This window comes from Neofelis nebulosa, chromosome 12, assembly GCF_028018385.1.
Source record: "Neofelis nebulosa isolate mNeoNeb1 chromosome 12, mNeoNeb1.pri, whole genome shotgun sequence".
Lineage (NCBI taxonomy): Eukaryota > Metazoa > Chordata > Mammalia > Carnivora > Felidae > Neofelis > Neofelis nebulosa.
Window position 1 is genome coordinate 53,671,297 of NC_080793.1, and position 72,089 is coordinate 53,743,385.

At 44.4% G+C, this 72,089-nt stretch overlaps 1 long non-coding RNA gene across 1 annotated transcript; it reads right to left on the reverse strand.

Annotated features, from left to right (window-relative positions):
• Positions 1 to 40,114: 40,114 nt before the first annotated feature.
• On the reverse strand, positions 40,115 to 49,146 carry LOC131490880 (uncharacterized). The gene is made up of 2 exons (XR_009251246.1): positions 49,043 to 49,146; positions 40,115 to 40,426 (listed from the first exon to the last, which is right to left on the reverse strand). It is a non-coding gene; the product is annotated as an uncharacterized LOC131490880 (long non-coding RNA).
• Between the last annotated feature and the right edge of the window lie 22,943 nt (positions 49,147 to 72,089).

Here is a 72,089-nt window from a genome sequence, read left to right on the forward strand (position 1 = left end):
TAAGGACATTCGGACACTGTGCATCCTTTTTTTTTTTTTTTTTTTTAAATTAAGTAAGCTCTATGCCCAATGAAGGGCTTGAGCTCAGGACCCCAAGATCAAGAGTTGCATGCTCTACTGACTGAGCCAGCCGGGCGTCCCCGTGCGTCCTTCTACAGGGTCAAGAGTGAAATCCTGGCCCCAGGAGGGCAAGGGCCTCTCTTCTTGAGAACTGCTTCCTGCACATCAGGGAAGCATGTGGGGCGGACATGTGGGGTGGGTATAGAAGGCGGGGAACATGGGTTAAGAACTGGAGGCAACCAACAGTTACTACACACCTACTCCACAAAAGGCCTTTTCATGAGTGCTATCTTATTTAATTTAACCTTCACTGCAGCCTAATGAGGTATCCATCACCATTTCATAAGCAAGAAACAGAAACCAAAAAGGAGAATAGGCAAAGTAGCTTGACTAGGATCACATAGTTTGCCAGTTGGGAGTTAGAATTCCAACTGGGATCTAAAAAGTACATGCCAAGTGGAGTAACCTCAGTTCCTTTTCTGTGGTGCACATTTAACATGACCCTACAAAGGTCTAAAATTCAGGCTGCAGGGCTGGTTACACTTGAACATGAGGTGGATGTGAGCCCATCTGCTGACCAGAGTGTTAAGGTGCTCTGTGTCTCCTAGACTAGACTGCAAGCTTGTTGAGGTTGGAAATACATCAGTCAACAACTAAAATAACAACGGCATTAACCTTTGGTGAATGACTATAAGCCAGGGTCTGTGCCAAAGATTTTACATGCATTATTATTTACTCCATCCAGTCACATTGAAAGGTTAGGATTATAATTCCCATTTTATAGAAGAGGAAACTGGCACAGAGAGGTGAAATGACTTTCCCAAGCTCACACAGCTAATAAGTGGAAGAGAAGATCCAAATCTAGGTCTACCTGACTTTAGTTCTTAATCCCTTTAAACTCTTGCCTAGAGTAAATTCTGAGGACTAAAGGAAATTAGGTCTTAATGGAGTTTACTTTTCAGGAGATTCAAAAGTGTAGGCATAGTCACATTTAAGTAAATATTATAGGGGTGCTTGGGTGGCTTGGTTGGTTAAGTGTCTGACTCTTGATCTCAGCTTAGGTCTTGATCTCAGGGTCATGAATTTGAGCCATGTGTTGGGCTCCATGCTAGATGTGGAGCCTACTTATAAAGAAAAAGAAAGAAAGAAAGAAAGAAAGAAAGAAAGAAAGAAAGAAAGAAAGAAAGAAAGAATAACTCTACATTCAACTCATCCAATTGTTCTCTGAACACTTACTGATGGTCTACTCTGGGCCAGGTATTGTGCCAGGCACCGGGACACAGGGGGACAAGGCAGGCTTGACTGTCTTAGAGCTGACCACCAGCTGGGCAGACGATCTCCGAACCTTCACAGGTGGTAGTCAGGAGCACCCCAAAGGAAAAGATGAAGACTGGGGCACCTGATCAAGTTTGGAGTGGGGACAGAGAAGGCTCTCTGAGGAGGGCTTACAAGCGTGTCTATTCTTTGTGCCCATGGTCCTCCTGCACCACCACTTTGACCAGCTGTGTGTATGGAGTCCCTTCTCTGTACAAACCACAGACAGACAGAGATAGAGATTCCATTCCCATCTGAGATAACCAGGGACACAGGATGGAATAGAACAAAGACAATGATGACATCTCAACTGTACTTCCAAGGCTTCATCTTGCCAGTCTTCCATCCTAGGAGGTAAGCTCTGCCACCTCCCCCCAGGGCCGGCTGAGGTGCGAAGGTGATCAAGGAATCTAGCCAAAACCTAGGGCTGTGTGGGCTGTAGTCAGGCTGAGTGAGATGGCTAGGGGTGGGGGATGGGGAGAGGAGGAGAGGGTGGTAAACATAAGCCCCAGATATAATGGTAGTATAGGGTCGAGGAGCAGTGGCTTCAGACTGATGCTGTGGACAGCGTGGGAAAGAGCTCGGGCGGGCTCCCTCGAAGACCAAGAGAGAGCATTTCTGCAAAGACAACTTCTCCCCACAATATTCTCCTTTTCACCACCTCCTACCAGAAAAATAGATTCAGCTTTTGAGGGAACAATATTTCTTTGTTACAGATGAGAAAGCTGAGACTTAGAACAGCCAGGTGCCCAGGGTCACGTAGATAGTGGACTCCAAGCTGGGGCCTGAACCAAGGTCTTTAGATTTCAATATCTTCTCCACGTAATGAGGTCGGACAGTTAAGGGCTGGGGAGGGGGGAGGGGCGCTGTAAAATGAGAGAGCCTAAATTGAAAAAGTAAAGAAAAAGAAAAAAAAAACAGCTCTCTTGGTTGCAAAAGGAATTTCAAGTTGGACCAGATAGTGGGGTATGATTTGGTGAGTGTGAGCTGGAGAAGGCAGCATTCTGTGAGGGGGGTGGGCCTGCACACCTCAGGAGCTGAGTGGAACCATGTTAACAGCAAGTGGCTGTATTAATGGTGGGGGATGTGGAAAAAGGTAGGATGAGGCAACGCTTTTTGAGGTGAATGAATAACTGTGTTTGGACCACCAAGGCCAGGATGAGGAATTTCAACTTGATTCCCTATGGCAGTCTTTTCTACATTAGCCTCCTGTGGAGCTCACACTATGTAAGGTGCTTTATAAAACAGAGGGCTCTGTGACCAAGAGAATCTAGAAGACACTGCATACCACCGAGTCACCTCCTTGGAAAGTCATGCTGCTCTTTAGCACGTTGTCAGGCTTTGAGAAGACATGGAATAAAGAAGCATATTTCGTTTCCTTCAACCCAATGTATACCCTATGGATCTTCCTACAAGAAACTTCCCTGACCCACTGGCTAGATGACATTAGATCAGGGCCCCCCATAACCATTCTCTACTTTTTCTCGCACTATTCATCACCTCTGTAACTTTTCTTCCATGCTTCCTTTTTTATTAGGTTGAAAGCTCCATTAGTCTGGCTTGTCCCCTTCCTGGCACAGAGAAAACTCTTGCCCCTTCAATGAGGGGGATGCATGGGGAATATTCCAGAACACACTTTGGGTAAGGTTGCTTTCATGAATAACCACTGGAGGTTGGTTTGGGTTCAATTTAATAGACATTTATCTTAAAAGATAATGGTTCTGATGGGAAGTGTCTGAATCCACGGAAATCATAGTGCCAGTGAAATCAGTTCAGGAGAAAGATGGTGAGGGGCTAGGTGGCCTGGGAACACACCAGGACTGATGACTTCAAGAGATATTTATCAGGAAGAATTGGTCAGACGCTACCTGATTGCCATATAGTGTAGAGATGGGAAATAAAGGTTCTGGGAGAAGGACAGACCAAGGTCTGAGTTGAACTTGCTAGTTGCCGTTCCGCACTCAGCGATGTGACCTTGGGCCAACCACTTCCCAACTCTGAGTTTGTTCCTCATATACGAAATTTGAATAATAATAATAATAATAATAACAACAACAACAATAATAGTAACAACTGCTTCATAGAATTGTGATAAAGTCTCAATGAGACTATGAAGCCAAATGGGCAAAGCACATGGCACATAGGAAGAATCCAATTAGACTTAGCTGTTCTCATTAATAAATGGCAACCAGTGTTAACATTAAGATGTGAGAATCAGAAGGGTGCTAGTATCTCAGATGTGAGCAATCGGGAAAGTGAGGATGTTGACTCAAATAAGGAGCTCTGGGAGGGAAAGGGTTTGTTTGTAGGCATGCTGAGTTTGAGGTGAGACCACCATGTTCAAATGTCCCATAGGCAGCTGGGCACACAGTACCAAAGCCCTGAACAGAGGTCAGCATGAGGCTTAGAGATTAGCATGGAAATCATGACCAAAAGTGAGAGAACATGACCAAAAGGGAGAGCAATTCTTAGGAGAATAGAAAGGAAGGGTACAGAGCAGGGGCTGCCTCGGGCAGTTGCCTTATTTGGGGAACAGGAGGACAAAAAGAAAAAGTTGACCTGATTGCCATTACGACTTGGTGCTGTGGTTCTCAGTTGCTTTGGTGGGTTGAGTAGTATCTCAGCAGCCTGGGCCAGGGGAAGGCTGCCATGTGGACTGAAGCTTAAGTGGTACTCACAGGAGCCGTGGAAAGTTCCCGTGGCAACTTCTTGCTGAAAATCCTCACCCCAGTTATTTTCCATTCCTGTCGAGACATCCCTGTGTCCCTCAGGTTATGATATAAATATTTTACGAAGTACAGAGGGTTGAGATATCTTAACATTTTGACTGAAAACTCATTTTTCTGAATGCTAAAGGATGTATTTTCCACTTACAAAAATACGAAGCACTAGATTGGACAAAAGAATGGAAGTGACATATTGCAATATTTTATGCAGTGCTTCTTAGGGTTTCAAAGTACTTAAAATATTAATACCTTCCTTTCTTCATGAGATTTAGAAGACTTCTCATCCAACTTTAAAATTAAGCAAGGAGTGAGCATGCGCCCCAAATGTAGTAGATGTTCAATAAATGTGTGTCCCCTTCCCTTCTCTGATGAAGGTTGAAATATGGTCTGTAGACTCAGGGAGGGTGAGTCATTCGAGATATTTCCGGGTATTTCTAGATTAAACTTCCATTAGCAGAGGCTGGAGGAGGGGAGAGAGGACAAACTTGATTAGAGGCAGTGGAATAGAAAAATATTCTGGGATAACTAGAGGATTCTGCAATGGGCTAAAATTGCAGGAGCCCAGGGTAGACAAGATGACCCTTCATCAATGGAGTGTAGACGTTGATATTACAAAGGAACTCTTTTGTCAACTGTGCAACAAGAGTTAAACATCCTTTGCCAAGCCGAGGTTCTGGCAAAAACATCTGAGGGACCACAGAGTTCCAACCCTCCCAGTGTATCACAGTCACACTAGGAAGAACAAGGACATGGGAAGCGATCAACTAGCGACCGTCACCAGGCAACGTTCATCTTGCTTCCACTCACTATCTGCGTGGAGTGCTGAGGTTCAAGCATCCTGTTCCCACTTCTTCTTCTTCTTCATTAGACTGTGACTTCAGAAATTAGGCACCTTTGGGGAAACGTGGTTTCTGACACCAAAAGAGCATCGATCGCACTAACTCAAGCTCTGCGTCCTGGCCTTGGCCTGCCTTCATTTTTATCAGAAAAGGGTGGGTAACATGTAAGGAAAAAAGAAATTGGCCCTGTAAAGGGATCCCGAAAGAATGACATATTTGTCTGTTAAGTATAAATACGAACAGCTATGGAGATATGGTCCTGTGGTGCTAGGTTTTCACTCTAGCAACATTCATCTATTGCCAGGAAACACTAGATTTAGTACCTGAGGGACCGGAGTTTCAAATACCTTATACTTTTTTTTTTTAATACTCTGCCAAGAATTTAAATTGGTAAAAGCTGGGGACTGACAAAACTTGATCCCCAAGAGCTTTTCTGGCACTGGTTTATCAGAGAATATGGTGCCATTATTTTTATTATAATTATTATTTTTTTCTTTGGTGGGGTGAGAGCTCATTTATAACCCAGTGACTTCTACTCCCAGATGTATTTTTCTTTAAAAAAAAAAATCCCAATGCTTAAATAAACAGAGGGTTTGCCTTTTGTGGTGGTGTTAGAAGCTGTCACTGGACTTACATGCAAGGGAGTTGCAAGCCTTTTCATGTTTTTAGGTCGGATCAGAGAGAGTTGAAAAGAGAAAAGCTAATTTTAGAATCCTCATTGCCACTGGCTTCCCAGCACACAAACCCGCCTCCCCAGACTCAGCTCCCCACCACACCTTGCACCCCAAACACTTGGCCCGGCGTGGTGAAGAGGGTGTGATACCCCACAACAGGGACAGCCCGGGGAAGAGCAGCAAAGGACAGAAGCGAGTTAGAAAGCCCAGGTTGGAGGCCCCGGCGCCATCATTTCTTAGCAATGAAACTTGGGACAACTTTGCCTTTCTTGGACTTTTCATCTGTAAAATGATAATTGGATTTTCCATGGAGGGTTGTCGGGAGGATTAAATTAAACAAGATAAATTATGTGACCAGGCTTGGCACCGTGGATTTTTTACACAACAATCTGCAGAGGATGCGAGCCAGGCAGGGGGAGAAGGGAGAGAACATCATGGGGCGGCACCATGGATTTCTTTCCAAGGTTAGGCTCTTGACATAGACATTCTGGCCGAAAGAACAACTGTCACCACGGAGACACGTAAAACAAGAAGATACTGTTTATGGCCCAACATCTTTATGGCCCCTCACTGCTCCCTGCAGCCATCTTCCCCACCCCCTTCAGTCCCGCTTCTGATTTTCCCCACAAGCAATTTCCAGGGTCAGCTCACCGCTCTCTTGCCCAGAGCAGCAGCGGCAGCTAGAGCTTCTCCAACAGACCCGACAGGTCCGATCCTGCTTGGAATGATTCGAGTTTTATTATACAATTAGATCAAGTCTCTTAGGTGTAGTAGCCCTCCTCGTACTTAGAAGAATAGATTAGCCATTAGGACTTTGTATATTTTTCCCAGTAATTGACACATTACCCAGTAATTGACCACATCCCATTTTCCTCACCGAGGGAAGAAAGAACCGCATAAAACAATCATGATTTTGGGGGCAGGAGGCGGGGGGCCGGGGGCACTCGTAATGCAACAATGTCTAGGTCTTCGCCTCTATCCCCTTTCCTCCCCCAGGTTTGAAGAGCTCCAGAATATGGGCAGAGTAAGCCTCGTTCTCTTCTCTTTGGTGGTTGTTCTTCCATTCCAGAGCCTCTTGGGCTCACGCCCCCCAAGCACTTAACCAAGAATCTACCAGGCATCATTCTGCCCCTGAGACACGGCAGCCACCACTGGCCCGGAGCCTGGGCATTCTTAAAAAGCCCCAGGAAACATGCCCAGGAAATAACCGCTTCTTCTCTTTCTTCTCTTTTTTCTTTTTCTTTTCTTCGCTTTTTCTTTTTTGGGGGGCTCCACCCAAGAGAGCTCTGTTAGGCACCCTTTCCTTCAGCCTCACCTTTCTTGTCCTGCTTGTGGGGTGGTCCAAGCAGCGGTGATTTGAGGCTCCTGAAGTATCCCAACTGGGGAGGGGAGAAGGGTTCGGAGCCCAGAGAACAACCGGTACCCAGGACACCGCAGGTCCATTTTTGTCCCTTGTCTTCAAACACTGAAAGTTTAGGCTTGGAATAAAATAGGAAGAAGCTCATCTTAGTGAGGGATTTAGATAGGGAAAAACACAATCACCTGAGTTGGCTTTGCCCATGTTTGCCATTACCTGTATTTGCAATGGGCCTCCATTTTGCATCTCGGCCAAAAGCAGACCCCTCAGGCCAGGCAGGCCCTGCGAGCGCACAAGCAGAACCAGACGAATGTCATCAGATGCCTGGTCAAACATTTGTTTCCTTTGGTCACGTCCTAGCAGCCGAAGCTCAGAGCCCAAGTGTAAGCCCTGGTGGCACCAGCGGGTGCTTCATATGTTCCATCCTCGCTGCAAAGCATCTGCAGCGACAGGCCCTTCCCAACTGCAGCAATCTTGGTGCCAAGGCTCAACGGGCCCCCGGCGGCTTCCGTGTCTTCCCACGGGCCTGCGTGTGATGTGCTTGGGTGCAGACCCCCCACCAGGGCGGTCTTCAGGTCATCCTGTGCCTCCTCTCTCCCTTTCTTCCTGAGCGGACCTTCAGACAAAACAGCCGGAACTACTGATTCTACAGCCAGAACCAGTGGACGTGAAATGTCATAAGTACGTTTTTCAGCCTGCATCCACGAGTCCAAAGGGGCTCTTTGCTGACGCGTCCAGGCTGATTCCTTGGAGAGAAGTTGAAGTGCCCATTTTTCGATAAGATCAATAAGCCCACTCATCCCTGAATACAGAAAGGAATCTCAGGTACCCTCTGAGCAAGTCACGCTGTGCCGGGCTCTCGCGATGGTAAGGTGACTCAGCTTGTCACCCAAGAGTTTGTTTTCCTGAGGAAAAGAAGTCCTAAAGCTTTCAATTGGGTCCCCAAGGGCTGTGGAAAATCACAAGATGGAAAGTGACTTTTCTTTGGCCACCCTGGTGGTGACTTGTGAACATGTCTCTTTTGCCCAACTTGGCTTTAGCTAAAACCTACTGTTTTTTTTAAAATGTTTATTTACTTATTTTTAAGACAGAGAGAGAGAGAGAGAAAAGGAGACACGGAATCTAAAGCAGGCTCCAGGCTCCAAGCTATAAGCACAGAGCTCTACTTGGGGCTCAAACTCACAGAGAATGAGGTCATGACCTAAGCCAAAGTCCGACGCTTAACCAACTGAGCCACCAGGTGCCCCGTCCGCTGTTCTGAATAAAACTTGGGACCCTCTCCATCCCCTTAATACCCTATCTCAAATCCTAAGAGGCTTTGCTTTTGAGGACTAGGAATCCAAATGAAACTGTAGTCATAGCCTCTCTTGCTGGCTCTGAACACACGCAGATTTTTTTTTCTTTTTTTCTCTTTTACCTTCTCAACATACACATGTACCTTCATTATTTTTAAAAAATGTTCTCCTTGCTCCCCCACCCTGCCTTAGCCGTTATTAGCCGGGGCCCAGTTGAGCTGAGTGTTCCCGGGCTGCACCCAGCATGCACCTGAGGGTAATACGCTCGGTGCTGCCTTCCCTGCCTGTCCTTTGCCCGGTTGCCAGAAGAAACCCAGCTGGGTCCCTCAGCCGACACAGGCCCCTAATTTAAGTTTAATAGTACAGCATTTTTACTGCTTTTGGCCAGGGTGTTTTGAGAAAGGTTAAAGTATGTGAAAAATACACGCTACAAAAAAAAAAAAAAATCTGTTTAGAAAACAATTCCAGTCTAAGTGCTCCATGCTCTCAGCTTCTGGCCCCCTTTCCAGGAAAGCAGCTACGGCAACCACACAATTTAGCTCCATTTGGGGGGCGGGGGGTTTCCATTTCCTTCCTATGGGATTTTTTTATTAGTTTTTTTTTTTTTTTTAACTGTTTTTCTTTCCCTATGCTGGTTTACTGCCTTGTATCTCTCTACCCCTAAGGAGTTTAAAAACCTCAAGTAAGTATTATTGGATTTTTCTTCATGTATTTTCTGATTTTTCTGGTGTGAGAGCATGTGGTCAGGATCAGTGTGTTTGTGTGTTGGTGAGGTTGGTGAGCTGTGTGCCAGAGACGATGGCCGTAAAAGGCCTCGGGAAGTGTGACCTGAGAAATGAATTGACTGTTGTTTTCACTGTGGTGCAAACCCTACCGATTAAAGGTCCATGCAAGTAGTAGGCATGAAATAAGCGTCCACGGTATGGATAGGGAATAACAGAGTAATAGTCTTGTTAATTGAGCATTTACTCTGCATATCTGTCACTGTTGGTGTTTATTTCATCCAACCTTCCAACAGCACTGTAAGGATGATCTCTTGTGTGGAGGAGGAAACTTCAAAGGTCACTTCCTCCCGTCAATCACACGTGGAATAGGGCAGGATTCTAATCCAGTTCTGCCTGTCTGCTAGAAATAACTTAAGCTGGGTGAAGCTATGCATGTATCATGACCACCCCTCCCCGAAGGACAAAATGTATTGATGGGGAACCATGAGCAAATGTTTGAATCTGTTGGAAAAAGGCTATCCATGATAGAATTATTGACTCAAAACATTTGAACAGTTCAGTTAATTTTTCTGGGCTTCTTCCTCCTTGGGGAAAGGAGCGTATTGGGCTTGATCAAAGAGGCCTCACAAGTCACTATTGGTTCCCCCCAAGCTTGCATGGTGCCCCAAGGCAGACATCACTAATAGGTAACACATGGGGCCTCAGAATCCTTCTCAACACAAAATTCAAGGCAGCTACTAACGATATTCCTGTTTTCCTGGTGTCGGAGGCAGGGTGGTCAACTGGTCAACTGTGGCGTTCCCCAAACTCCAGTCATTCATTTGCCTCTCTCGTGAGCTTTACCATACTGCACTTTCCACATCTCAATGTATTTTACTGAATTGACATCACTTCTCTTTCTTTTTAACCAAAAAAAAAAAAAAAAATAGCCTTTTTCTACGAACATCCATAAAACAGGGGGCTTAATGTGGTAGTGATATGATTTTTAATATTTATTAAAAAGAAATGTGTAATTATATAAGTTTTTATGAGTTTGCCCACGAGCCATTTAAGGCCACCTTGGCATGTCTTCCACACTTTCAGTGACATTGGCGTGGTGAAAGCCCCAGAGACTCAACCATATACCAGCTCTATGAATTTGGACACGTTATTTAAACTCGTTGAGTCTCAGTGTCCCTTTCCATAAAAGGGGAATAATATGACTCTCTTTGCTATAGTGTCCAGAGGATTAGAATTCATGTAACACAATAATGCACACAAAGTTCCTAGCACGATCTTTGGTACAAAGCAGATGTTCAATAAGTAGCAGCCATTGTGACTCTCCATATGCTAACATGCAGTGTTGCTAGAGACACAACACCCGATACTATTTGACTATCCCCTCCCTTCCCTGAAATACAAGCCAGATCATGTCTGCCCAGATGGCTGGAGGTCCTGGAATACAGAAGCACTGAGAGTCCTGCAGGCTGATGTTTTTCAATGGCCAATATTTACCCAAAGAAGAGAGAACTTTAAAGAATTCTGTTCTCAAAGTTTTCTCTCTCAGAGTAGTGTGGCATCCCTGTCATGGAAAGGTGGCTTCAGTAATAAGACTCCCCCATAATCAGGGAACCATTTTATTTTTGTGATAACTGTCCTCCCCAGTTGTGATAATCAGCACACCTGATTACATACGTGGTTTTTCTTTCCTAGCTTGTCTCGGTTATTACCTCTAATGTTATCACTTCTTTTTTTTTTTTTTTTAAGGGTTACTTATTTTGAGAAAGAGAGAGCCCACGAGCACACAAGTAAGGGAGGGGCAGAGAGGGAGAGGGAGAAACCCCAAGCAGGCTCTGCACTGTCAGCATGGAGCCCGATGCGGGACTCGATCCCAAGAACCGTGACATCATGACCTGAGCTGAAATCAAGAGTCAGACGCTTGACTGACTGAGCCTCTAACGTTATCACTTCTAACCTTTTCTCTTTCTGACGGAGGAACAGGAAAAAGGAAGCATATCATGAACAAGGCTTCTAATGTACGGGACCAGGTAGAAATGACTACACAATCTTCGCCCATCCCTGTGATCAGCCAGGTGCCTGTGAGGTTTCACCTTTATTCCCCGAACCCAGCTAACCACACCTATTTGCTCAGTTGACTTTGTGTCAATTCAAAGCAGCACGTGGCATTGAAGAAGCCATATTCGGAGACCCCTGTCATCCCCACTCGTCTATGAAAAGTAGATGACAGTGTGCTATGACACTGAATCCTCCCCCCATGTTTTAGTCTGAAAGAAAGATGTCTTTGTTTATTTACTCAGAGAAAGAAGGGAGGGGAAGCAAAAGGAGTGGCCAACTGCCTGTGTTGTGAAAGATTTCAAGGGCTGTTGCCAATGCTATCCTCCTGTGAGCTGTAAAGGTTGGGCTGATGCTCAGGAGACATGAGGAGGGAAGAAGGTGCACTTCCCGAGGAAATGGTGAGATCTGTTCTCAGGTGGTCGCCTGCCCTCCCTCCTCTTTCCCCCTCCCACATTTTGTTCTCTTTGGGGCCCAGGCCAGCTGTCCCCAGGACAGGGGAGAGAAAAGCCTGAACTCTCATGGATGGCGCTGGGCTGAGATATAGGTCCCAGGGAGAGCATATCTGCCAGGCAGAGGGGAGGGAAATTCCTGATAAGAACAATACGACTCGAAGAGAAAGGCAAGAACCGAAATCGTGTCCAGAATGGAGGGAATTCACAGGAATGGGAAGGAAGATGAAGACAACGTCTGAAAAGGAGACTGGAGGACAGACACCAGCGACAAATCTGACTCTGAAGAGCAGGACGAGCCGTCTCCATACAGACAATGGAAACTACTTGGACGATACTCTGCCACTTTGTGTTCTGACCATGAACTTATACGCTCGCTTCACGTGCATGTGTGTGCGCGTGTATGCAGAGCAATTAAAAAGGAAGACTGAAGACCAAACAAATCAATGTTTACAGATTCATAATAAGTTCCTTTCTATATATTTATTTATTTTCTCTTTAGCCACTAAAGAAGCAACAGCAAACTTGCAGGGAGCAGTTGTTGCCAGAGGGTGAATCATGGCTATATTGATTTGATTATGTAAAAGCTCAGAGGAACCTAAAGCCAGATACAGAAATATCTCATAGCCCTGAACCCTATGGGACACACACTAGTAAAAAAGCAATCTTTATATTGTTCCTGATAAAAGCATCATTAGTTTCCTCATAGTGAAACCATTTCTCTGCTGATACAGTATATGGTTTTCTTTTTCTCTAGAATCCACTCAGACATAATTAACACTCAGTTACTAGACTTGAGGTTCCCTGGGGTGAGCCGCTCAAGTAGGAGAGGGGGTGGGGGCCAGAGATGGGAAGAAAGAAAGACTGAGAGAAGAGAGGGAAGGGAGGGACAGAGGAGCGGGCAGGAAGGAGAGAAGAGATAGGAGCTGGAGGGAGACAGAGGAGGGGGCACAGTATTGAATCGATCCATCTTTGGCCTTTCTGAGCATCCCCCACTCGCCTGCGCCGCCTAGCCAGACAAGAGTCAGCGCTGTGGCGCCCTCTGCTGGTCCTGCGTGTCATCCCGGCGGCCAAGCGACTCTGGCCGCCTTCTCCCTGTTCTTGGCTTCTTCAGGAATATCAGCCCAGCCATCACCTTGCGGTGCACTTCTTTCTGTGTCGCTTCTGCGGGCAGACGAATGCCCACCATCGTGCTCACAGTTTGTGTTAAAACTGCAGCATAACAACGCTCTTTTTCCTTTCCCCTGTCTGCTCGTAGGCGGCAGCTTCTTGAAAAACCCTTGTATAGACAGCGTTTCTGGGGACAGCAGGGCTGGCCTTGAATGGGGTCTTAAAGCTTTAAGGGTTTGGGGAAGTGGAACATTGGAAGGCCCTCCCAAGTTCCTAGTTCATGGCCAGACAGTTAATGGCTGTGATCACCAGGAGTAGGTCCTGACTGCCCATGGGGATGGGCTGTGGGTTGGGGAGCCAACATACCAGGGGAGTGTATTGCTCATCTTCTGGACTTCTGAGCAAATAATAGCCTTTATGGGGAAAAAAAGAAGTGTTTCTTTTAGAATTCTTGTTTTTGCAGCTTCATTTTCCTTTGGCTCAAGGAGAAGAGTGATCGAAATCATTCGGTGGACAGGAACGACTGGCCGTTCCTGAAGCAGAATAACCTGGATGTGGATATAACCTCACGACACAGGCAGAAACCAAGTCACTATAGAAGGAATTTATTCTAGTGCCGTCTATGTATATTAGCAAGCCCACGGGTGCACGGCCCCCCCTCCCCCCCCCACACACGCACACACACGCACACACACACAGTGAGTATAAAAACATGAATGCATAAACACTTTCACACACAACCAGAACCACATGTGTGCAGACTTCCAAACACGTATACACATATGTCTTCATGTAATCCCATATGGACTACATCTTACACCCTCAGCCTCGCCCTCACCCACCTTCCTCCCTCTGTTCCCAACAGGGCTGATGTTTTTGTAGAAAATCTCCTCTGGGTGTCTTCGTGTTGCTCTATTGTTTCTTCCTAAGGACTCTTCCAGGGACCCCTCGCAGCCAGTAAAGTCTACGTTCTCACTAGCACCAGGTTTCTGCATGTTCATTAGTTTCGGCAGATCACCAGGGATTACAACAAAAACTTCTGGAAAAAGTTAAAGGGCAGAGCTCTGAGTTCAGGCGGGATTAGTGGTTAACAGCATAGATTCTGAGCCAGACTGTGTTGGTGCCCCCCCCCCAACCTCTGTCATGTGCTGGCTGTATGTCTCGGTTTCCCCAACTGTAAAATGGAGATAAAAATAGTACCTGGCTCGTGGGGTTGTTATGATCGTGAAATGGGTTCATATTCAGAATCTGCCTGGAGCAATGCCGGGCACATTATAGCTACTGTATAAATGTTTGTCAAACAACGGTATGCAATCCGGGCTGGTTGTGTTATATTCACAAGCAATCCTGGGTAATCACAAGTCATCGAGAGTAATTCCCCTTCCCCTATCTTTCCTTAGGTAAAAGCAAGGAAAGAACACAAAGAAATGATGACCAGGTGGACACATCCTTCTGCTGCCACACTGGGGATCCTTTTCCTACATCTCACGGATTACCTCCTAATTCTATGCTGCAATTGCATTCTCTCCTGCAGCAAGTTGCCTTGGATGGCAGTCTCCTCATCTGCAAAGCCTCTTAGGTCATTGCTAAAATGCTTTTTAGTATAGTTAACTTTAGAACCAGATATAGGTCATTTTTGAACCCCATTTTAAACACCAGTTTCAACCCCCTGCATTGATTCTCCCCCTTTTAAAAATTAGAGTGGTCAAAAAGTAGAACACGTGATGGTTCTAGATCCTCCTTCTTCTTTTTTATCGTTCCTTCTTTCTGATGGAAGTGTAATCAACTTTCTGACATTGTGGAGAGTGGAAGAGAATGGGGTCATGAGAGAAGTTGACCAGCGAGCTTTAAACAATGAGTGCATTAGGAACAAAGCCAGACAGAGACACAATGACCTGAGTGGGAAGCCTAATAATTTAGCATCCTTCCGAAATGATTTTCTAAAGTAAACTCTTCACCATTAACGTGGAGGAGTAGAAGCGAGAAGGGGAGGACAGTGCCAGTTTTCTCCTCTCCTCTGTCAACAATTCTGCTCTGTCCCAGATTGGCATACTCTACTCAAGCAAAAGCCCAGCAACCAACCAGACCTGCCTTCTTTTGAAGATAAAATGACACACAGCTAGTGTGAAACCCCACCCCATTGCAAACAATGTTTCTTATCAAAATTCACATACTTCTGATAAATACAATTTTCTTCCACATTGTTATATTTCCAGTAGGGTCTAGAACCCCAGTGATGCATTACTGCCCTTATGAAGCACTGCCCCTAGAAACTACACTCTGACCTTCCTCTGAAGCCGATTTTGATTAGCAGGGAAGTTTCAATAAATGCCTTTCTAGCCAGGGGCTGGGGGAGTCCCAAGACAGTATTCACAGTGGCACCTCACCTCTGGCATGGCTCTGAGTTCCTCTTTGAAAGTCTGCTCATTCCAGGAGCAACCTAATGCATGACTTCCTAAGCTGACCTCCATACTCAATCCCCAAAGCAAGCTTAGTGTTTCCACAGGAAAACATTCTTTGACCACTTTCTTTCTTCCTTCTCAACCTCATATTTCTAACCTGACCGTCATAATGTGAATTTTAAGAATCCATAACATCCACAGTGCTGTTGAATCTTCATAGAAATACTAAATCATGCACAACATTATTTTAGAACAAAGTGGTGCCTTACTGGATTCTAACTCTTTGAAAATTAGCAATGTATGGATGACCTCTGGAGTAACCCTTAGCTAATCAAAATATTTAGCTAACCACCACAACCTTATTTACCTATTCAGGTAAATTTGCTCTGATATCCTTCTATAGAAGGATGGTTCCTGTCATTAAAACATGTGCTTTTGGGTCCCCCATCCATCCCCATTGATGCAGGTAGGGTTTATCAGGCTAGACTGTGATTATCCAGAGACACCAGTGGGACAGCTGGCCAGGTCAGAGCTATCATAGTCACTGTCTATGGCAGGGATCAAAGGAAAGCAAACCAGACCACATGGGAAATGAACTTAAGGGGGCAACTTCATTCCCAGTCTGCTCTGAACCACATGGTTAACTAGACAGAGGCAAGCTGTGGATGCTTTCCTCTGTCTCCACACCCATCACTATTTCCTTAAAGGTCTTTTTGGTGCAAGAATTTCCATTCAGGGTTGGATCAAAATCAGACTGTGGGTATGAACTATGTAAAATGCAGATGTGAACACTGCAAAAAGCTTGCTCACCGAACAATTCACCAGAACATATGAGAGGGATGTGGGAAAATTCCAGCAACTCTCCACACCCTAGCCTCGGTATTCACAATTCCTTGCCCAGACTGTGTTTTTACATCTCTTTTACCTTGTCGGCTTAACAAACTTCTACTCATGCTTCATAGCCCAACCCAAATATGTCCCTGTTCAGGATGACCTTTACAACTCTGACCACCACCCAGACAGGAGGAGGCACGTCCTCTCTGGGCTCCCTTAGCACTCTCTTCATGCCCTTTTGATCCCAGGTCCACCAATTACTAACTATCCTCACAAGTAAGTGGGGATATTATCAGTACCTACCTCTTGGGGTTGTTGTGAAGGCTATGTGACTTAAAACAAGAAGAGCCCCTCTGGCTACTATGGGCATACAGTAAGTGCTCAATAAATCTTTGTCATGGTTGTTACTGGATGCAACATATTGTAATTATCCATTCGCTGTGTTCATGACTCTGTTTCTTAGAAGAATGACCACACCTTTTTCGGAACTCCATCGGAACAATCCGGTAACCCACCTGTGACTAGGTGCGCGAGTCAAATGCGTCTTCATCCTTCTGGTTCCATTACCTGGAAGTTGTTGGAGTCATACATTTCTTGGATGTTATTGAGATTCCTCAGTGCTCTACTGAGCCTGTGTGGTAACTGTGAAATATGGCTGTGAATACGTTGATAATCCTTCTTCAAGAACTAGGCTCTAATTCCCTGTCTTGAATGTGAGTGGTACTTAGTGACTTGCTTCTAATGAATGGAGTGTGGCAGAAATGATGGCGTGGGACTTCCAAGATTAGAACGTAAAAGGCATCGGGGCTTCCTCCTTGCTCTTTCTCTTGGATTCACTCCCTCTGGGGGAAGCCAGCTTCCATGTTGTGAGGATAGCCAAGCCGTGCTATGGAGGGGTCCACAGGGCGAGGAGGTGGGGCCTCCAGCCCGTCACACCTTCCACTGGCTGCAACCTCTGAAAGACCCTGAGCCAGAACTACCAACAAAAGCCTCTCCTGTATTTCTGACCCACAGAAACAAAGATAATTAATGATATATTTTCAAACTGGTAAATTTTGGGTTAATTTGTTAATCACCAATAGATAATTAATAAGGATGGCGACTGAGCCAACAACACACTTGGGGTGTCACGCTTTGAGTAGAAAATGAGAAGACAGAGAGGAGGTGTCATAATTTCCTGTCAAACTTTCTGTCTTGGGGAGAGAGAAAACTCACATCATCTCTCAGGAGGATTGGCAAGCTGGGAGTGGGGAGTGGCCTCCTGGAAGCTACCCTCAGAGAGAGCACTTGGCCTGCTCCTGGGACAAGACCCACTGCCTACTATTGTCTTGAGCCCTCCTGGCTGCTGGTCACCGGCTGAAAAGCTGACCCCGAACAGTTTGCCAAGATCTTCAGTTTCCTGGAGAGTCCACCTAGAGTAGAAAAGAAGGAGCCATCCCCACCAAAGACCCGAGTCACCAATGACCTCTGCTTCTTACACGCAGACCTTGGAAAAGTCACAGAATCTCTCAAAGCCTTAACGCTCTCATCTGAGAGATGGAAATAATAAGAACAACTATGTTATCTATATTTCGTATTATCATGGGGATGAAATAATATATGAAGCATTCCACAAGCCACAGATTTACGGCGCTACAGAAATATTAGAGTTTTTTTTTTTCCTCACAGTTCACAGAGGTGCCCAGTCATATTAAATTCACCAGTAATCCCCTCCTGCCCTGGAGAAAAAGTTATTTGCTAAATTTGTATAAGGATCAAAAGAGCATGCCTGGAGATGTGTAGTCCAACTTACAAAATTTTATTTATTTATTTATTTATTTATTTATTTATTTATTATTTTTTAAGATATTTATTCATTTTTGAGAGACAAAGAGAGACAGAACATGAGAGGGGGAGGGCCAGAGAAAGAGACACACACAGAATCTGAAGCAGGTTCCAGGCTGTGAGCTGTCAGCACAGAGCCCGATGCGGGGCTCAAACCCACAGACTGTGAGATCGTGACCTGAGCTGAAGTCGGATGCTCAACTGACTGAGCCACCCAGGTGCCCACCCCCCCTCACCTTACAAAATTTTAGATTTTACCTTCAAATAGATCCCATGTAATCAACTCTTTGGCTAAAGTGGCTTTTGGCGATATGATACAGATGGGGGGGTGGTCTAAATATATAATGTTCTCGTTGCCAATTTTAAACAGAAGGCACATCCACCCCGGTTTCAGGGCAGCCCCTCATGCACATAAGGGTTGCAGCATCTTGACCCTTGAAATTCTTTCTAGTTTCCTGATTTTGTCTTCACTACATCCTCTCCCTGCCTCCCCTCCTCACTTCCATCTCCACACGCTTCTACTTTGTCAGACAAAACCCAGAAATATTGAAATGTGGTTTGAGTATCGCAGCAGCCAGGAAGTTGAGAGAACAAGTTAAAACTATTTTCTTAACTCACGGCTTCTTTCCAGGAAATATAGCACTTACAATATATAGATAAATAGCTCGAGCCATTTAGATAATTTCACTTGTCCTTTCCCACTTGTCAAAGCATTTAGCTACCAGCATGACGGGCTCTATTTAAGTGAACAGATACCTCCCTCAGCTATAAACAGTGGCTGGTCTCAGGGGTTTTGTTCATAGAATTAAGTCAGAGGCAATTCAGAAGATTCTCAACCAAGAAAACTGTGAATTTCTCCTTAAAGACCTGAAAACCCAAAGATTCTGCTTTTCAGAATTAGACTCTTCATTTGAAGTTACTTACATGCACTCTTCTCAGGATAGTGAGCTCTGAGTAATAATGCTTTTCAGACCACAGTCAAAGTCACGCCAAGTGGGACCACCTTCAATTGTTAGACTTCTGAGACGTTGCAGAGAGAGAATTCCAAGTTCTCTGCCTCTGAAAATGCTCTCGAAGAATGAACTGTTTAGCGCCTCAGACACAGTGTCTGGCAGCTTCTAGCAAGAGTGGACCATGGAGCCTTGGCTCAGTGAGGAAAGGACACAGAAACGTCTCCTGGTGTCTGCATTTGCCTGGACTCATCATCAAGATGCATGTAGACTTGCTAACCTCCCCGCTTTGTTTGTTTACTGTGTGATTCACATCCTTTGGATTGCAGGAAAGAAACTCTTTTTTAAAACGATGGTTTATTTTATAAACCACCATTTTAAGACATACACAGAGTTGTGTACAGGAATTAGAGAACTATTAGCATTAGATAGTTTTAGGGGCTAGTCCCCATCCCACCTCCCTCTTTCTGTTTCTCCCTGTGCATCTTTCTCTCCTCTCCTTCAATGACCCATGTTCACACTGTGCACCATATCTTTTCTCTACCTTGGAGTTCTTGCCTCCTTGTCGTATCTGTTTCCTCATCTTGTTCAGAAATCGTTTCCCCGAGATCTTCTCCAGTCCTACTCCACCACGTCATTTTCTTTCTATTCCATCTCCATCGATGATACTTCATTCTCTCTTGTCATCTCAAATAAGGATCTTGGTTGACTCAGCTCATCGTTTTGGGGCCAGGCCATGTCTTATGTGTTCGACAAGCTTTGGCTTGGCTTTCTTGGGTCAGTGTTCACCCCTGGCCCAATCAGCTGTGTCTGGAGCAAGTCATGTGATACAAAATATGGCTACCTAGAGTTGTCTTTTAGCTTGAGCTGTAGGCAGGAAGCAACTCTAGGAAAAAGGATGGGGCCAAGGGATATAGGAGTGCTGATGCATAGGGGCACTTGTACCCCAATGTTTATAGTTCAACAAGAGCCAAATTATGGAAAGAACCTAAATGCCATCAACTGATGAATGGATAAAGAAATTGTGGTTTATATATAAAATGGAATACTACTTGGCAATGAGAAAGAATGAAATATTGCTTTTTGTAGCAACGTGGATGGAACTGGAGAGTGTTATGCTAAGTGAAATCAGTCAGGCAGAGAAAGACAGATACCATATGTTTTCACTCTTATGTGGATCCTGAGAAACTTAACAGAAGACCATGGGGGAGGGGAAGGGAAGAAAAAAAAAAGAGAAGGAGGGAGCCAAACCATAAGAGACTCTTAAAAACTGAGAATAAACTGCGGGTTGATGGGGGGTGCGGGGGAGGGGAAAGTGGGTGATGGGCATTGGGGAGGGCACCTGTTGGGATGAGCACTGGGTGTTGTATGGAAACCAATTTGACAATAAATTTCATATATTAAAAAAAAAGGAAAAAGGATGGGGCCATATCAGGTGGTCTCGGTATCACCTGGTGATACAGGTGACTAAGGCAGGGTGACTGGTCATTCATTCACACTGGCCAATGAATGGCCAGTCATTCAAGTTTCCTTCATTAACCCCATGGTGAAAAAGTAAAGATCCTTAAGCTATCCCAAGCTTGGCTTCTCATCAGGTACCTCTTGTAGGTTTATAGTATTCTAATTTAATGTGTATTAGTGCCTAACACAGAAGAGGATTCTGAACTGATTAACCCCAGGCCTCAGGAGTGCTCAGTCTATTCACCATCTTGGCCCTCAGAGAATATCCAAGAGCTCCCCTAGGATGAAACTGCATATCTGAGTATTGGTGAAGCCTAATTTATCGATTTGCGGAACCTGATTATCATATACTGGGATCAGGTTCCCCATGTGTCTGATAATAAACCCAATGGTTTAATTTGGAAATTCCTTGGTGCGTAAGCATATACCAATGATGTCCCAAAGAAAAACAATTTTGTAACTGTCAGACACATGATGGAATGGTCAAAAGGACATGAAATCAGCTATGCAAATTATGAGACGTAAGTCACACTTCTATTTGTACTGTGACAGTGTGAAAATTGGAATTACGTTTTGTCAATATAGAAAAAAAGTCAGAGACTATGTGCACTGTCTTATGAACCAAACTACTGTGCTATGTTCAGATTATCTGTGACACGCCCCACAGCAACCTTGATTTTTTTTCCCCCTCACTTTACCTGTAGCTCAAGGACCGTCAGAGTTGTGTTTAATTTGGCATTTTAAGAATCTAATACAATGAAAGTATGCATGCGACTACTTAATAAACACCTCACTGGTTAACAATGAAGAAACCAGTCCTGCCGCATTGTATTAATAATCCTTTGGTTTAATTTTGCCACATCAATATCAAAGGTGTAGACAGTAATTTTTAAAAAGGTGAATCCGAAGTTCAATTATGTCACCATCAAATAGTTATGTTGGTTAAAAGATCCAGATCACGATGTTAACGTGTAATCTTGTAGTCCTACAAGCAGCATTGCACCTCATTTTGGAAGAGGGCATAGTGTTGCATTAAAAATATGGGCTCAGTAGATAAAAATCTCTTCTTCCAATTGCATAGCGCTTCTAAGTCTTGGTTCTCCTATATGTGAAGCCATGACTGAGATGGTGTGCTATAGAATTCTTACAAAGTCTTAATGATCTGATGCTTATGAAGTGTTTAGTACAGTACCTAGAAATGATAAGTAATAATAGGCAGCATTTATTTTTATTTTACCCAGTTTTCCTTTGAGAAAGAAAAAATTACTTAAAAAGCAGCTAAAAGCAAACTTCAAAAAATAATAAATAACACAAACTCCTAACTATTCTAAATCACAACCTCGTTTAACTTTAATTCCATTGAAAAAATGCATCCATAATTTCCCCTGAATCTTTATGGTAAACCAGATCTTTCCTAGGGTGGCACAAGCTGATGTTGAGTTGTCAGAAATGGAAGAAGTTGTCTTCTTCAGTCACTGATGGAAAAATAATGGTATCAACAACAGCGACAGCAACAATCTGCTTGACTGTTGACTATTGATCCTTATTGAAGGGAGAACACTTGTTTCCTCATCTAGTCTCTTTATGAAACTCTCTTCCTCCAAATTCTTAAGGGTATAGGAGAGTGATGATCCATAACCATGGGCCAAAAATAAACCCACTGCAAGCAGAAATTTACTTTGATGCTTCCTGTTGTATTTTAAAATTTCATATGAACTTTGAGTCCTACTCTATAATATATTGTTATTGATTTTTTAAAGAAAATGATCTTTGTTATCTGCCTTTGCATAATCCCAGCACACCAAACCAAACATCGTTACATCAGTTACAAATGCTTTCAACTGCAAATAACAAAATACTCAACAACAGTGGATTAAACCATAAGTACCTATAGGATTACTAAATATGCTTAGTGATTTACTTCTATAAGCAGATACCTGATGCTTTCCACTCTAGGTCAATCTATCCTCTTAAATGTGTTGGCTTTCCATGATTGTCCTGTTTTCTTCATGATCACAAAATGACTGCCATAGCTCCAGGCATCCATCATTCCAAGACGAATGAAAGGGAGGAAACAAAGCCCTCCAAAACACATATCTTTAAGTGTCTTTGGCCAGAATTTGTCCCTAGCAATAAGGGAGGCTGGAGAGCAAGTTCTGGCAAAGGCAAATAGAGTTTCCATGACCGGCTCAGATTAATGATGATTCCTCTTCTGGATTATGGCTAACTGGGAATAAGGAGGTGGGCCTGTCCACTGAATAGGCAAATCATTGTGTCTGATACAGTCAGGTTGAAAACATAGTGGTAGGAAGTTTTGCTCTTCCTGCCTTTTCTGAGTCTTCCCTTTTTAGGCATCAAAAAAAAAAACCCATAAAATTCATAGCTTTCTTTCATGAAATCTATACTTCTCCATTTCTCTGAAGCAGAAAGAAATAATCTTCTAATTTTTCTGAAAAAAAAAGAAACAAATAAGTATTTCTCTTTCCAGCAGGATTTTCCAGCATGAAATGGTATCCTAGGGGTCACTTAAGATTTAAATACAATTCCAGGAGAAGACGCCCTGGTTTAGGGATACATCTGTAGATTGAGGGTCGTCCATTGCTGAGCCTGGAGGCAATCCACATACAGTTAAGACTTCAAGTTCTTCAAGGGTCCATTGATAGATGAATGGATAAAGAAAGGATAGTATTGGAATGGAATGGAATGGAATGGAATGGAATGGAATGGAATATTACTCAGCCATAAGAAAGAATGAGATCTTGCCATATGCAATGACGTGGATGGAGCTAGAGAGTATTATGCTAAAAGACATCAGTCAGTCAGAGAAAAACAAATACCATATGATTTCACTCACATGTGGGATTTAAGAAAGAAAACAAACGAGCAAAAGAAAAAAGAGAGAGAGAGAGAAGGAGAGAGGGAGAGAGAGAGAGAGAGAAACCAAGGCACAGACACTTAACTATAGAAACCAAATTTATGGTTACCAGAGGGGAGGTGAGTGGGGGGCGATGGGTGAAATAGGTCATGGGGATTAAGGAGCACACTTGTGGTGAGCACTGGGTGTTGTTTTTTAAAATTTGTTTTAATATTTATTTTTGAGAGAAAGAGAGACAGAGTGTGGGGGGGGGGGCAGAAAGGAAGAGGGAGACACAGAATCCAAAGCAGGCTCCAGGCTCTCGACTATCAGCACAAAGTCCAACGTGGGGCTCGAACTCGTGAACCACGTGATCGTGACCTGAGCCAAGTCGGATGCTTAACTGAGTGAGTCACCCAGGCACCCCAGAGAGCACCGGGTAGTGTATGGATTTGTTGAATCACTATACCGTACATCTGAAACTAATACAACACCTTATGTTAACTATACTGGAATTTTTTTAAGAAGAGCTAAGAAAAAAAAAAAAAGACTGGGTTTTGGAGAAGAGGTGCAGATGAGGGGCTGATGAATGATAGCTTTCCTGAGCCATATTTTCACCAGTAGGGATTGGTGGGGAGGGTAACTGAAGGTGTGACCTACCTTTGAAGGGCTCTGTGGCAAAGACCACCTTTCTCAGGGCTGCCTGAGTGAGGCCAGGTTGCTGAGACCACAGATGCCCCTAGCACAGATAAAGGAACTGCCCCATCTGCTGGCTGTGTGTGGCCCTGAGAAGGCCTCTCATCCCACGGGTCCTGGCTGCCTTTAAGCGCAGCACCAATCTGGGAATCAACAGCTTCCTTTCTATGGCCTTGGGGACAGCACTTCACTGTCACTAATAGAGAACCATAAGATCCTAGAGAGCTGTCCTTGACATGCCAGGCAACAGGATTCACTTTGCTAATCTGTCGATAACAAGTGGGGGGAAATGTTCCACTTTTCCTTTGGTCACCTGTCAGTCTTACACTGTGCATCTATGCCCAGGAGACACTGGTAACCTTACCTGCTCAGGTGCCAAAACAACTCACAGGCACTAGCATGAGTAAACAAATAAAGATGACAAGTGAATCAGTAGTCCCTAAAAGAGGAGACCAAGGAGAAATCAGATAGGTGATACCTGTTGAAGCCAATTTAATAATGGAATTAAGATACACTATGACACAAAACAAAAGAAAAAACTAGGAAAACTCTTAAAGGGTTACAAGATGATCATGCAAGAGAACAATCTGAGATCGTAAATGTTTGTGAAAAGGAATAGCTTCTAAATGTTAAAAGAGAGCAAGGAAATTGAACTATAGACTGGACCCTGAAAACTATTCAGCTAGTGATTTAGAAGATAAAAATGGACAAGCTGTCTCACAATACAGAACAAAAATACAAAGGAATGGTAATAACAAGAGTGAAAGGGTAAGAGATATAGAGGATAGAGCCAAGATATCTAATGTGAAAATAATAGGGATTCAGAAGAAAAGAAAGGAATGGTTTGGGGAGAATAATCAGCTACATTTGGGGGGAAAAAAAATTTCCCTGGCCTAAATAATGACTTGCATTCTCATATCAAAAAGATTTACTAAGTACCAGGCAGATTCAATAAGAGAGAAGGAGACGGCGCCTGGGTGACTCGTTCGGTTGAGCATCTGACTCTTGATTTCAGCTCAAGTCATGATCCCAGGCTTGTGGAATTGAGCCCCAAGTCAGGCTTCACGCTGAGCATGGAGCCTGCTTGAGATTCTCTGTCTCCCTCTGCCCCTCTCTCCTGCTCATGTGCTCTCTCTCTAAAATAAAATTGGAAAAAAAAAAATAAGAGAGAGAAAAACACCTAGACATACCTGGATAAAGGTTCTGATATCAGAGAAGAGAATGAGCCTGACATTGATTTTCCTATCTATAAGGAAAAGATTATAATTTCAAAATTATCCACTTAACCAACCAACCAACCAACCAACCAACCAAACAAAATATTCACACATGCCAAGACTTTTGGGCTTTTTGTAAAAGAATCACTAAAACAGGCAAGTCAAATAAAAAAAAATCAGAATACAAGTCTCAAGGTAGGAGATGAGGAAGCACAAGAATGAGGGGAGACAATAATGCAATACAGTTTATAATTAAATCGAATTGTATTATAATACTCCACTACAGTTTTTGACTGCTAATCATTGTTAGCCATTTTCCTAAGCATATGTATTAATCACTATTTCTTTCCTTGTACAAAAGATCACATTTTACTATTATTTTTCCATTGGCAGCTTACCCAAAGTCATACACACAGGATTTGAACTCGGATTGATTCTGGAGCTTGCACGCTTACCCTCTACACTATGAGATCGCCATAAACAACCTCATAATAATGAAAGCACAAATTATAATACAAATGTTAAGAAAGAATATTTGAAAAGAGATCTACTCTAATAAAAAAATTAATAATTGGTTGGAAATAAAAATCCCATGTTAATTAAGCAATACTCAGAAAGGGGGAGACTATATACAGAAACTAAAAGTGGGGAAGCAAAAGCCTATTAAAGGTCCCATGCTTTTGGTGGGGAAGGGACAGAAGTAGAATTATTACTTAATTTTGGTAGGGAGACATAAGCTTAAATATCACTGCTAAAACATGAAAGTATCTATGAGCAAAATTAGATACCTAGTGGAACTTTATATGAAAGAAGAGTAAAAAGATATATAAAACACTCAAATCAGAAAAAAAGAAGCAATAAGAAGTTACAAAAGGAAAATCTAAAATAAATGGAAGGCATCAGAGCAAAAATGTCAAGTGTCACAATTAATACAAATGGCTTTACTTTTCTCGTCCGGTTAGAAAAACCAAGGCTGGGCTTGTAAGAGACGTACCTAAAATAAATGAAAAACAAAGTTCAAAACCGAAGGACAGTTGTAGCTGTAGCACCTAAATACAAATCAAATGCAAGGAAGAATGGCAGGTAAAGTGGAACTTAAGGCCAAAACACAAAATTAGTTGAAGAAGAATATTCTAAATTGTCAAAATCAGTCAAGTACGTAATACCCAAGCTTTGAACCATATAAGAATAATTTGATAAAACCAAATCATAGTGGGGGACTTTGGTTCCTTCAGATTCTGGTGGATAAGTTTTGAGGGAAAAAATGAATATAAAGGATTAGAATAATCAGTAAATTCTCTCTAGTATGTGTGCATGAGTGTTTTCAGACATGTGTGCACATATACGCACACACGTACACATACATGCCTAAATGTAGTGCATGTTACAAGGAATTACTTATGTTTATCTTGTGTCCATTGCACATTTACAAAAAATTGATAGTGTGCTTGGCTAAAAATACAACTGCAGAAATCCAAACTGCTGAGCTCATACAGGTCATATTGTGCTATCATGATGAAAGAAAGCTAGAAACCAGCATTAAAAACCACCAAATAAAACCCACTCATTTGGTAATTAAAAGACCTTTAAACAATTCCTGAATCAAAGCGAATGATGTTACCCAAAAATTAGCAAAAAAAAAAGAAGAAGAAGAAGAAGAAGAAGAAGAAGAAGAAGAAGAAGAAGACATTATATAAAAAATTATGAGCAGTAGCTAAGGCTGTATTCCAAAGAAAGTGTATAGCTTTATTAATCAATGAGATATGTAAACTAAACATGCAACTTAAGGGAATGGGGGGAAAAAACAACAACAACAACAACAAAAAAGACTAAAAGGAGGTTGGAGGAGGAATTGCATAAAAATAAAAGCTGAAATTTTGATTAATTCTAGAAATTTAAAGAACTATAAATGAGTAGAAAATTCAAAGTGAGTTTGAATGTCAAAGACATTTCAAGTTGACTAACCCCTGAGCAAGCCCAAGAAAGAGAGGCAACAGACACATACAACATGAGCATGAGAAAGAAAAGGCACAGTCACAGACACCAGAAAGATGAAATTAATTTTAAGAGACAAATGCAATCATATCTCTTAGTTGCTGAGGTTGCCTTGGAAAATTTCAACTTAATAACTGCCTGGGATAAAGACTTCTTTGTCTCCAGTTCCTCAGAATCGGTCTATAAATGGATTTGTATTTCTACCAGAACGAAACATTTTAAAACTGCATTGAAACAAACCATAACAAGAGTTTAAATAAAGTGTTGCAGGGATTTTGTTACATACGTTACAACTCCGTTTTAAGTGACATCTGTCTTCTCTAGAGTTCCAAGTGTAATCAAATGCCCTAGGCCTTCCTTTGGAAAGTAAATTAACACATCATTTTTATACTCAAATCGCAATGGCCCAAGTCTCCCACCTAGTTAATTTCCAGAAGCAGAGACCCCTTGAAGTGTTGCTGTTATTTCTTGAGGTCCCTAAAGGGATGTCTTTCGTGTCCCAACTTGTGACAGCAGCTGCCACTTGCAGTTGGTTCTGCTCTGTCCCTCTGTTATCCTGCTTCTTAAGAGAACACCAGGCTCTCCGTTCTTCCTGCCAACCAGCTTCCTGATCCTCCTCTCCCAATCCAGGTGCTTGGTGGATTTTGTTTTTCCTGGCTCCAAGTGTGAACCTGTGACTCGGGCCTGACCAATCAGAACAGTCATTGCCCTAGACTTGGTGATTGGTTCAAGTATGGTCAGGTGGCCCAACCAGAGGCGATGAGATACAATGGCATCTTTGCTGACCATGCTGGGAGAGGGGATAACATTCTTTTCACTAGGACTTGAACTGCCGGCAGCCATCTTGCCACCACATGGAGCCTCATCATGAAACCATCTGGGAAAGAGCAGAGCCGAGAGAAGGAGGTTGGTGACATCATTTGGGCTCTTGGCACAACCTTAGAGCTGAAACCAGCCTATTCCTAAACTTTTCAGTCATATGAACCAATTCTTTCTTTCTTTCTTTCTTTCTTTCTTTTTTTTTTCCTATTCCTTAAGCCAGTTGAGTTGAATTGTCACTGGAACCAAGAGTCCTAACTGAATTATTTTTTTTTAATGTTTATTTATTTATGAGAGACAGACAGAGAGAGAACACAAGTGGGGGAGGGGGAAGAGAGAGAGGGAGACACAAAACCCAAAGCAGGCTCCAGGATCCAAGCTATCAGCTCAGAGACCAAACACGGGTTTCGAACGCACAAACTGCAAGACCATGACCCGAGCCGAAGTTGGTCGCTTAAGGGACTGAACCACCTAGGCACCCCCTACAGAGCAGTGCTAAGTATTGTGTAAGCCCTAAAGCAGCTATGTTGTGTCCAGCAATTCTCCACGTCTTTCTTAAGCTGTTCTGATGGCTTTTGCCTTTTACCTGCCTTTCCAAGGAAACTTACAACCAGCCCAAGGAAGTAGCTGCCATTCCATCCCCTCTTTCCTCATTGCCCACGGCTTCCACTTCCAACCAAAGTGCCTCCCACCTTTGCCGTTTTCACCAGCTCCTATCAGGGAATGGGCACAGGCATGGTGAACAGGGGGGTGGGGGAGGGGGTTTTTACAGGAGCAGCATCTCTTGAAAAGCTAGCCAAGGTGTCCGAATTCCCTAATTCACCACATTCTCAACCTGCATGACAAGAGATCTGTCCCTTAAGCGTAAAAAGCAAGTGCATAGAAAATGACCTTAAAGTGAGGGATGAAAGAGATCAGGAAAGATCTCTCCAAGCTACCATCAAATATTTTGGTTTAAGCTGCACACACACATCTTTAAGTCCTTTTACAGTTCTTCCTAACATTTAAATATTTTCAACTCACTGACTCAGACTTTTTAAAGATTAATAAACCTTCACAAATCTGTTCTTGTCAACCGTTTTAATAGATTTGTCCTGCAGCCATCTTATCCCCACCCCCTCAAAATAAAACAAACCAAACAATAAATCAAGACCACTGAAATGAAATCCAGTCTCACATCACAGAGCAACGGTTTTATGGGTGAAACGTGTGCTTGCTAATTTCAAGAACAAATTATTGTGCTTTATTTAGTGCAGTTCAATTTATACACTTTTAGCTACAGGAAATAAAAAATAAAGCCCACAGGCCAATTTTAATTTGGTCAATTTTTTCTTTCACGAGCATCCCACGGTGGGAAGCTGGCTGACATCAAATCAGAAAACCCGTCTCTGCTCTCTTGCCTGAGAGTAAACACAGCCACTCGAACTGAGAAGTTACCTCACTTACGGTAGCAATGATGCTTAATAGACTTGCATTATTAACAGAATAACATTTCTGCCTGGCAAAGCTGGAGTCAATATTTAATAGATTTAGGTCCTATTAGCCACTGGATTTTGGGGAAACCTAACAAAATAAACTCAGCATGAAAGCTAATAGAGTAGATTCAAAGATTACAAAATGAACGTTTCCATAAATATGCATTCCTCATAAATATTTGAGGCAGTGAATGGAAGGAGCTCTGATATTCTTTAATCACTTCCTAATTAATATTCTTTAGATAGGGCGATCTGAGTAAATATTAGGCCTCTGTTAAAGAGTTCTGTTAAAAAAGCAAAATATCCAATCGAATATTTTGATATTTTTGTTGTTAAAGCAATATTAGCAAGCCTTTTTCTAAATAAAATAACTTTCTTGGCCTCCATGAGAAGAAATTCCTTCCTATATTCTAACCACTGTTAAAGAAAAATGGAAGGAACATTTGTTTAATGGCTGGGAGAGGTGCCTCTGCAATTCACAGGATCAGATGAGCTGGCTGGAAGGACTTCTAAGAGTCACCAGGCTGAACAGAGACTCAGAGCTAAGGGATCTGCAGTTACCAAAAACGAAACAAGTTCACAACTCTACTCCATCCAAGCCAGTTGTCCTTGGATGTCTCTTCAAATCGGGAAGTCCGTTTTCTTGGTTATAAAATGGGAATGATGTACCTGCTTTCTTCCCTGAGCTGTACTGAAGAATCAGGGAAATGGCTTTTGTGCAAGTCTTGGCAAACTGTTCAAGTCTCGAAACAAAAGCCACACTGCTTGGGCCCAAAATCCAGCTGTAGCAAATGACCCACTTAATAGCTTTGGGTGAGTCATTTAGACATCCTGGGCTTCAGTTTCCTCACCTGGGAAATGGGCACGATGACAGTACCAACATGGCAGGTGCCTGAGAAGTTTAGAGGAGTTAACACACATGAAGCACTTAGATAGTTGTAATGCCTGCCACAAATAAGAACACAGTGTTAGCTCTTCTTCTCCTTCTTCTCTCCCACTCCTCCTCCCCCTCCTCCTCCTTACCCTTCTCCTTCCCCTCCTCTCCCTCTCCTGTTTACTCTCCTCCTCCCCCTACCCCCCTCCCCCTACTCTCCTCTTCCCCTTCCTCCCCTTCTCCCCCTTTCTGCTCCCCCCTCCTCCCCTTCTCCCCCCTCCTCCTTCTCCTTCTCCTCCTTCTTCTTCTTCTTCTTCTTCTTCTTCTTCTTCTTCTTCTTCTTCTTCTTCTTCTTATTATTATCAGATTTTGTTATTGTTATCCAAGATGAGGAAGTTCAGTCCCAGGAAACTTCAGAGGTTTCTTTAAGGTCACAATTCCATTGAGAAAGCATGATGTCCAGTGATGGAGCTGGGGTGCTTCCGACGTGCAGATCTCGCAGAGTGCCATCCAGAGTGGCATTGCCAGTGCCCTCAGGGGAGAGAACACATTTGACTGGAAATTGTGACTGGTTGAACTAAGATGAGACCCGGCCACAAGAGGCCCTAGGATGGGTCTCACCTTCACAACAAGGACTGTGCACCAATAATCAGCAGCCCAGCCAAGAGTAAGCAGAAAAAAATCCTCCAGGAGGTGTGGTGAGAAAGAATGCAGCGAGGTCACCTAACATTCTCAGAAAGAAGGAAAACAAGAGAAGCCCAGCTGCCCGATCGCTGACCCTGGACTGGAAAGACAACCATAAAAAATGTCATTCTGATTGACGACGAGGTGATAAGGTGTGGAGTGATGAACCAAGTCCATTTCAAGGTTGGTGTGTGTTCCTAGGAGCTTCCATCTGAAGGGCCAGCCTTGTAAATCTCAGGCAGTGTTGGTCATTGTAAATATGGGGCTGGTCTGGAGCATGACAGCTGCTTTCTCTTCTAATGCGAGTACTCCATGTGCATGGACCCTCTGCAGAGGCTGAAAAACCTTCTTAAGAGAGCATGGGAGTGTCTAGGCCTACCTCCCAGCCCACACACTTGGCTGCGGTCTGACCTCTCACTTTTCCACATACCACTGTCCCCACTGCTTCCAATCAGACTCCCACCCTCTCCTTCCATGACAACAATTGGGTGCCTACTGTTTTTGCTCCTGAGCGAGACAACTGGGCATCACCCAGAGATGCCCAGAGATGCCCAGATCTCCACCCAGAGATGGCAAGGACATGTAGAGGGGCCCGAAACACTACATGTTCCTCTGCATGTGAGCGGATGCTTTCACACGCTTGGTTCCTGCTCAGTGGGAACTCTTCCTGTGGCTGGGACAGAGCACCGTGATATTGCGGATAGGTGTGGAGACTAAGATTCCGGTGTGGGGTTTCCTAGTTATTCTTGTCGCCTCCTTCCATGTCTCTCAATCCCCCTTCCTTGCTTTCTCTGTTTCAATCCTTCCTCAGACTTTTCCTCCCTTTATTCTATGTATTGTTTTCTCCAAAATGTGGGTATTTCAGAGAACAGTTTTCAGAATATTGAGTTATTTGACTTTCTTTTCTATTGTCACCCAAACACCACGCTGCAATGCAAATATTTAAAAAAAAAATTTTTTTAATCAGCTTGATATTCATTCGACCCACTTTTCTCAGCTCTACTATAAGCTCAAATTCCTCCATGCCTACAAAGAAAGGACTAACCATTTTCTAAGTTTCTAGAAGCGCTAATTTCATGGGCCTTTTTCAGAATCTTCTTGTCTTCCCTCCTGCGGGCCTCTCTGGACCTGCAGCCACTTTCCCAAAGGAAATCTACCCCAAGCAAATCAAGAAAAGGCACCAAGAAATACATAAAGGGATGTCAAGTCCTTTGGGGCAAACCCTTTAAGTGTTTACCAAAGCCTGCTTCTTGGAAAGCTGCCTATCAGAAAAACACTGCACAGGCCTCAAAAGAAGCCATGTGACAACAGCAGCAAGACTCCACCTCCACTTGATCTTAAACCCTGACCTCAAGCCCTTTCCCACAAGGTGTTTCAAGGACAAGGATGTGTTTCCACGGGTCAGTTGGGCTGCATTTGAGGCCAGGGCAATTGCTCAGAGACACCACCACCAGAATTGATTGGATTAGCTACTGACTCGCCTGCCTCTGATTAACATAACATCCCACAGCAAATGGGACATTCTTTGGCTGATGTCCCGTGCATTGAAGGCCGACCAAACCCACACCAGCTATCCCATGACCACCCGGCAAGTAGGTAGCAATGCCATCTTATTCTGTCGTTGGCAGACATAACGATAAATTTGCCCCTGTTGGAATGAAACACGCATGACTCTTATTACTGTTAATAGTACACTAAGCGGATGGAAAAGTGCCTGCGTACAGAAACGGCAATCAAAACCCCAAACCAGGGAGAATTAACTTTGAACTTTGCAGTATACAGTATATCACACTCACACAACCAATTAAAAAGGCACGTCATCTTGTTTGGAAAGTATCTATTGATTTCCCAGTTCATCAGATCAGGTTGATGTGTCTTTCAATGGCCTCGATGACATCATCAATATTTTTCTATTTAGAATAATGACTTATTTTATATGCCAACAGCTATAAAAAACAACCCACCTATATATATTTCTACCGACACCAGCTTAAGAGCCATCTGGTTTTCTCTCCTTAACATGTGATATTGGTAATCTGGGGCAAAAGAAATGTTTTGTTCTTGTCATGAGACTCATTTAGAGACCACAGTAAATTTGTTTAGTTTAAAAACCAACCACTAAATCATATTTTCTCTATTAGAGGCCGATGCTCTCCACTGCATTTGGTGTCCAAATTACATTCGTTTTAGAGTGAATTACATTCATTTCAGAAGCCGCCCCCAGCTCCCCTCTCCCTCCTGTCCAAGAAGGCAATATACTCACCAGCTGTGTGATCTTTGGCAAGTGACTTAATCTCTCGGAAACTCGTTCTTCTCTTTCATTAAGTTGGGGAAAAAAGAGCTAGGTTCCTTATGCATATCACCTCATAGTCACCCTACAAGATCGGTACCATTAGTCCCATTTTACAGATGGGAAACTCAGGCAGAGAGATGCTAAGTGACTGGTATATGATGAAGCCAGGATGCCGGACCGCGGATGTTTGTAACCAACTGCTCCTGCCTCATGGGTTCAATCACACAGTCAAGACACCAAAACACCAACCCCGTCTACTTGGTAGGTGCCAAGGAGGCATTACGGTAGAGGGTTGGGAGTCCCATATCTTAAGTTCGCATTCGAGCTTTATCGTTTAGGACCTACATGACCTTGGGCAAACAATTAACCTCCAAGTTCTTCATTTGTCTTATAAAATTGTGGCGATAGGGCTTACGCTGCCTTGCAAGGTGGTGGTGAGGATGAAATAACTCATGGCCTGGACCCTTAGTGCTCAGTAATGGCACTAAGGCACTCCATTCACAGGCACTCCATAAATGCTATGCTGTCTTCCCCCCAAATCCTTAGCATCGCCCAAGTGTCTTCAGCACACACTCATACATCCTTCCCAATCTATGACCAGGATCAAAAATGAAGTGTAATCATGGCCTTGCAGGAAGCTTCCTGCCAGAAGATTGGATCTTTCTCTACCAAAGGACAGCAGCGAGGAGCTAGGAAGGAGGAACTCCACTAGCAGATCCTTGAATTTTCCCTCTCAATCCTAAAGATCCATCATTAGCGCATTCAGAGTTGAGTAACAGAAGAGGGCCCTGCTGGGTGCCAGGTGGTGACGTAATCCAACCTGCAAGTGGCAACAATTGGTGACACCAGTGTGGCTTGAGATGTGGGTCCACAAGGTAGCTGCGAGATTTCAGATATTCGCGTCACTATGGTGAGTTTTCGTTTTCTCCCCTGTAATCCAGGATTCATTTACCAACTCATTGTGGGGCTGTGGGAATGAGACTGAGTACACTGAGGCTCAGTTCCCAACAGATGTCAGCGCCCCTCTTCCTATCACCCTCCACTAAATTTATCTAGGGAAAGGATGATAAGGGGTCTGTAACTTTTCCAACTCAGGGATGATTTTTCCATTCTAACTGGATCCTGTAAGAGGCAAAGGCTTGTCTTCAGGGACACTGACTATGAGGAGTTTGAACATATGGAGGGTTTAGCAAGCCATTGAAGGTGATATTTCAAGGTAGTCTTCAGAATTTTTTCAAGAAAGGGCCAAGTTTTAGGACAGAACCAACCATTTACCAGCCCGGGAAGTCTAGCAGATGAGCCATTACACACAGTTCTCCAAGTGGCTTCCCAGGTGGGATTCCAGCGAGGCAATGGCAGTGAAGTAGTTTTGAGGTCAGTCTTGATGCATTTGTCCACAGCTTCCCTTCTCTGTTTGGCTAATCTCTCCAATCCATTTTTGTCTTCCCTTTTCCAAGTCCAAGCCTCAATGATTCAACATTTGCCTCTGTGAAAATGAGCCCACCTGGCCCTTTCTTTTTCATTAGGCAATGATGAAGCTGAGGGCTTGAGGCCTTAGGAAAGGCGTGTTGGAGAAGAAGCTAGAATCTCAGTCTTAACTCTGTCACCAATGAGCCAGGTCACCCTGAGTGAGTCACCTTACCTTTATGGGCCTCCATTTCCTCCTCTTTAAAGACAGGAGATTGGAGTGGTCCGTGTCTTCGAGCTGTGTCCCATGGAGCCTGGTATTGATGGCAGTGACCTTGGGGCTGCCACAGGCACATGGTGCAGAAGTAAAATCAAGCAGCTCATGGTCAGCTTACAAATGAATTTCTCCTGACCTATACAATGGTTTTATTTTCCTTCAATATTGAAATAGCAGCCAAATTTTCAAAATCAAGAGTTTTTTAATTGCTAGATTTTATTTTTTGTAGCAGTTTTAGGGTGACAGAAAAATTGAGTAGAAAGTACAGTTTCTAGATATTGACTCCTTCCTCCATCCTTTCTCTGCTCTGCCCCCCATTTCCCTTATTATTAGCACCTTGCATTAGTGTGATATACTTGTTGCAATTGATGAATCAATAATGATACATGATTATTAACTAAAGTCCACGGTTCACATTAGGGTTCACTCTTTGTGTTGCACATTTTATGGGTTTTGCAAATGCACAATGTCAAGTTCCCACCATCGTAGTATCATACAGAATAGTCTCACTGCCCTAAAAATCACCTGTGCCCTGCCTGTTCATCTCTCCCTTTCCCTAACCCCCCCTGGCATTCACTGATCTTCCTACTGTCTCTGTAGTTTTGCTCTTTTTCCCAGAATGTCATATAGTTGGAATCAAATAGTATGTAGCATTTTCAGATTGGCTTCTGTCACTTAGCAATGTACATTTAAGTTTCCTCCATGTCTTTCCATGGCTTGATGGCTGTTTCTTTCTACATGAAAGATGTATCACAGTTTGTTTACCCCTTTACCTGCTGAAAGATATCTTGGTTGCTCACAAGTTTGGGCAATTATAATAAAACTGCTATAAACACCCATCTGTGGGCTTTCGTATGACATAAGTGTTTGACAAATTTGGATAAATACCAAGGAACATGATTACTGGAGCACATACTAAGACTATATTTAGCTTTGTAAGAAATGGCCAAACTATCTTCAAAGTGACTACACAATTTTGCATTCCCACCAGCAATGACTGAGAACTCCTATTGTTCCACATCTTCACCAGCATTTGGTGTTGTCAGTATTTTGGATTTTACCCATTCTAATAGGTTGTAGTAGTATCTCATTGTTGGTTTTTTTTGTTTTTATTTTTTATGTTTTTTTCAATTTATTTTTGAGAGATAGAGAGAGAGGGAGAGAGAAAGCACGGGAGGGACAGAGAGAAAGAAGGAGACACAGAATCCAAAGACAGTCTCCAGGCTCTGAGCTAGCTGTCAGCACAGAGACAGACACGGGGCTTGAGCCCACAAACTGCGAGATCATGACCTAAGCCAAAGTCGGACACTTAACTGACTGAGCCACCCAGCACCCCTATTTTTTATTTTTTTTTAGAGAGAGCTTGACACGGGGCTCAAACCCACGATCCTGGGATCATGACCTGAGCTAAAATCAAAAGTCAGACACTCAACTGACTGAGCCACCCAGGCACCCTCATTATTGTTTTAATTGACAGTTTCCACAAGTGATAATGATGTCGAGCATATTTTTATATGCGTATTTGCCATCTGTGTATCTTCTTTACTGAAGTGTCTGTTCAGGTCTTTTGCCCATTTTAATTGGGTTGCTCATTTTCTTATTGGTGAGTTCTTTGTGGATTTGGAATCCACATCCTTTACTACGTATGTGTTTTACAAATATTTTCTGTCAGTTTTTGGCCTATTTTTTAATTCATTTTCAATGTCTTTCATAGAGCCGAAGTTTCAGAAATCAGATTTCTGGCTTTAAAAACCCACATTTCTGGCTTCCCTTGGAAGGAGAAGATCTGGTAACACTGAGACCCATTCTGCAGGGCTGAAGCCATCTAATCGCTGCCTCTTTAGACCAGGATACTCTCTCCAGTTCACCGGAGCTGCACCCAGCCCACTTCACCCACCTACATGACCTATCTGGAGATGTTTGATTGGGGTGACTCTGGCCTAGAGAAGTTCCACCTTCATCTGAAAGACCACAGAAGCAAAGTTTAATGATAGCATTCTCAACTTTCCCTATTCTTCTGGAATCATGCTCTTTTTCAGCTAATGTAGTCTTGGTAGAAACAAAGAGATAAGGAAAATTAAAGGAAATTTATTTTAAGTCTTGGTAGACACAAAGAGATGGTGAAAATTAAAGGAAATTTATTTTAAGGCTCTCCCAGGCCCCCATGATATCTTTATAAAAGCTGCTTTTAATAGCTGTACCATGAACAGCTCCTTTAAGCAGCTGTCTTGACTAGGTAAACAGAGCTCTGAACTAAAGGTTAGCCCTACACTTTCAGCACATTCAAAGACATGGTCCCAGAAGCTCTTCATCTAACTTCCTGGGCTCTGGCAGTATTCCTCCTTCTATTCTCCTGACAACTTCAACCACCCATCCCAGCTGCCACCTCACCCCACTGTTTTATCTATGACTTGTTCTTTCAAAGACTCATGACTCCTTTTATCTGGTGACCCCAGTCCACCAGCTTTCCATCTCAGCTCTGTTTCTCATCTCATGTTCTTTAGATTACCTTTTAGGGTTTCTGGCCCTTAGGACACAGATTTCTGGGTAGTCTCTCTCTTGGACTCAAACATATTTTGTTTTCTTTCTTTAGAAAGAAAGAAATTAAAGTTAAATTAAAGTACAAATTAAAGTTGAAGCAAGGTGTAGGGGGAGAAGAAGAAGGGAGGAGCAATAGCAATAGGTCTGAAGAGGTAGACCAGCAGTTCCCAGGTGATGGAGGGTCAGATTGCTACTGTGGCCTAGTGGAGAAAGCAGAGGATTTATCATAAGACAGATGTGTGTGTAGGGATCTTAGGTATACCAAGGTCATTATCTATCGCGACTGTGGCTTTAAATGTCCAGCCCTGATCTTCTTCCCAAATGTGAGGATCCAATTCTAACTTCCTTTCAGACATTTCTATTTGGATGATTGATAGTCATCCCATACTTAATATGTCCAAAACCAGACTCTTAATTTCACCCCAAACCTGCCCTTTACCCACTCTTACCCATCTCAGTAAATGTTAAGTCCATTCTCTTAGTATTCAAGTTAAAAATTTTCAGGGGTGCCTGGGTGGCTCAGTCGGTTAAGCGTCCGACTTCAGCTCAGGTCACGATCTTGTGGTCCGCGAGTTCGAGCCCCGCGTCAGGCTCTGGGCTGATGGCTCAGAGCCTGGAGCCTGCTTCCAATTCTGTGTCTCCCTCTCTCTCTGCCCCTCCCCCATTCATGCTGTGTCTCTCTCTGTCTCAAAAATAAATAAACGTTAAAAAAAATTTAAAAATTTTCAGAGTCATCTTTGACCTCACTTTTTTATCCATCAGGAAATCTTTCTAGCTTTACTTTTAAATATACCCAGAATCTGGACACTCCTCAACATCTTTAATCCTGTCACCCTAGAATGTGCCATCATTATTCATTATCTGGATTATTAAAATTCATTCCTAATTCGGCTTCTTATTTCCATTCCTGCCCCACCAGATGATTTTTCAAGCCAATGTTTAGGGCAGTCTTTTAAAAACATAAGATCAGACCATGTTACTCCTCTAGTCAAAACCTTCTGTGACTGAATCCTAGCTGTCCCCCAACATCCATTCTCCCTTTCTTCCCTTAATAACAGACACTCCAAACTTTATCTGGTGATGACTGGAGACTCTGTCTTTAGCTTCCATTGCAGTTGGTGTGCTCATGTGACTAGGTTGGAGCACGTAGTCCATGAGCAGAAGCAACATGTACAATGCCACTTGTTTAGAGAAGCAGAGGCTCCTCTGCTTCCCTCTCTTCTTTCTTGCTGGTGAGCTGATGTCCATCATCACGCTCCAGGGAAGCCATTCTAACAACTCTGGACCTCCTGCCTCTGGATATTGCATGAGAGAGAATTAGACTTCCATCTTCTTCTATTATTATAGCAGTCGAATGTGTGCTGTTCCCTCGCCCTCCAGTTCCTTGCTTTTGCAATTAAAATAAAATGTAAAGCCTTCTCAAGGCCCACAAAACCCTGTGTGATCTTGCTCTTGACTAGCCCTCTAACTTCATGTCTTATCACCCTCTCTTTTGTTCTCTGTGCTTCAGCCACGAAGAACACTTCTCCTCCTGGCTATGCTTACATGTCACCTCATCAGGGAGCTCTGCCTTGGCCCCTGATGCATCTCACACCTGGTTTATTTTTCTACATCATCCTTATAGCTGCTTGGCATGTAACTGGTTATTACCTATCTCTGCCCTGCCCCACATGAATGTGATTTTCCTGAGAAGGGGACTTTGTGGTTGTGTTCACCATTTTAATTCTATGAAAAGCTTCTTCAAATATTTATTGGCTATATGAACAAACAAGCTTCTGTTTCCCAATCTGTAAAATGGGGATAGTAATTTCTGCCATAAGGGCTTGTGGTGAGAATGAAGGAACATAATGCCAATGGCTTCATGTGCTGTCTGACTCTTGGTAGATCCTCAGAAGACGTCAGCTAGCCAATTTAAGAGACTAGCTCTTGTGACTGCCTGCACAGATGGGTGTGTTCTAGAATTATGTTTTCCCATTTAAAACTGAAAGTTTGTTGGTTTCTTTCCCCCCATGAATCAGAGAAGTCCCTTTCAATTGATATTTTCTGTGTTATACTATCTCTTTGTTCATTCGCTGACTGCCTCCCAATCTCCCTCACATTTGTCTCCATTCCCCAACAATATCCTTTTATTGGCTCTGTCATTGATCCAGACATTTCTGAAACTGACAATGCTGTTTCTCATCATCACTATGAGCGTATCCAAGCCTGAAACTTTTAGAAACAAGAGACGTCCCCAAGTCGGCAACCTCAGGGGATGCTCCCTGCCGACCATCCCTTTCAAGTTGGTGGAGGAAAAGTGTATTGTGTCTAGTATTTCTCCAGCTTGAACAGAGCTATGCTGATTTAGCACAAATTTCCCATAAAAAGCTGACCCTTAGGGAGCAAAGACTGAACTTGGAAAGTTTTATCCCAAAAGGAGAATTTGTCGTAAAGTTATGAGTGACTGAAATGTGAAGGGCTGGAGACGTTGGAGTGGGTTGAATGGCAACGGTTTTACAATGCCTGCGATTGCATTTCCTCCTGTGAATGCTTAGCTATTCCCCCATGTGCCACACTCCCTATGACCCTTGGCCAAAAGCATCATTACCCTGTTCACCCGCTGAAAAAGAAGATTAGGACTGTTACCAACAAAGCTACTTCCCATGGTAAAAAGAGGCTCTTGGATCAAGTTTTCTCTCTACGGTCACTGAAAATGACAATTCATTTCTTTCCCACTAGCCAAACGCTGTCTCCAGATGCACACATGTGGATCCCATTGAAGTCAAAGAGGCCCCAAACCCGTTTGAGGTCTCTTCTTGGTGACAAGAAAGTGGAGTTAGAAAGACAAGCTGCAGAGCAGGAGTGTGTGTGTGTGTGTGTGTGTGTGTGTGTGAGAGAGAGAGAGAGAGAGAGAGAGAGAGTTCTTACCAAAGTCTAAAACCCATTTTTAATCTTCATCATTTAAAAGCAGCCAATCTGATTATCCTGGGAATCCTCTGACATCTATGCTCCAGTGTAAGACCAAAGATGGTGGAAAAGTTCCTTTGACAGCCTCTGCCAAATTTATAAAACCATGAGATCTGCAGGTCAGAGAGCAGAAGGCACAGCTGCATACATAGGTTCTGAGACCCCAGAACTGTGTTCAAATCCCCGTCCCATCACCTTCTGGCTGTGTGCTCTTGAGCAGGTTCCTTAATTTCTCTAAGCTCTGGCTCTTGTGACATCCTGCCTTTTGGTGACCTGTAAAATAGAGATTGACATATTGTAAATACCTAGCATGTAATAAATGCTCAAATAGTGGCCATTGTCATGTCAATAACAGGAGGCTAGAAGACATCAACACCAGCCCCATCACACACACGTGAACACGCTCAGACAACTAAGCCTCCCACGTGTGGTACACTCCTGTAAGGGCTGCTTTCTGGCCTCCAGGTCCTTCCCATTCACAAAGCTGGGCCCTCTCACTTCTAGCTCAGTGGAGACGTTTCTGGAGTGTCCCAAGCAAGTAGCTTGTGTAGTTCAGACTCAAGCCATCCTCAATACCTAGCCCCACTTGGAAGCAGAACTGGATTCTAATCTTTCTTCCATTCTTACTAGCCATGGTAAAGTTTGTTCATTTTGGCTTCGACATAACACATGATAGTGGGTACTTATCTGCAATCTTCACAAGAATACAAAACTCAAGTAAAATAAAATGTAATAGAAACCCTCCTATTATTCTGTTCCTTTTCATGTGCAGTACTCTTTGTGGTTAAAATCTTCTGTGCAATGATTTGCTTAAAATCCGCCTCCTCCCCTAGACTGTAAGCTTCATGAGGCCTATTTTGCTCAACGTAGCACATCATAGCAGAGTGATAACCTCAGTGCCGGCCTTCAGTAAATATTTGCTGAATAAACACAAGATCGAGAATGAAAACGTACTTTGAAAACTGCAAGGCACATACTAATGTCAGGCACTATTATTATCATAAGCTATCATGCAAATACCAAGTGATTGGTTACTGGAGTGCCCTGTTCAACCAATTTATGTGTATTTAAAAGCTTTCCACTGTACAGTTTTTAGGCATATTGTTTCTACATAAATGAGTATGATGTTTGTTATTTCTATAGAAATTGATCACGGGGCCCTGGTTCGGGAGTATAAAATCCTGCATTTTATTCCTGCTTCTTTGGAAAAATAGATTTCTTTTTGGCTACCCATATTTTATCTTTACCCATTCATCAACTCATTCATCATTCATCGATTCATTCATACACTTAAGAACTATTTATTAAATTCCTGTTTTGTGCCAGGTACTGTATCCAAGTACAGAGAATACAACGGTAAATATGGCGGATGGCTCTCATACTCAGCTCACCGTCTACTGAGAGAGCCTAGCCCATGGCTAACAGTGTGACACGAACAGTAATGGAGAGGTATGTGTGTACACAACAGGGACAGCGGGAGCTGCAGGGGAAAGCACTTTCTTTGGAATGGGTGAAGGGGTATAAGAAGCCTTACAGAGGAGTTGATGCTGGAACCCAGTCTTGTAGGAAGAGTTTGGGTTGTCCAGGTGAACTAGGTGAAGAAGATGTATTTTCGGCAGTGGGAAGAGTGTGTGATTTGATGAATAAATGACAGGATAGCTACGGTCATAAAGGACATGAGCCTAAATGATCGACCACCTTGTATTTCAATTGTGTGAAAATTTGTGGATTTAGGTGGATGCAGTGAGCTCTTTTTTTACCCCAGGGAGCCAAAAAGGACACCTCAAATCATGGAATTAGGAAGGAGGGCCTTAGCAAAGGAATGTCAAGGAGGGAGTTTTTAGGCAGACACTAGCCATTTGCCCACTTTCAGGAGGAGGCTAAGAAAGAATCCCCAAGGCTGCCTCAACCAATTTGGAGATGTCAAAACATGACAGAGGACTTAATCTTCGAAGGTCACAGAGATGTTCCAAAGAATGGACGGAGTGATGGACATTTTCTTCCTCTCCAGGATTCACAAATGCACTTGGGTTCAAAGCAGGGGACATTGTTAAAGACAACATTATTCTTCCAGAAGGCGAACCAGGTGCTTTGAAAGCCTCCGACTCCATTCTGAATGTAATCTATGCATTTAAAATCATTTTCTAAGCTGGGACAACGACACAACACAACACAAGCTACCATGAATAAAGTTGGGCTGCCTGGTCTAGCTGAGCTGAAAAGTGCTGGTGCAGGGTGTTTTCATTTAAAAATTCTTATTATTTTTTAAAGAATTCTTGTTATAAATAAAAAAATATTATTATTCAAGTGCATGCTGAAACTGAATCATGCCATTCTTACATAATTTTTCATTGGATTGTTGCAACCCATAAAGAAATCCAATTAAATTTCCCTTGCAGGCACGGGCCTTCATTCAGGGGGCGTTGAAAAAGCCGGTTTGTTGTATTGTATGGCAGGTCGATGAATCGAGAAGCAGAGAGGGCCTGTCCCAGTTCTTGTCTCGTGTGACATGATGTGAAGAGAGTCTGCCAGCAATGTTTCAAAGAGCTGCATTATCAGACAACATAAAGGCCCTCCGTCCCTCCTTTCTGCTGCTGTACCACAGAATATTCACACGCCATGTCTCCATCCCGTGAACAGTTCTGAGCCCCGTACGGTTAACATACTGCTTTTTGGATCATGTGAGCACTCACCATCGTTATCCTAGACATCGGACCAAGGTTAAGAGGGGAGTGAGCCAGAGATAAGATAACGTTTTTGAAGATACTTGAAAGGGAATGTCCTGGAAACCAGACTACACAAACATTTGATTTCATTACCTAAAAAGAAGGCAGAAGCCAACGTGTCACCAAATTATATGATTTTACATTAATCTGTTTCTCGGTTGCTATCTGGGTTGTTTATGCATTTTCCTTCAGTGATTTATGTATCATGTGGGGTCTCAATTATTTCCAGACACACAGGATTTTTGTCTTTAGATACAAATTTTGCATGAGCGGACCCACACGCACACCTACTTTCCTCCCCCTTATCTTCTCTCTAGTGTAGAAAAAGCTCTTCTAAAGTTCTGTCATGTAACTGAGACTTCCTTTAAGATGTCAGCTATGTTGTAGAATTCAGTCTTCTTGCTTTCTATCATACCAGATGTGGAGAACTGAGGTCAGAGTCAAAACAAAGAGGAAAACACGCAGAGGCATGAGGGAGAAAGAGGCCACTCTGTATTCCTCACCAAACATGCTATTTGGAAATCATTTTACATTTCTTCTCCCACTGTTTCTTTTGAGGGGGAGGGATTTGTTTTTGTGTTGCTTTTCGTGGTTATTTTTTAAGAAGTAGAAATTGCCTAATTCTTTTCTATCATCATTTATCAGTAAACGTGAGAAGCTTATTCCACTGCAGTGGGGGTTTTATAGGGACAAAGGGTCAACTCTGCCTCTCTCTCTCTCTCTTCTCTCTCTCTCTCTCTCTCTCTCTCTCTCTCTCTCTCTCTCTCTCCCTCTCTGTCTCTCAGATGGAGCAGGCATATCTCACAATCAAATTTTCAGAATAATTCACTTAGGTTTTTCCCAGTGCAAGGAATGCAGGCTTGTATTTGTCTTGCTTTAACACAAAGCAATGATTTGATTGGTGACAAGATACACAGGCAGATATAATTGTTTTATGTAAAAAGCATCTCATGGAGCAAAGCACGCATGAGTGTTGGCCTGCGTTTAATAATTGGGAAGCCACGCTATGGTTTTCTAGATCTGGTGCTTGCAAATTATTTATGTCAGAAATGTTTCTTTCAAGTTGAAGTTCTAAAGTGAGCACCAGTGATTACCATCCTTCTATCACCCAGAAGGCCCCAGTAGATGAGTAAAACTGGGGCCAACATAGCCCAGGGAGGATATAGAGCAGTCTCTCTTTTTGTTTCAGGTTTCTGAATTTCCCACAGAAAGTATCCTTTTTTTTTTTAAATACAGTTCTCTGAACCTGAAAGTATCCAAGTGAAATATACTAGGAAAAGCCTCTCACATGCAAACCTTATGTAACTCGGATGTCTGTCTGTCTGTCTCTGTGAGGGTGTGCATGCGTGTGGCTTCCCTTTAGAGGACCCCCAAAGTGTCCTTTAGATCACAGGTAAACCCTCCTCACACATCAAGTCCTAATTGGACCCAGACCGTCTCCCACAGACTCACCCAGGGTCCTCGAGAAATCAGTCCTGAAGAACTATCAAATTTGCCCAGCCCTCAAGGGTCACAACTGCAAATAAGCCTTTCGCTGAATTTGGCCCATGCTCTGGGTTTTCAGTGAAACTCGAGCTCAGGGGAGAGCTCTTAAGTTCAAATTTAGCAATGAATGTTTCCTCCAAGATGCTTACAGTTTGGTTCTTCTCACCAGGACCCCAAGACATGCATGCGCGCGCGCGCGCACACACACACACACACACACACACAGGCCCCAGAATTACAATTTCACTAGGAAGGATAGCTTCAAAAGGAATTGGGTTTCAATGACTCTATCTTATCCTTGAAAAGAACCGTAATGACCATTAACCAAATCATTTCCCTCAGAAAAACAAGTCACATTCTGAGAGCTTATTAGAGGCTTAAAAAATAGATAAAGGTTCAAATGTTGTTGTTCTTTATAAGGTGAGGTTTCATTTTCATCATATAGCATTTATAAAATGCCCACCCATTTGTAGGGGAAATGGAGCAGAACGTAGAATTAAAAAAAAAAAACCCTCCTGTCTTTTCTGCACATGTATAGTGGGACCTAGAAAAAAATGAGAAACTCTGGGGAATGTGGCCAAATAACTCATGCATTGGAAGATTAACTCCATGTCTAATCAAGCCACTAATTTGTTCTGAGGAATCTATCTGCACCTCATTTTGCCATTTGTAAACCAGAGCTCCTCATCATTGTGAAAGAAAATTAAATTACCCCAAATACCTGGAGCCATAGAAAGAGTAGACAAGGTTAAGTAAAGACAACAGCTGACATTAAGGACTTGGCATACTGAAAAGCCACGAGGCTGGGAAGTCACACACCCCAAGGGCAGGTATTAGGGAAATAGGTAAATTAAGGAAACTTCAATATGCAAAAGCTGAGGGAACTGAAAGAATGAAAAGACCGTCTGGATTGGGTGTTGAGAGAAGTCACCAACATCCCTCTGACGGGCAGAATGGTCACAGCAAAGGAAATGGAATTTCAGAAAATCTTTGATGAGTAAAAGAGGAAGCTGGGAAAACTGGGAGGAATACAAAGGCAATTCTAGAACAGGACTAGAAAGAGAGAAAGTGGGAATGCCCTTTTCTTGGGGGGGAAGAGAAGGGGAGTAGACAATTAGGAAGTTCTTAAAGACTTTGAAGTTGATAGTAGGAGACCTGTTTCCTCTCTAGGACTGAAGGAGGAAGAATTGGGGATTAGGTTGGTTTTGGTGGGGGGCTGTGTCAAAAAAAACTCCCTATGTTTCCAAGGCTTGTAAAAGGTTTGAGAGACAAAATGCCGAAGAAATAGACAGACATCATTGAACTAAAACATCAAATAAGGGATAGAGCCATGGGTTCCTCTTCCACAAGTTCTAATAAATGCTCACAAGGAACCAAAAATGTCTTAGAAACACACACACAACAACAACAACAACAACAACAACAATAACAACAACAATTCCAAACCAGACCACTTCTCCAAAGGAGCCCAAATAAATACCACCCAAGAGACGGCAGGGCCTGCCAAGTAGTGACCAAACATTATAAGCAAAATTAGCCAATTAATGGGCTGTCCTGTCTCGTGGCTGGATCACTGTGCTTGCTGCTGCAGCACGAGCCTAGTCTTGGACCTGCAGACCTGCCCCCTGCTGTCCCTGGGCAGGCCCTCCACCAGGTGAGCGACAGAAGGGCGGTGGGGCAAGAGGGCTGGCCAGATGGCTGAGCCGTGAGGAGCTGTGCTAAGCTTTTTCTTTGCAAGTTACTCTCACCACACGCGCTCTGTAACCTTCCGGAAGTGATTTCTGATCTGTAGATAAGCTACTAGGTGTTACCCGAATGGGTGATTTTAACGTGATGTCTCTCTTTTTCCCCCACGCAGAAACTAGTTTTGGAAAAATTTTCCAAAAATGAACCGAGACCTGAAATGCTTTGGGTTACTACGGCAACATTTTCTTTTGAGGAATTGCAAGTGTTTGAGGGATCTTTTTATTCATCTTTACAACACAGCTGACAAATGACCATCAGGAAGATGAACGTTGTCCCCATCTTACCAACGAGGAGAAACTGGGTGGAGAAGTATTAAATAAGCAGCCTGCGTATATCCAGAAAGCTAATAATGGACTCCTGATTTCAATTACAAACTGGATAGTGGATTCTAACTGTGTACTTTGGGCTCCGTTAAAGAATGCTTTTAAGAGGAAAGAGGCAAAAACACTTTACCCCTAAATTAAGACAAGTAGAGCCGTTTGTTTTATATATGGCAGATAGAATAAAAATCCTGCTTTTTGTGACATCCATAATGTGACTGATGTCAGAGCCCAAATCAGTGCTGTTTCCACACAGAAAGTCATTATCATAATAATATCATTTGTAAAATTAATCAAAATAGTCTGATTAAATTCAAGAAATATGTATCACATGATTTTTTTTTTTTTTTGCCAGACACTGGGCTAGACTTTTTAGAGACTGAATCTTATCCTTAAAGGGAGGCATTATTCCCACATTTTATACATGAGGAAGTCAAGAAAGCAAAGGCTTATGAAGCTGTAATTGGAAGAATAACTAACTTCCTGTTCCAGTTCCTACCTCCCACCCAGAGCTGGGGAGGAGCAGAAGACCCAGTTCAAAACCCTGGTTTGGCCATGAGAAGCTTTTCCCAAGAGGCTCTGTGAAGAGAAAAGAACAACTTCACATGAAGAAAGTCAAGGAGTTTGGAGCTGAGATGAGAAGTTAGTGAATGGCAGCTGCTGATAGAGTGAACAGCAATGGGGGGAAGCAAGGAGGGCAGCGGTTGGGAAGAGGACAAAATCATTGCTCACTCAACTTTTCTACTACCATTACCACCCAAAACACCACCATGACTCTCTGCAGACGCACGTGAAGGAGGTGATCCCTTCAGAGCAGGAGAACTTCACCCCTCGAGCTGTGTAGAGACCCTTCAGTCAGTGGGGAAGGCATGGAATCCCGCCTTTGGAAACTCAGGAGCAAACTGGGTCTCCATGATGCCTAAGGACACAGCACGTGAATGGTGGAAACTGTACAACAATCCAGAAAGGGCAGGTTCCATCTGCCATAGAAATACAGAAGCTACACACTTAACTCAATTCAAGGAATGAGCCACTCAACTAAATGTGAACTTCGCTGAGGTTGTTAAAAGCCAGACAAACAAGGAGCCAGAAGCTTCTCATCCAAGTCTCATGCATTGTTTCCTTTGAAAGAGTCCTTCCCTTAAACACAGGCCTCTTTCCTGACTAAATATGTCATTTCAGCCCTGCTCATTCTGCTTGTTACCACGATGGTGCTAATTCGAGCATGGCTCACTTCAAAGTTGACACTGATCCTCCTCATAAGCAATTGTTTTTCAGCCAGACCCATCAGTGGCTCCCGTCAGCCCCTTTCAAGCATGGCGCCAGCTTTTCAAAATGTTGACAAGAGTTCCCCTCTGTTGCTTAGGACAAGCCATGGTTGTCCTTTTCAGAGCATGTAATTGTCTCCTGCAGAGAGCGGACCCCCTACCCCACTGGCCCAGCCACCTGTCTTTCCCATTGCAGCAACTGGTAGCTCAGACTCGGGCAAATGCTAGGGGAAGTTGGAACTGTTTTAGACAAGGGAGCCAGAATACAGTTATGAACCAGAATAACAACAGGACTAATTGGTGGAATCCATTGGAATCTTTAAACTGCTGCCCTGGAGTATAAGACCATAGAACTAGAAGGGCTTCCTTTTCCGTTTCTGAGGGGCACCAACTTGTGCTACCCCAATGGCAATCCTATCCCTTTTTAAAGCAATGATTCTCCAACTCTGAGTTTCTTCTGGGGAACAAAATGTAAATTTCTGGGCTTCATCCCCAGATGAGTAAGTCTGGGGAGAAGCCCAGGGAACCTCATGTTTAACAAGCTCCCCGGTGATTCAGATGTAGGTGGCCTTGAACTACACTGTGAAATACTGCTCGAGAGTCTTAAGCAAACAAAAGTTCTCTACCTCCCCTTAGAACTCATCTGGGGATTTCAAAAGCTTCAGAAAATTCTTCCTTATATTTTTTCCCTTGGGTTTTGGGACTTACAATGATAGTCATTGAAAATAAAACAAACGCATTTCTCTGAGTCAAAGGACAACAAGAGCCAGGTGTGTCTGCCCCTCGTCCCTTCCCCAACTCTTCCCATCCCTATTACCTCACAGGTACATGTTCTGATGGGCTTTTCCTACAAGGACTAGAGGACCTGCAGCCATCAGGATGCAGAAAGGAATGTTTGTAGTTTCAGTTACCCAGTTGGGAGAGGACGGACCTGGAATTGAGTGACCCACGACCCAGACCCAACCTGGGGAACAGCCTGCAGTTATCATGACCACTGAGCTGTAACATGCCTCTCTGCTACCTCAGGCTCCCCACCTCCACTTTGTGGGCTCAGTCTCAAATATTTAGGATCAGCCTTGCCCTCCCACCTCCCGTTTTCCATCCTGCATACTCCCAAAATCCCCTGGACATCAGCACTGACTTGGACAACAGTCTCAGCACCCCATTGGACAAAGACGGGGTTGCACCAGTCATTAATGCCATTCACCAGTATTTCCAGTTCTCTGTCCTCTACCTACCTACTCTGTAGGTAATGCTTTCTATTGTATAGGGGCTGTGAAATTACTTCTGACCAATGTAAGTGGAATTTATGTGGGTCGCTTCTGGGATAGATCATTTAATTACCAGTGCACAATACCCTGGGATCCTCTTTTCTCTCAGGCAAGGTGACAGGCAACATTTGAGATGGTGACCACACTCTCAGCCTGGGTCCCTGAATGACCCTCTTGCTGAGCCTCTTGCTGATATGCAATGAATATATAGTATGAGCAAGAAACAAACCTTCATGGTTTTAAGTCACTGAGCTGGGGGATTATTTGTTTCCATGACATCACTTAGCTTGCCCTGACTATGTATGGTCTTTGTGCCATTTTCAGCTCTTGCTTACCCCCTTCTCCAGGTGTTGAGTCCTTTCCTTTTATCCACGGCTATCAGCCAAAGCACTTCCATGAATCAACAAATAGACAATTTGGCCAGAGTAAGAGTGCAGCCCTCTGTGCCTTGGGGTCGTGCTTCTCCCCACTTTTCACTGGCACCATTGCTTAATTCAGTATCACCTGCACTTTTAGACCCTTGGGATTGCTGACTCTCCAACTAGGTGCATCTCCTCCAGCTTGCACCTAAACCCCTCTGCCAGGTCACACTTCTTTCTCTCCCTCCTGGTTAGTGTGGCTGCCCTGTGTGATCAAAGCTTTCTCATAGCCTATTCTCACAATGACAAGGCTGGTGGAAATCTTCATAGTTTCTAGAAACATCTTCATCACTAAGAGTTTGTGCCCAGAGTTGGGAAATTATTACAAGTAGATCCAACCACGCTGCCTCTATTTTTCATAATGATGATAATATAACTGCCAGAAATAATTCATTTCCAGCAGTTGCCTTGTCTACCTTGTGTTCCTATTCTTAAGGACAGTTGGCAAGTAACCCTCCTCTGCCGCAGGCTTTGGCAGCTCACGTGACTATCTGGTTTTGCAACGATGACAAATGAAATTACTGCAGGTCCTGGAGCCTTCATCCCTGGAAACCATCAACTGGATGACAGCTCCTTCTATTTGGCTTGTAACAAGCTCTTTCAGGCAACTAATCACCATACAGGGTCTTCCATCCAGAATGCAGAGTTTCTTAATCTTATTTTGAAGAATTAATTGCGCGACCTCAGCACTGGGATTGTATTTCATCAGGAATTCCAAAATTGTAACTCAGTGTAAAAGAATAATTGTAATCCCAAAGACACAATGATATGAAAAAGGAAAAATCTAAAGGAGTGACATGCTTAAAAGTAAAGTGAAATTTCAGAGCATATAAGAGGATAAACAAATAATTTCCCATGTACATTTTGTCACAATTACGATAAGGAGGACAGATTTAGTTGAGTTAACAGCAAGTGGTTTTGCTGGAGAGATAAGACCATTTTTATTCCTTTTTCTAGGACTTTCCTCTTGCCCCTGCACTTTTGCAGCTTTGCACTAAGAGGATGTTCAATTAATACGTAATGAACTTGAAATGACCTCATGCCTAGATGTTTTATACTTAGTATGTGTGTCATGTGTGATGTGTGCGGGGGGCAATGTAGGTGTGTGTACCTGGAAAAATATGTATGGAGAGAGATATAAAGATATGTGAACACTAAATATAAGGTGTTCATTCATTTCTCCTATAAATATTTATTGAATACCTACCATGTGCTTGGCAGTAGTCTAGGAATGCAGACAAAGTTACTAACCATCTATATTTGGATGAAGGAGACAGAAAATAAACAATAAAAAATATTAGTGTTATAAAGAAAAGTAACATGAGAGAATGGAGAATGATAGACAAGGTGTTATACGGTGGTTAAGAAAGCCTCTTTGAGCAGAAATATGAATCAATAAAGACTTAGATATGTGGCTGTTGGTGCAGAAAACATTCCAGGGAGATAAGACAGCAAGTGAAAAGGCCCTGAGGCAGGATCTGTTTTGTGTATTAGAGAAACAAATATGCCTGTGTGGTTAGAACGGAGTGAAGGACAAGCAATGTTAGGAGGTGAAACTGTGGAAGTAGGCAAGGGCCAGAGTTCGTAGGGCCTTTTATGTCATGATGAGGACTTTGAATTTTGTTCTGAGAGTGAAGGGAAGGCATTAGAAGATTCTGATCAAGAGAATGACATGATTTGGTTTAAGTTTTGAAGATATTTTCTGCTGCTGCACTGTAAAAAAATAGGCCGCGAGTTACTAGGACCGGTTACACCTGATTGTATTGACTTCCATTCTTCATGATTGAGATTACATTTGGACTTCTATTTCAAGGCAGGATGATCACCCAAGTCCTGCATGTTTGATTTTTCAAATGGGTTCCTGCATTTGTGTAACCACCCTTTCCTCTCAGAATCTCACCATGGAAATCCTGCAATAAAATCAAAGAGCCAGGACACCAAAATCACTCCATATGGATGTGAGAAACATAAAGTGGAGGAGGTGGGGGAGAATCCAAACTAACAGACTCCAAGACCAGTGACTTCGTCGCATAACATGGAGAATCAGGCATGAACTGCAACACCTACTCCGAGAGATGTTGCTTATTCTTACATATTGTGAGGTATCATAGAGATTGTTCTATTTTCATCAGGGAAATGAAGGCAGAAAGATAGAAGGAAGGAAGAGACCTGAGAAATATGCAATCGATATCCACCGGAGAATAGCCTTCTTTCCAAATGCCAGTGGAAATATGAGTTTCCTGCAATCCTGCAGAGGAGCCCATGTGTTGTGGGGTTGGAAAATTTGGTGCCCTGGCTCATGTGTCATCTTTCTTGGTCACACCATTTGCTTTAGAAAATAGCTGTTTTAAAAGACACTTTCATTTTTCTTGTACATTTTCCACCGACATAAGTAGAGAGAATACACGTAACTTAAGTTCTGCAGTGGTTCTTTACGTGGCAAAACATTCCTTCATGTTGGAACCAACCCATGGCAACAAGAGACAGGTGGCCACCAACAGTAGTCCTTCAACTCTTCTGTGTTGGTCTTGCTGTTAAGTAGTGTCCCCTGGAGAGTGGATCTGGTGCTTAGAGGGGTTCTCTTGGAGACATCATTATTGGGATACAATGCTATTTAATCGGTTCTCTGATAAAGAAAATAGAATGAAGCCCAGGTTTTTATGCAGAGCGTGAGACCGATCTATTGACTTATTCAGCCCTAAGCAGCGACGTTGAGAGGCCCACACCGCACCATCTCTGATTTCATGTCCCTGCCCATAATGAAGTTCTGTCTCCCGTTGTAATCTGACCATCTTGGCTCAAGTTGAGAAACACCTGTGGTATTTGAATCTCATGGAGCCAGTGGCTCCTAAAACTCTGAAACCTGAGAAGCAACATCTGTCTGCCTTTCTCCTCTTCCAGCAACCAGTCTGTGGCACTACCAGGGAGTAAATGCTGAATAAGGCTGGTGGCTAGTGCTGAACAGGAGAGACCCGGAAAAGCATTAAATACTGAGCCTTCAGCATGTGGGGCTATCTGGCCGAGCCGGCTTGACTTTCCCCCTCACACAATGGAAAGGAAATTTATTAGGCAAATTCTTCCACAGCAGGAATAGTGCAAGAGTCTGAACAATTGGTGCATACTTGACTTTCGGTCAGCAACATGCCAGGATCATGATTTGAGATGGCCAGAACTATTTGTCTTATGCTTATGTACAGTCTGAGGGCCATCAGCTAAGAGGAATTAGTGTGTTCATTTTGCTGACCCTTTTTGTCCGGTTCAACACAGAAGGCTGGCCTAGAGACTAAAGGGAGAAGGGGCCTTGGCAAACAGAGCACAGAGCTGATGACATCTTTCTTGCCTCATTTTCTTGGGTTCTTCACCCTTCTCCAGGGGGCCTGAAGCAAGAAAACTTTTACTTTCTAATTCAAACTCATCATCTCTTAAGGCTCTACATGAGAATCTAAATTTCTCTTCCTTTTCTCCTTTGCTTTTATGAGTTAGAAGAATGCCTGTGTTTCCAAGCACAGGCAGGACAGTAATGGAGCCTTGGCCCATTGATAGTGAAGGTAGGAGGTGGATATTCTGGTTCTCTTAAAGTTGGTGGGCACCCCAGCTTCCAATCCCTGGGAACACAGCCACTCAGCCAACTACCTTGATTGGTTTGGGAATGTAGAAGTCCCAAATCCAATTGGATGCCCTTTGGAATTCATAAGTAAGTGAACTTTGGGGAAGGGTGTCAGAAAGGCAATAATCTGAGAATAAAAGTGCTTTTGGAGGGTAATATAAAAGAGCAGAGAAACCCTAAGTGTGCCAGGCATTGCCCTTAGTGCTGGGTGTACCCATTGATGCCAGTCAGATGTTGGTGCTTGTGATGGGGAAGGTTGAAAAGTGCTGACCCAGGAAGCAAAACCGTGAGCAAGCAGATGCTCCCCAAGTAGGTGAATGATGGAATGAGCAATAGGTTCACTGACTGTTAGTTAACATACTACCCCTTCCAAGTGTGCATTTTTTTTGTTTATAAATGTTTATTTATTTTTGAGAGCGACAGAGTGAGTAAGGGAGGGGCAAAGAGAGAGGTGACAGAGGATCCGAAGCGGGTTCTGCACTGACAGCAGCGAGCCCGAGGCGGGGTTCGAACTCACAAACCATGAGATCCTGACCTGAGCCGAAGTCACACCCTTAAGTGACTGAGCCTGCCAGGCGTTTGTTTTTAAATGGAGTCTCTGGGAGTGAAACCGTGGTGGGGGGGGGAGGCGGGGGGGGGGGGCAGCGGCTCAGAGTGGTCTCCAGAGTCAGGTCATCCTGAATCTGAGTCCTGGCTCTGTCACCACTGGTGGTATTATTTTTGGCAACTTGTTAGCTTTCTTCAGTCTCAGCTTCCTGGCCTGCAAATAGGGACCATGCTAGTACCTGCTTCACAGGATTGTTGTAAGGATCAAAGGCACCAAAGCATAGGTGATGCTTATATGACACATTTTATATGTGTCAGCTTGGCTAGGCTATAATGCCCAGGTGCTTGGCCAAACATCAATCTAGATGTTGCTGTGAAAGTATTTTCTAGATGCGATTAACATTTAAATCAGTAGACTTTGAGTAAAGCAGATTACCCTCCAGAAGGTAAGTGGGCTTCATCCAGTCAGTTGAAGTCCTTAAGGGAAAAGACTGACGTCCCCCAGAGAGGAAGGAATTATGCCTCCAGACCATCTTTGGACTTAAGACTACAAGAGCAACTCTTCCCTGGGTCTCTGGCCTACCAACCTGTCCTGCAGATTTCTGACTTGCCAGGCCCTGCAATGGCATGAGCCAATTCCTTAAAATAAGTCTCTCTCTCTCCCTCTCTCTCTCTCTCTCTCTCAATGGACGAATAGATAGGTCTTGTATTAGTTCCATTTCTCTGGAGGATTCTGACTAATACAGCATGTTCACAGTACCGAGCACAGCTCTCAGCACACTACGTGCTTGATAAAAGCTAATTCCCGAGATGATGAAGTTTTGTACCCCAGGACCTGTGGGTGCTTGTGGGAAAGTTATTAGGGGCTGGGGACCAGGGAGAACAAAAGCCCTGCACATCAGCCCTGCAGCATACGATTTAGGTAGCAGCAGCTCTGAGAGAGGTGTTGGCCCGACACCTGCTATTCTGGGGGACAGAAGGCTGAGCCTCTCGTCCTGGGACCCATCTGGGTCCCCTCCCCCGCCATCCTCACAGCCCCTCAGCCCTCACCAGGGAGACGATCTGCAACTCAAGCTCCTTGGCAGCTGTGCTTGTGGATGCTGGCTTCTCACTCCCCATCCCCGCAGCCCGGCCCACAGATGTTTTCTCCTGGCCTTTCTTCTTTTAGACCTTGTTTCCTCTTCTGACCCAAACTCCCAGCGAGGCTTTTTGGTTAGCTATGTTTTTCCTCCAGAGCCTCTTTGACTCTGTTATCATCACTAAATCATCTGAATCATCAGCTCAGTATGGAGCCACTGACACAGGAGAGAGACCCCCAGCTCACCCTTCTCCCCCCTCTTTCCTCTGGGTGGCTATTACAGGTGGCAAGTAGGAGGGAAGTGGACCCTACAGCACTGAAACGCCTGTTGTTCGCTGTCCCCAAGCCCAGAAAAGCCACATTTTCCTCCCGGCCTGCCCTTCCCCGGCCTCACCTGCCTTGGACTCTCCTTCCCTTTCCGTTTGCACCTCCAAGGACAGGCCTTGTCAGGCTCCCTCAGGGCCTCATTTCCAGGAGCTGGAAGACAGAAGGAAGCTACAGATACTTGATAATTCAGCTGGGGTCTCTTAAGGAGTCTGTGGTCTGCAATGACTGTGGCTCCTGTACCATAGGTCAAGTATGTGATGGCTGTGGGCACCTTCAGAGGCCACTTACAGAGAACCATATTTTGATGGGCTTTAGCAGCCTCCCTAGGCCTTGCACTGCTTTGAGAGAGCCAGCAGCTAATGGCCAGAGAAGAAGAGTCCTAATTAAGGCCACCCAATGAACTGGGAGCCAGATTGGAGCTCGAGCGTGGGTCTTCTGATTCTAGCCCAGTGCTCCGGCGCTTTCTTTCTTCAGATTGCCTGGAATAGGTGTTGTAGGAGACGGTAGTCACCTTGGCAATGATGTATCTGGATGCTGTATCTGAGGGTTGTTGATAGGTTGATTCAAACTGTGTTCGTTCACAGGAGGGCCATGGATTCCTAGGCAGCTTGTGGAACTCATAGAGAGAAGGAGAAAAAGAGATGAAAGATGAGAACAGCCCAACATAGATCTCTGGTCTCATTAGTTTGTTGATTCCTTCACTCCTTGATTCACTCGTACAGTCATTCTTTTGTTCCACTGTGGGTGTTTGGGATGCCCTATCTAGCTCTCACCATCAATGTCACAGGTTCTACCTTGAAGAATTCTTGGCCTCACTCCAGGCATGAGATGTTTGAGCTCTGGGGACAATGATGGCCTTCACACAGACAGACACAGACAGGCACACGCGCACACACACACACACACACACACACACAGCTTTGGCAAAAATGAAAAAGGGAAGGTGGGGTTGACAGGTGAACAGTTGTTCCTTCTTGCCACAGACCTTAAAGTTGCAGAATGTTCTCTGTTTGCTTCCCCGTGAGCCACTAAGCCTGCAAATCCAGTGGCTACAGTGTCCCTGGTTACAGTAGCTGTGGTTTTAGGGGTCCTGGCTGGACTTTGTGGGTGGGCACCTCCATGCTTCCTCCCTTCTCAGGCTTGCTCCTCAGGGCCTGATTGTGGGACCTCTTCCCCCTCCCTGGCCATCTCCCTCAGGCCCACAGCTGTTAGAGCTCAGCCTGCCAAGTCTCCCAGAGTCGTATGGAACTCACCACCCAATGTAGGTGGGAAGGACGTGGACGTGCAGTCAGCTGGGTGGGAAGGCAGCTCCCAGGAGGCAACACTCTGAGGTCCGTGCCAACCCCACCCCTAACTGATATTTTCAACAATTCCGTGAGAGGCACTGGAAAGGACATTTGGCCCAAAGACCATCACTCTTCACAGCTCAGTCCCTGAGAAACATGGCAGGGATTCCTCAGACAACCCCAGAGGCCAGGGGTTGGAGAAGTGAAGAGGCAACTTCTCTCCAAGGAGAGGCCAAAGGACCCATGAACCCCGAGGATCTGATGCTGCTTATGGTCAGTCCCTGTGTGGTCCATCAAGACAGGAAGAAGAAGAAGAAGAAGAAGAAGAAGAAGAAGAAGAAGAAGAAGAAGGGAGGGGGAGGAGGAGGAGGAGGAGGAGGAGGAGAAGAAGAAGAAGAAGAAGAAAGGAGTGAAAAAGTATTAAGAAGCTGTAGATTTTCTTATAAAGAGCTTAGACTTTGGAGTTAGACAGCCTCTAACACTGCCCAGCTCTGCGACTTTGGGCAAGTTACTTAACTTCTCTGAGCCAAATCTCTAAAACGGGATAATGATACTTTTCCTGCTGGGCTGCTGTAAGAATTAGAGAAAATATTTACAAAGCACAAAGACAGTGTCCGGCAGTGCCTTACTAATGACGATGACAGAAGTCTGGGAAGCACTTACTATGTTCTCGGGAGCTGGTAGATTTTAGGTCATCTTTTTATTCTTGATGGAATACAGTGGATGTTACAGGTACAAACACGGGCAGGGTCTCTGACTTTGTGCTGAGGCTTCTTCCCCAGGAGACTGAAAGCGCCCACCTCTTGTCACAGGAGCATGTGACTCAGAAGAGGGGATGCCAGACCCTGAGTCAATGGCAACACTGTCTCAGAGCACCTATGTCCCCTTGGGTGGACTCCTCTGCACCCAGAGATCAGACGTAGCCCTGCTTTGTTCTGAAACCACAAGGTGGTGTGGCCGGCAGCCAGAGAGAGTGCTTCTTTTTCCAAAGTATGTTTGCTGTATAAACACAATCGTAAAATAAAAGCCAAGTGTCGGCGATGGCGGGGTCGGAGCGAGAGCGGGGAGAGGCGGCGTTGCTGGCGATGGCCAGCCGCTCCCGCCCAGCCCGGGCGGCCAGTGTGGAGGAGGAGAGCCCTGCATCCCATCACGCTGTCAGCCTGCACAGACCGTATTTTCTTCAAACCTCACTTGGCTGGAGCAGTTTGGAGAGGGTCAGGGAAGGAGGAGGCAGGCTCCAAGGCCTTGCTGGACTCGGAAAAATAATCTGGCTTCTACCGACTTGTCATCTGATCCATAAAATTCGCTGCTTGGGTCCTTAAGATGGTCCCCTGGGGCTTTATCTGTGTCTCAGTTTCAAAAGCAGAATTACTGACCATGGAGATGGCTCTACCATCAAGTAGCTAAGAAAAGGGTGACCTGGGTTCACAGACACCATCCCCCACCCCACCACCGCCCCGGCTGTGTATGCCTCTGTGGCTAAAATCAAATGGAAGTTTGGACCGATGGTCTGTGGCAACTCAAGCTTCCATCCCTTCGAAGACTTGTCTTGATCAGGACGAAGTGGGCAGAAGGGCTTGAATTGTCACAGCAGCTGTCTTAACCTTCAGTGCCCCTATGGCTGCAGGTTTCCATCTCTTACCCCCGCTGCCCCCTTGACCTTCTTGCTTGCTCCTTCTCCTCAGTCCCGTCCCTCCCCCACGACTCGTGGACTTGACGAATAATTCCAAACTGCCCCCCAGTTGCAGCCACCCCAAGTTCCATCCCTGGCTTGGACCACTTTATCCTTCAAGGAGGGTGAGGAGTCAGGGGGAGGTGCAAGGGGTCTGGAAAAGGCATGCTAGGTTCTGAATCGAATTCAGACGTACTGCTCTCTGTCTGCTCAGAAGGAAAACTTACGACTCACAGCTGCGGTGCGGCGAGCACGGGGATGAAGCCATGGAGGGCCCCCGCATATTTTCCTTGGCCTGCACACAAGTCGTTGACATCATTTCAGACTTCGCCATTCATCCACTGCTGCTCGGAGCTTGTGTGGTTGTGTGGGGCTGTGTTCCAGAGTCTGGGGAAGGTCTGATTGCAAATTGGGTGGTGGTGGGGATGGAGGTGGTCCTGTGGAGTTTGTAAAAACAAACAGAAATGCACTGAACCTTGTCTTTCCTCCCCTGGAATGATGAGGGAAACTAACCCCCACCCGCCCTGACCAACCCACTCCTCCAGTGCAAACAGACCCAGGCCAAGGCTAGCGGGGACCCAGAGAAGCCTTTGTTCTGTCTGCACTATTTTGGGAAATGATGACGAATGTTCACCACAGGTAAGAAAAGCAGGGGTTCCAGTAGCAAATTCTATCACATCCTTCCAGACGTCACTCGGGCCTCTCTGGGCCCATCTGCATTCTCCTGCAAATCCTGGGTAGCAGGAAAACCCTGTTAATGGTTCCCAGAGGTCTCAGAAAAGAAAATGGCAAAAGTAGGAAATGTTAATATCAGGAAACAGGGCATGCGTGTAGGTGCGTGCTGTGAAGGATTAATAATAATTTTTAGAAGACAGCTCTTCTGTGCTGGGGCTATCGTAAAGGAAGTCCTCTTTAGCTGAGCTGCCCACCTCCTTGCATTGTCCCTCAATTCCGGTAGCATGGAGTGCGGTTGGGACAGTAGTTAAGAGCGGGGTGGGGGTGGAGGGAATGCTTGGGGGCAAGATTAGAGAGTGCAGGTGAAAGGGCCTCTGACTCACCCAAATGTTGCTTCCTTTGTCGACACTGTGAGACACCATGTTTCCTACCACGGGCAAAACTCTGGACTTTGTCACTGAGAAAAAACTACCTGGGCTCTAGCCACCGTGGAGCTGAATTTGAACCCTGCCAGAGGCCACCCTTGGTTCGATAGCAGCCAGGGCCTCCTCCTCTACGCGACCTCGGGAACAGGATCGCTTCTTTCTCAAACGTCACCTGACGCAAAGTGTTTGAGGAGAGGGCTCTGCCCCGGGATGTTCCTGGAAAAGTTCCTGGAAATGTTAAACAACCAGTTCACTCCAGGGAAAGTAGACCTGATCTGCAGCATTTGCCAATTTCTATGGTGTAAATTCCCCCCATCTGGATCAATGTCAAGCTACCAACCGTTGGGAGACAAGTCACTGGTCTTTTGTGTTTCTGCCCATCTTGTGAGCAAAGATACTGACACCTTTTGTTCTGCACTCTTTATAACAATGTTTGTTTTCTGTCTGTCTGTCTCTCTCTCTCTTCCCCCAGTGCTGGAAACATAGGACTTCACGTCCCTAGAAGATGAGAGGTGTTTGTGATAGAAAGAGTCCTGATCCCTGAATCAGCTCTTATGGAGGAGCCACCCAGGAGAGCCATCTATCAAAAATATCCACATTAGACTCTGTGTGAATGAGAAATCAACTTTTCTCATGGTAGAGCATTGATATTTAAGGTGTGTGTAGTACCTACCAGCACCTACTCTAACTAATATAAGTAGCCACCACTATTTTCTCCCTTTAGTGATGAGGAAACCGAGGCTCGCAGGTTAATGGGCCAGGTGTCATTACCAGTAAATGGCAGAGCCAGGATTCAAAGCTAGGCCCGTCTGCCTTCAAAGCTTTTTGCTCGACTTTGCTGACTCGTCGTGACAACGACCCACGTGTGGCAAGGGTTCTGAGGTCCACAGATTTGCCCAGGATGGGAAACAGGTCTCCCTGCCAGAGAAAGCCAGTTATCTTTGGTAATCAGTCCTGCCTTCAGGGAAGTCTGGAAGTCTGACCATCTGCAGCTTCCAGGAAGATTGATTCCTTGTGTCCAAGCCACTGCTGTTCAGGGCAGAGCAAGGATCCCCTGAAGAACTCTTAACCTGATGAGTATTGCACGTTCAGGACAGCTGGTGGACTAAATGAGGGCCCCCCCACGACCACTGAGAGACCCCTGTCACCATGGGATTGCAAACATTGCAACAATTCAGTAGGAACTCATACCACGAAATTGCTGAACACCCGCTGTCTGCCTTCCGGTGAGGGGTCCCAGGGAGTCACAGCCAGGATGACGAGGACCCTGGGAAACAGCTTCCTGGCTTTAACTTACAAAGGGTCCCGTGTGACGTAAGTTAGGCACACTTATGCACTTATTGAGCACCTGCTGTGTACATTACGGCTACAATCACTACTGCTTTTGAAACCCTGTTTCAGAGACTGACAAAGGATTTTGTTGTTCTGCTCTCTGACTATGTTTGAAAGAAAAATCGGACAATGCTACTAAAATAAGGTCACATTTGGTTCGACATTTAATGAATCATCTTTGCTGAAAAGGGTAAAAATACATAAATTCAGGACTGCCTCGGAAAATACCCGACATGGAAATGCTGCGGGATGATGTGAACCAAACAGAAGAGGTGAAGGGGGCCACATCTGTCTTATCCAGATGCGTCCCAGCGCCGATGCAGGGCAAACACTCAGAAAGTATCTCTGAAATGCTTAGCTTAATAAACAAGAGCTGTCTGAGCTGCTGAGTAGATCTTAAATCTTTCCCGAGCCCTCCAGAAATCTGTGGGGTTCACCTACATGTTAACTCAGGATGACGTGGAAGCATTGCTGCCACAGACTTCCCCAGGATATTTGAGAAACACGCGGACTGCTCAGCAGCGGGTCTCAGTAACCGTTCACTCTCTGAGCCTGTGCCCTGTGGTTCCGCCATCACCCCTTCCAGGCTCTTGGTGCTTCTGACGCAAACTGAAGACCACAGCCCGAGGTGTGAGTGGATAAGCATGAAATGACTATAGCTGCAAGGCTGAGTGCCTGACTGCTGAGCTCTGGAAAATGCAAACTTCACAGACCATTTCTTTCTCTGAGTCCCGCCCAGCTCCTCCCAAGCCTTGGCATCCAACAGTCCAAGAGTAGTAATAGTAACTAATAATAGAAATCATTTCCAATCATAACACGTGGCCTGATCTTAGTATAGAGTCATAGGGATTAAAATACTCTCTGTATGAAAGAAACTTTGTTTCATGATTCGACCTTTGGCAAACACGGCTACTGGGTCCCCCACCGTCTCCCTGGGCTGGACTTTGCATCCGTGCCTAGGGAAATGCCAGTCTGTGCATAACTTATAGGGGCCCCTGTCTCTAACACAACTTGTCATCTTACTCCCTTCCCTCCTCCACCCTTTCACCGTTTACATCCCAAAAACTTGCACGTGAGCTTGAATCTCCCCTAGTCACATGATGGGTGGCTCCCCATCATTTAGGTAAAAACATCCAAACTGCTTTGCCATTAAATGTCCCAAACTCTATACCACTCTTATATGCTACCCCTATTGCCCCATCTAGAATCCCATGCTCTAATCAAAATTGTCCATTCATGGGGCACCTGGGTGGCTCAGCCAGTTGAGCGTCCAACTTCAGCTCAGGTCATGATCTCGCATTTTGTGAGTTCAAGCCTTGCATCAGACTCTGTGCTGTCAGTGTGGAGCCTGCTTCAGATCCTTCGTCTCCCTTTTTCTCTGCCCCTCCCCTGCTCTCTCTCTCTCTCTCAATAAATGAATAAACACTAAAAAATTATCCATTCATGTTCTCTGAATGCATTCTTTTTTGGTTAACATTAAAGTAAAATGTATGTGTAGTGAAGTACACAGATCCTCAGGGTATACATTGACAAATGTATACAACCATATTACCAACCGCTCAATATGTCCATAACTCAGAAAATTCCCTCAATTTTCTGCCCCTCGCATAGGAAACCACTTTCCGGATCTCTATCTCCACAACTTCGTTTGCCTGCCTCGAACTTGATATAAAGGAATCACATAGTATGTACTCTTTCGTGTCTGGTTTCTCCTGTATAAAGTAATATTTTGATATTAACATGTGCTATCGCATGTATTGGTAAACGTATTCTTCATTTGTTAATCATGGCGTGAAGTATTTCGTAGTATGAATTTGCCCCAATGTTTGTATTCATTTACCGGCTGGCAGATAGTTGCACTGTGTGCGCTTTTCGCTGTCACACGTAAAGCTGCTATGAACACTCCAGCACAAATCTTACTGGGGACATATGTTTTCATTTCTCTTAGGTAACTCCCTACGAGTGGGATCGCTGGCACATAGGATAGATGCATTGTTAAGTTCGTACGAGAATGGTGAGCTGTTTTCCAGGGTGGTCGTACCATTTCAGACTCTCACCGACAGTGTACAAGACTGAACACACTCTTTATTTTCTTGCCTCTGAGTCTTTGTTTTCACTATGTCCTGTGCCTGGAAAGTTCCATGGCTACAGCCTGACTCTTCTCCCATTAGTCGCCTCTATTAAGTCACTTAATGTCTGTAACAAATAGCCCCAAACTGTATACCTTAAAGTCAACAATGTTTCCTTCTCGTCCACATAATGTCCAGGGTAGTTCTATGCAGCAGTTCTATGCCATCCCCAAAAAACCCATCCCCAAATAAGGCTTATATCGTAACCCTGTGCGTCAACATTTAGCCAATGGATGGGGAATGAGACGTTGGAGAAAGAACACCTTTTTCTTTACTGACTTGGCCCAGAGGCAGACATCATCCCTTTGGCTGAGGTTTCATTGTTGACAACCAGTCCCAGATCTCACCCAGAGGCGTGGAAGGCTGTGAAATGGAGACTCCAGGTGGACAGCACTTAACAGTCACAAGTCTGTACCATGGGAAAGCGAACACAAGCCTCTGGTGTACAGTTAGCAATTTCTACCACGCCAGGGGTTAAAACCGTACCCTCTTTTCCCATCTGACTTTCTCCACTGAAACTGCCCCACGGTCTGTGTGGAATTAGTCCCTCCTTCCTCCGTACTCCTATCACACTTGCAATCCCTCTGAGTACAACACGTTAAGATCTGCCTTCCATTAGTTATTTTCACGCTTCGTCCACTAGATGGCGACATCTTGGAGGGCGGTGGCCATCTTGGATCCCCCTGTTTGGCACAGGGTTGCCTCCCTAAGTGGTTGTTGAACTCACTGTGGTAGACACATATGGCATCCACCAGCTCCTCCTCTTGGACACACGTCTTTATGTTCCTCAATCCCCAAGCATCTAGCTGAGGCCATGTGACTCATCTGGCCAATGCAACACAGGTCACAGCGACCTGGCCACTGCCAGGTAGATGCAGTAGGAGTGGGAATGCTTCCCTGCGTTCTAGATCTCTCTTCCCTTGCCTGTCAATGGGATGTGGAGGCTCCAGTAGAGGACTCAAGATCCAGACAGGCAGGGCCTGTGTCTTGAATACTGCATGAAGCCGAACCCCTCTGCTGACGTCACTGCTGAGATCAGGCATTGTTTGTTAGTCAGCCTACCCTGACTAACACACTCACACTGTGTGAACTACAGCCACTAAACCCCGGGAGCTAAACCAGTTCCCTTTTCTTTCCATTTCCTTTCATTACTTCTGAAGGCATGCTGACGATGTAACACCGGGCCGCATGCTGGTGTGGGATACCAGTGTCTAGGTAAAGAGAGCTCTTAGGGTTTAAGTTGAACTGCCATTTTGTAGTTCAACCTGCTAATGCCTCCACTGAGTCTTAAAAAATTATACATTTCTTCTGTAAAACATTCGACTTAAAAGTCTTAAAAGTCAGGTATGAATTCTTCCTCTGCAGCCTAAGTACATCACTATTCATTGGCTTAGGAGATATTTACTGAGCACCTATTACGCGTCACTTACTATTCTAGGTGCCAAAGAGAGCCCAGCAAATCAAACAGACCAAAGTCTCTGTCCTCGGGGAACTTACGTCACAGCGAGAGAGATAGGCAATAAACATATGAGTGTGATTATTGAAAAAATGGGAACAACAGAAATCCCCTCATATTGCCTCATGTCTGCTTCCCAGCTCCTAGCACAGGAGCACTTTCACATGTCTTTAGGTCAATAGTTGCCTCGTGTCTGTCTCACTCACAGAGCCGTGAGATCCATGACTCTGGGGTGCCCTTCTATCCTCAACATCTAGCACAGCGCTGACGCAGAGCAAACGCTCCATAAATATTTCCTGCATCAAAAAAAAAATGAATAATGACGCGAATTTCTCCTACCCGCTGAGAACCATTTATTTTCCAGGCACCATGCAAAATATTCACGTGCATTATCTCATTTAATTCTCACCCCTGCAAAGTAGCGATTAGTATCTCTCCAAGGGAGTGGGACCCGGAGAGGTTAAGTGACTGGCTCAATGCCACACGGCTATCAGTAAGCACAGACCTGGTACCAGAATTCACACACTTTCCTTAAGACCACACTGTGCCACACAGCAAGAGGTGTTTTTATATGTCCCGTGTGTTCTTTCTCAACAACGAGGAGCAACAACTATGGGCCACTGTTCCTGTGAGCTGGAAAATTCATCCCCCTTCCGCAATTTGCCAGCCGGCCTTCGCCGGTCAGCCGGCCGGCCTTCGCCGGCAGATGGAAGATGTGTGCTTGTGGTAATTACAGACCGTGTTGTCCTTTTCATTTATGTCTTCACAATCCAGCTTGACATTGTGTCATAAAAGTTTATGTACTGTGTTCTCTCCGCTCCTTACTAATATTCTCTGGCATTCTCCCTGGCCATCCAGAATCAATACTATCGCTCCTCTCTCAATAAAGTAGGGAGCTATGAACAAGGCCCAAATGTGCACAATGGCTATTTGCAGCAATTAGACGTCACGCTGAAAAATGGCCACGCTGAAGGAGAGTGGGCAAGATCTAAGGACCAGCACGTCACTAATGTCTCTCACCAGGGACTCTGGAAATTGGACTGCTTAAAAAAATACCCTCTCTCCTCTCACCTCTTCTCCCTCTCACACTCTTTGTGTCTCTTTCTTCCTCACAAGAGATAAGGAGAGAGAAGTGCATTCAAATTAGGGACCCCAGCAATCGATTTTTACTTGCAGTTGGTGGATTGTAATCAATGTTAATTAACCAGATTCTTTTTCAGCAAAGGTTGGGACAGGAGAGTAACTGCACAATATTTTTGACCAAGACAACAGATATTAATGGGCCTTGGTATGGTCAGAGAGCAGGAGAGAGAGGGAAGGCGGGTGCTGAGAGGCTCAGCGGGAGAGAACAGGTGCACAGCAAGAGAAGAGATGTGAACAGTTTCAAGGTGGTCCTATCAATAGAGGCTCAGCTATTTACACATCCTCTGCCAAGAAGCAGACTTCCTGTCCCAGGCGCAGCGGGCCGCATGGGGAACGATGCCTATATTGCCAACCAGTCAGTGGTAGCCAAAAGGAGGGTGACAGGTGACTCAGGCCAACCGCCTTCCCATGATGCCGGTCACTAGGGAGTGTTGCTCACTCCTCAACAATGAGGTTCAATGAGAAGATAGAGGAATTTAACAATGGAAGGTTTGGCTTTGAGCCTTAGGAGGTGCTACCTGGCTATGGAACTGTGGGCAAGTTACCTAACATCCAGATCCTCAATTCACTTATCTACAGTGGACATAATTACAACTGACCTCATGGGCACTGATTCAAATGAAACCAGACATGGAGGCACGTTGTAACATGCTACAGGAATGTCAGCAGCGACCACTGTTACAAGTAACAAGGACAAAGCCCCAGAGCCTCTGATGGTAACCAGCCAATGTATGAGATGGGACCAGATGTCCCTTTCTGATCCCTAAAGATGTAGGAAGTTGTCTTGGCAGTTATCCATGCCAATCATGTTTGAAAAGCTCACCTATCTCTAAATAAGAATCTAGCATTGAGAAGAGGACCCTCAAATATGCCAGTGCTGCTTCTCAATATCCCAGAGAAGTCAGAAAGTTATGACATCTGGAAACATGATAGAGCTGCCAGAAATCACCCCAAAAGTGGTATCTGCTTTGAAACGGTAGATGCATTACAAATTTTTGGACAAGAGAGAAAATAAAAACAGAAGAAGCCTATGGGCACCATCTCTTTGAGCAACTTATCACGGTCAGGTTCTCTGGGCTTCCCCCAGGACCATTTTGGTCAAATGGTGCCTCAACCTCCAAATGAGGCTCCCAAAGCCTTCAATCAAGAGAAGGGCACCAATAATGTTCATGCTCTTCAAGTCAACTGGGGGTGAGGCAGCACGTTGGGGAACACTTGTAGAAAAAGTTCTGCAAGAAAAAGATTTTAATTACCCTGGGTGCTCCCCTGGGACTCTGGGATACAAAAGTGCCAACTGTGGTGATATACACCAGCTCCTTCTTGCCCAGACAGGAGTCCACCACTTAAAGAAGGTGAATGGAAAAAGAGACTGCCAGAAACTCATGGATTCAATACACTGCAGAGTACCTGCCCCAAGGAAGCACTCCCCCAGCACACTGGAGACTCAGAGGGTCTCTGCGTTCAAGTTGCTCACAGAATACTGGGGTTGGCTGGAGGGAGGCAAGTTAACAGACGGGCAACATGCAGGGCATGGGGGGAGCACAGAAGAGGGGTGCGTTCCTTAGCTAGGGCTATAGTGGTTGGAGAAAGAAGGAGTCTTTAATGAAGTGACATTCTCAGTAAAGAGAAGGACAAAAGAGCAGAAGGGAAAATGAACTGAGGAAATAAGAAAAGGAGGGAAAATCAGGAGATAGCAGGGAAAGAAATGATTACCTCACCCCAGGATTTATATACTAAGCTCATATGCAAATCTTGTCTCATTGATCTGTGACTTCAGTGAATAAAACTGCCTTTTCTGGGGCTATTGATTGTGAAGCAAGCTGAGAAGGCCAGGTCAGTCCTGAGTAGACATGGCGGAGGGGGGGGGGTATGGGGAGGGTGAGCTCACAGTGGGTGGGCCTTGTACTTAATTAGGGAAGAGTGATTGCCTACAGAGACCTAAGGCACATCCTCGAGGGAGGAAGCATCTCCAATAATACCCCTCTCCCCCACACAAAAACCTCTGTATTCTGTATTTTGGCAAACAGGGACGTGCCCACCCTCCCAGAGCCCTAGAGCAGGGGCCTCTCTTGGCCTGGTGTAAGGGTGCACGTCTTCAGGGAGATTGGTCCCCAGAAACTAGTAGAATTCAACACAGACCTGAGAGAGGCAGAGCCTTGAGTATGGGCAAATCTGCACACCTGGGGAAAATGGGATGAGCTTCCACACGATGCTCCTGGGAGTGACAGTGGGGAGCTGAGAGAGTGCAGGAGGCCTCTTCACTGGCTCTGCAGCAAACCTTCCCAGAGCTGGGTCACACTGTGGAAGGGGGGGGGGGGGGCACATGGAGCCACCCGGGGAGAAGTAGCCTGAACACAACACAGGTTTTGAACAAGAACATGATGATGGAAATTCTGTCACCATCCTGTTGAAAAATTTTCAGTGGAAAGCCACTAAAAGTTATTGAATCATTTTTCAGATTTGTGTCTCTTCACCGTTCTTAAAGGGGGTGTTTCAGTCACGTCAGATATTATCAATCTTGGGTATGGAAAGCCTCTACCTCACCCGCCTCCCAAGACTGATGCAGAAGCATAAAGCTGACCAATCATCCCAGTCGGTCTGAAAATACTGAAAACCTTGTGTCCTGGGAAATCCCTTAACTCCAGACAAGTTCGTTGGTCACAGTAGGCTTGACCAACAAGTGGCCACGAAGGCTCAACTCAGGACTGTCTGAAGGGCCATCTCAGTCTCAGTGAGGCTTTCCCTGGGCCTGCTTCCCAGCTCAACTGCTTCCTCTGTACAACCAGCCTGGTTTCCTGGCCCTCCACTTCCCCAGGGATGGATCCCAAGGACCCTCCCTAACAAACAGCTTGTACTCTGCCCCAGAGTCTGCATCTGGAGACCTCAGTTGAAACTCCATGAAGAAATAATTATGAAATGAAAGAGAAAGCGAAATGTTATGCACAAAATTGTGATTTCCGCACACACACACACCCACCCCCACCGCCCCATGCCAAGATGAACTGAAAAATTCATTGCTCTAAACCTCAGCAATTCCAAATGTGGCTGTATTTGGAGATAGAGACTCGGTAGGTATAATTAGTTCAGTTCGATGAGGTCATACAGGAGTAGGGTGGGCCAATCTAATATGACCAGTATCCTTTCAAGAACAAGAGAGAGGCGCACGGAGGTGTTAACGCCATGTGAAGGCACGGAGACATTGGGGGGGGCCGGGGGGGGAGGTGGAGAACACAGAAGCAGAGACTAAGTTATGCCGCCACAGACTAAGGCATGCGTGAAGCTTGGAAGAGGAAGGGAAGGATCCTTCCTCAGAGGCTTCAGAGGGAGCATGGTTCTGCCGACATGTTCATTTCTTACTTCCAGCCTCCACAATTGTGAGAGAATGTATTTCTGTTGCTTTACACCACTCAGTTTGTGGTAATTTGCTACAGTAGCACTAATAAAATAATAAAAGAAGTTAGAAAGAAAAGAAGACAAGACAGAGAAGGGCCACAGAAGCAATGGGAAAACTCTCCTTGTTGAAGCCAGAGGCTATGGATCCCTTCCCTGGAAGGGAAGTCAGGAAGTTAGCCTGGCTTAGGGGAGGAGAGTAGCTTGGGTTTGGCCCATTCCAACAAGCCCTGGAAAATACCAGGGGCCAGGAGAGAGTCCAGTCTGGGGCCAGGGCCTGGGGGTCCTTTTCCTGCAGGGCCATTAAAGCTGTGGAAGCGGGCAAGCCCAGCAGAGAGGATGTGGAAAGTGAGAGGCAGAGAGCTTAGGGCTGATGCTTGGGAAGTCATCACACGCAAAGGCTGGGAGAGAAAGAGGGACCTGGCAGATGCTGACAGGAGAGCAGGAGAAAAACTAGAGAAGGAGATTATGGAGGGAGACAGAAGAGAAGAGAGGGATCCAGATACATCAGAGAAGGTGAGCTGAGTGAGAACCACGTGGTAACAAGTGGATTCAGTGCTATCCTGCCTCAACGGCTCATTACCTGCCTCTTCATTAGGCATTGTGTAAGATCAGTCAATATAACAAGACAGCAGGACTTACCTGCCCTCATGATGCTTGCAGTCTTGTAGAGAAGACAGAGGACAGTGAGCAGACAGGCTTCTCAAACTCTGTGGTGAAGGACCATTTGTCGTTGTATTACCTGTCCATTGTGGATTGATCCCATGTCATGTAAATGTCAAGTTGCCATAAAAGTTTCTAAACATTTACGTCTCTGTATTTATCTGCTTACAGACTGATGTGGACTGCCTACCACATCTTGAGCAACTTGGATGATGAAGACAACGATGGCCTACCAAACAGCTACTCTCTTTTTCTACTTCACCAAAGGCATCCAGTGTTTCTTAGGGTGCTGAAAGCCTACCTTTCCCAGCTAAGGAGAGGCAAGTAAATCTCTTTGGGTAGCTCTTACAGGAAAGTTTCATAAAGGGAACTGACTCATCTGGGAGACATTATCTTCAGTTCCTGCCCCTTTCGTGCATGTGATGCTTGCATTCCAACAGCCGTCTTGCAAATATGAGGCAACACTTGGAACAAAAAACTTTAAGGACCGAGGTCTCTGTTGACCATAAAACTACTACACCAGCTCTGGACAGCCTATCTCCAAATTTCTCCTTACAGTGACAGAAAATTAAACTTTTATCTTGTTTAAGCTGCTGCAATTTGGGACAATCATCAAGAATATTTTTCATCTGTGTCCTGAGTTAACAGGCACTTATACCACGTGGGGTGGTAAATAGTATTATCACAACAATTAGGGAAGTACAGACAGTATGTAATCCAGAGAAATTACACAGCTTGGAGGGAGGGTCGAGAAAGGCTATCTGAAAGAAACAATGGCAGAATAAAACCTTAAAAGGGGAGAAGCTAAGTAGGGAAAGGGATTAATGAGGAAAGGGTTTTCTAAGTCCCCACACTAAATCTAGTTTCTGCAAAGACCAAGAGATGAGAGGGAGTGAGGCCATAAGAAGAACTCCAAGTAGAACTCACACACAAGAGTGTGAAGAGGGCATGGGAAGGGAAGAAGGAGCCGTGGTCTGCCTAAGGCCTGTGGCTGCCAAGTGGTAGAAGATCATTGTCCACATGACAGAAGGCAGGCACCTGACCTTCTAGAAGCCTCTCTCCCAGCCTAACTCAGAGAGAAACTTGTATGAGGTAGCAGTCATTGGTCCTGATCATGTCCCTGAGCAGGGGAACCGTGCTCAGTTTAACCAAGTCGCTCACCTCTTGGGTTTCCATTTCCAAATCTGCAGAACAGCCTTCATAATAATGGGGTTTCACAAGGGGTTGTTGAAGAGAGGCTGTAATATCCTACAAGTGAGGAACATAAAGATGCCATGTTCAACCCTCACATCTTACTGATAAGGCACACGAGCCCCAGAGAAGTCATCCCAGCTACATGGAGAGAGCCGACCCTGGAATTTTAGCTCTTCCAGGGATCAGGCTGTTTTTCTTTCCCTGCAAAGAGCTGAGTGTTATGCACATGAAGTGGATGGTTATTGTTCCTGCCAAAGGGAACACAGCAGAGCAAGATGATAGTTTCTTATTTCAAGAAACCTAGTACTTGAAGGTGCTTGGAATAACACATACTTTTGAAACTAACTAAATATTTGGAGTGTGTCTTCCCATCCTTCCTTTCTGCTCTGAAAGCAAAAACAAGTCTCTGTAATTTGGTGAGGGGGATTGAATTAGATAAAGGGGAAAATCGAACTCAGTAACCGCAGATGTGAAAGTGCCCCAAAGTATTTAGATCAGATTCACATCTTTGGAGGTAAATCTCTTAAGTTTCCACTGAATCACTGAGAAAACACAGCCAACCCGCTTTGGTGACCTCACAGTTACTCTCTGAAAAGGTCACTGTAATCCACCCTGTCCATTCCATAAACTAGCAACTCTGGAAGCCCTATTGGGATGACCGTTATTTGGGGGACTACCGAGAAGATCCATAACCAAATAAAATAATAGTATAGTAATGACTCTTACTTATGGCGAGTTGTTCCATATTTTGCTATGTGCTTGTAACCACTTTGAGGTATGGGAAGTATTGTCCTCATTTTCCAGATGAGGAAACTGGGCCTGTTACCTCCACTGACTTCCTTCACATCCAGTCAGTTATCAAGCCCTGTTGGATCACAATGTCTCCTTCCATAGGCCTTAGTTTTCCCAGTGCTTCCTAGAAAACCCGGCGCCTTCCAGTCTCTTCTTCCCAGTTGTTCTTATCCACCCAACACCCTCCATTCCCAGATCTATGTGGGATACTCTTAGGTATCCCAGCACACTGCAAACTCAAAATATCTAAACCAACAGAACTTGTGTTCCCTTGCAAACCCCCCATTCATCTGAACTTTTTTCTTGTGAGCCAACTGCCCAAGACTGAACTGTATATCCTACATTCCCCCCTAAGAGGTCTATTTACAGACTCCTACATATGCCTTGCACTTTCCACCCTTGCTCATGCTGTTCCCTCCCTCAGGCTCCACTGAGAGTCCACCTTATCTCTGAAACCTTACCTGGTCTTCCCAAGAAGGTACTTTAACGTGTAGGAAAATAAAAGAACAAGGATGTTCCCTACAACACTGTTTCTAACGGAGTGAAAAACCTCATAAAATTGGGTCCAACTGTTGATTAGTAAGAGACAGTAGGGTATATACATACAATAGAATATTATACAGCAAGTGAAAAGTAAAATGAAGATAAGATATATCTATAAGTACTGATACAGTTTGGAGAACAATATGTGTACTATGATTCGAGCACATAAAAATGTTTCTATATGCATAAAAATTCTGAAAGGCTTCCACAAAATTCTTAACAGTGCCTGTCTCTGGGATTAGAGACAGAGAAGTGGAAACTTTACTCTTTTTACTAAATATATTCCTAATTTCTAATAATTTTTATGGCAGTGAATTACTTTTGTACTAGAAAACTTGCCCATTTTGGAAAAAAAATTTTCTCTTTTGAATTGTGTATAGCCTATAGTATACCTGGAGGGTCTGAATATGTCTTACACATCTCTTATCCCCCAGGGCATGTAG